The sequence below is a fragment of the Melanotaenia boesemani genome, chromosome 2 (genome assembly GCF_017639745.1).
Source record: "Melanotaenia boesemani isolate fMelBoe1 chromosome 2, fMelBoe1.pri, whole genome shotgun sequence".
Classification (NCBI taxonomy): domain Eukaryota; kingdom Metazoa; phylum Chordata; class Actinopteri; order Atheriniformes; family Melanotaeniidae; genus Melanotaenia; species Melanotaenia boesemani.
In genome coordinates this window covers 13,630,542-13,701,108 of record NC_055683.1, presented here as the reverse complement: position 1 = coordinate 13,701,108, position 70,567 = coordinate 13,630,542, and the positions used below count along the sequence as shown (strand labels likewise).

The following is a 70,567-nucleotide window of genomic DNA, read 5'->3' as shown; positions in this document are numbered from 1 at the left end:
ACTTTGTGTTAATTTTACATCAAATCCAATTAAAAGCTCATATTTTTCTTTTTACTGTAACTTAATTTCAGCTCAGTGTGAGCTCTTGAAAAGACTGCAGCTGTGAAGGGAAACCAACGCGAACTGCAACAGAAGTCCTGAACATTTAGTGAGGAAATAGTGTAGTTATATCTAAGCCATTTTAGTCATGAAGTGTTTTTTTTCTATTGAAAAATATTCCAAATATGTAAAAATGAAACTGAATTAGTTACTTGATAAATATGGAAAGATTAAGAAGGAGAGACTCTGGTCCTCAGGGCTGCTGTCCTGCAGGTTTTAGATGTTTCCCTGCTCATATACACATGATTCAAATTAAATGGATCCAGCAGCTGATCAAGTTGTGCAGAGTGACTCATTAATTTGAATTAGGTGTGTTTAAACAGAGAAACATCTTGAAGTTGCAGGGTAGCAGCTGGATTTTTTTGTTTTGGTTGACTTGTGAGAGAACAATGTCTGTTTTTTCTAACACCAGAGGAAAGTAATTTGACATAAACCACTAACACTAACCAACTTTGAGCTCACAGATGAGTTGTTGACTTTCTCTGTCGGCAGCTTTTTGCTGTTTAGGCTCTATACAGTTCCTTTATTATAGCTTCTTCACTGCAACCTCTTGACTGCTACTGGACCTGAAGGTTGATGAGACCGCTGAGACTCAATGACAATTAATAATGTTCTGCATTGCAAAACTAGAAAAATTAAGTAAAAGACTTTTTTCAGCTAAGAGTTTAGTCAGGGTCCTGTGGTGATGCCATCATGCCTGAAGGTGAAAACCCCTGTGTTTGCCATGTTAATGTACTCTGGCTGCAGAGGGTGAATCAGTCATTCTGAGCCTAACAGAAAGACTGCGGCCCTAGTGTGACATTTAAAATGAAGTTTTTGGTTCCCATGGTTAGAAATGAGCCAATGTGATGTCCTTTCAAGTAAACATTTAAGATGTGCATTACTTTGTTTCTGTCATTTGTTAAACTGCCAGTCCCGACGCTGTGGTTTCCTGACTCTGAAGGTTGTCATGAACCCGGCATAACTCTGAACTTTTTATCAGAATCATTTGTCTGCTTGAAAACATCAAAATGCCCAATACAGACCACAGGACTGACATGTTTCTTAGTTATTGCGCTCTGTTGTCAAGAATTGTTTTATTCTCTTAAAGCTTAATAAATAAAAACATCCAATGCATGCATCCCAGTGTTTTTTTTCTACCCTCCTTCAAATGCTTCCATGCCTTCGTGGGGTGCTCTGACCAAACAAGGCCCTGGGCTGTTTGTTTTACTGAAGAGCCCTGCTTTCAGGACTTCTGAATACAGTGGGTGGGAAACAGGGAGGGGGAGACAGTAGGAAAAAGAACCAGAGGAAGGGGGGTGGGGGGAGGACCAGAAAATGTTTGCGAGACATTTTGTTGAAGTCACCACTTGGCCTCTTTGTCTGTCATTTTTTTCTTCTTCTTCTGTTTAAAAATTCAAAGTGAAGTCAGCCCAAATCCTTAAATGTTTACACTGACCCTGCTTGAGTGCAGCAAGTTTATTACTTCTGATGACATCCATGAGTCCAGATAGAAGCCAGGACGATAAGCCTGAATTCTGGTTAACACTATACTTTATGAGAAATGAGAAGGGGAGGGGGGGTTTGAACTCTTAACCACTTCCCTATGGGACTTTAGAAAGGGTTGTGTGAGATGGGTGCCTCCCTTATTAGTGGTTGTGCGTGGGAGGGAGGTCACGGACCCACCCTCCCTGTGGAGAGCACAGGCTGACAGGGGGAAAAATAACAGGGTGAACTAGCCCGAAGGGAATTCTATAATGTCACCCTCTAATCACAGTTGCCTCATTCACATATGGACAGAAAAGAGTAAAGATTGCATAGGTTCATACAATGAAGCACGCAGACACACACACACACACACACACACTGAAAACCTGTTCTTGTGTGGTCAGGACTCATTAAAAAACATAGTTTGTGTTTCACACACACACACAAACACATAAAGGTGTTAAAATGGTTCAGTTAAAGTTCAGGATTTTTCAAGGAACTTTGCTAATGTGCACCACAGAGGTCTTAGCTGTGCTGAGATTACAGAGGGCTCTGCATCAAGCTAATAAACTCATTTAAATAAAAAAAGAAGAAAGAAGCAGTGATAAGCTAATGTCTTAGCTTTTAGCTCACAAATTACAGCAGTTCACTGATTAGCTCTGTCAGTAGCTCCTAAACTGACAAGCTTTCACAACCAGATACGTACTAAATGTTATTCAGCTGTGCTGCTTCCTGCTCTGACTTTGATGTTGAGGCTCATATTATGCTCCCTTAATATACATAAACAGGTCCATTTCAAACGTCATTGCCCACATACTTATATGCTTCTCTTATGTTGGCATGGTTGTCATTACCCAAAACATCCACCAGAGGGCAGAGCAGAGTTCAACATCAGTTTCAGATAAAAGCAAACATGGCGTCATGGCTAGACAGTGGTAGTGCTCATTCAATCCATTATGGCATCTTCTTTTATGTTCTTTTCACAGGTCACATATCAGCTATATTGTTAAAAAATGCCTCCATAGGTTTGGGTGGTGGTACTCCATTAGCTTCGTCAGGGTACGCATCTGTATGGGCCTTGAAAATTAACCAAATTATGCAGAAGATGGACAAAATGCTCTGTATCCATCTTTTGCATAGCACATAAATAGGCATAAATTTAGACTTGCAGACACACACACATTCTTAAAAGCAGTTGCTAACACACCAAAGCGTCAGTAAAAGTTTAAGCTTATTCAATTTCTCTAGAGAAATTGGCACCACCGAGGGCTTGGCAATGCTAACGTTTCAGAGGACAGAATACAGGAAGCTGAACATTGATTTAGTAAACTTGCGAAGAGGCAAAGAGAAGTTAACATGTTAACTTTTGGCTCACCGATTACAGCCGTATAATTAGTTCTGCTAGCTCCAAACTTACAAGCTTTCACAAGGCAAGGCAAATTTATTTGTATAGCACATTTCATGTACAAGACAATTCAAAGTGCTTTACATAAAACATTTCAGCAGGGCGCAGAAAGCAATACAAGTGCATTAATAATTTAAAGAAAAGATTAAAAAGATTAAAAGAAATGCAATTAATGAAATAAAAACAGAACGAAGATGCTAAAATAAAATAGATAAAATGCAAGAAATAAAATTTCAGTGTGGGGAAAGACAATGTTAAAACATGATTCCAGCTTAAAAGAACCAGATGTAGATTTTGACTTCTAAATAAAAACTAGTTCCATGCAGCAGAGAACAGGTGGGTCTTTAACCTGGATTTAAATAAACTGAGGGTTTCAGCTGATCTGAGGCTTTCTGGGAGTTTGTTCCAGACATGTGGAGCATAGAAGCTGAATGCAGCTTCTCCATGTCTGGTTCTGACTCTGGGAAATGATAAGAAACTGAAACCAGATGACCTGAGGATTCTGGCAGGTTCATACTGGGTCAAGAGGTCACTGATGTATGTTGGCAACTAAACTTCCTAAATTTTCTAATAGCTGTTACTTCCCGCTCTGAATTTGAGACTGGACACGCAGATGCACACATTCTTGAAAACAGAGAGGTTTCAAAACACCAAAGCTTTAGCTAAAGTTCAGGATTTTTCAACCTTGGCACAGAAACTTGAACCACAAAGGTCTTGACTGTGGTAATGTGTCACAGGCCAGAATAGAGGAAGCTCTGTAGCTCTGTGGAAGAAAGAGGCAATAATAAGGTGTTAACCTTTAAGTAACTAATTGCAGCAGTATTTTGATTAGTTTTGCCAGTTGTTCCTGAATCAACAAGTATTTACAAAAAAAAAAAAAAAAAAAAACTCGCTAATGCTGTGCTGCTTCCTACTATGATGTTGGTGTTGAACACACAGTAACACACATTCACCAAAACCTCATGGGTTAAATTTGTAGTATTATAACAGCACATCCTTGAAAGTGAAGTAAGACTCTTAAATAGACTTTTGAGATTGAAACATCCTTTACAAGCCACTAAATTTTTGTGGGAGAAACTTTTTTTACATCGACAAAGGGTGATTTATAACCACTCAGACTTCAAACGGATTTGTTTAATTTGAACTTCTGGTCTGTCTTACTTCTATTTCACATGACTCTTTTCATAAAGTCTGGTGCTGACAAAGGTAAAAAAAAACTGGAGCTGGAGTTGCACAAAAGAAAGAATTCAGTAGAAAAGATGTAGATCCCATATAGCTGGTGCAACGTGTGAGGGATTTTGGTATCGTGTGATTAAGGCTTTACTGCCAAGCACAAAGGCTCAGATTTTCTTAAGGATGTGTGTTTTTAAAAATGGAGTCTTAGTGAGGAGTACATAAGGTCAAGTTAAACTGATGCATGACTTTCCCCATTAATGGCCTAAAGGTTCATGGTGAAATCTAGTAAAATGCATGACTAAACAGCTTCACACAGTGTGTGCATCATGTTTCTCTTAAAGGTGAGTTATTGCAGCCCAGGTCTTGTTTGGCATCTTTATTGTTACCATTTGCTCCTGCTGTTAACATGTTCAAACTTTCAAACATATCATGAGGTCAGAGGTAAGATGGCTGGTGATTTTGTGCTGCTGTGTGTGTACAAGAGAGTGACCACATTTAAGCCCAATACGTTCAGATCAGAGCAGTGCGAGGGTCACGACTGTCAGCAGGAATTCTCCTCTGAACCACGGGGGAACATTTATGGGTATCTGGGGTACAAGGGGGATGATCGCTTCTCTCAATGTCTTCATTGTGCTCTGAACACATGTTGTGGTACTGAATGAAAGAAGTATATGGTGCAATACTTAATCCCCCTCCTTTTTTTTAAACCCCAATAAAGGGGCCAAGCAGACATATGCACATACAAGACCAAAAACTGTTAGTCATACTGAAATAACTTTGCACAAAGCCTCAAAGATTTCTGCATCTACTGAGTGATGGTTTTGGGTCCTTTACTAAAAAGGAAAGAAAAGTGGCTGTGCAATTAGCTACTTCACAAAACAAAACCTCCCAGGAATTTAAATTTGTCTACCAGGAGCTTTTTATTATTTGCATTATATAATTTGCACTTCCACCATCATAAAAATAGTATGCAGCACTTTTAAAGCTGATGACTGGAGAGTCCATGTTTTCCTTTGTAATACAACAGGGATGCTACAAAGTTAGAGTTTGGGAAGCTGGAAAATAAGTTTTTGTTTGTGTAAGACCTCTGACATAGACTTAAATACGCCGTGATGTAGGTGTGTGGGGGCACTTCGCCTGATCATGTCTATTTTTTTATTGCATTCTTCTGCAGTATGGGGGCTGTGTTAAAAAAAATATGGGAGCAGTTTAAAATGAAGACCCCCTCTCTTTTTTTTTCCTGTTAGTTTTGATCCAACATGGAGGGGAGCTCATTATTAGCAATTATGGAAAAAAAACACATTATGTACAAGTTGGGATCCAACCAAGTTTGTTCAGGAAGGTGCATCTCAACACAATCCTTTTAGACAAGTCCATGAATAGATCTCTTTCGTCTTTATGTTTTCAGGTTTGTTTCTTTTCAAATTCAAGCAAACCAATCAGCATTAGATTAAAATTCTGTGATCAGCTGTGTCAAAAGACTGAGGTAAAATAGTCCCTCCATAGTCCACAGCCGTCAAAGACACTTTGGGTAAAGCAGTTTTAGCAATACAACTGAGTCAAAGGCTTAAAGTTAAGTCAGAAGAACTTCAAAAGGTCTTGAATGTAGTTTCAATGTTGCTTATAGAGTGCAGATATCTTGCAAAGAAATCAACGGAGGACCAGATGCATGAGAAAGAAAGATCACAGGGCAATTCAGAGAGAGAGATCTTAATAAAGAAACTAAAATCGGTTTTAGAGATCACAAATAAGAGAAGACACTGGGGGAGACAATTGAATTAATGGTACCTATCAAATAGGACTTTTTCCTTTTTATATTTAAAGACATTAAATGAGCAAAGTGAGAAGTTCTGAGATTTATTATTAATATTATTTAAAGAAGCAAAAAGCTCCTTAAAATGCAGCTTAAGAACTATCTTGGTTACCTGCCAAATTGTCTAAACCTTTTTTGCACTTTCCTCATAAATTGCATATATTTTCATTTTTCCACAGAAAGTGCTTGTTATGAGTGGAACAGGAGTCACTGTAAGATAAACAAGCATGAGTTATTATACACTTAACATGAGGATGAGAGAACGCCCTTTCCACAGCACTCTGGTTAATGATGCACCTCTTAGATACCACTTTAAAAGTAGGATGATCAACATTAAACAGACTATGAAGCTGTGGTTGCTCACATGAATATACTTCAGTTGAATATCGACAAAAGCTAGACCTGAAAAAAAAAAAAAAACAGGTCTAATGTATGTTCCTTTCTATAAGCAGGAAACAAAGATTCAGTAATGTTAAAAATTCTGAAGCTCCATTGCAAGTTAAAATCACCAATCCTTAAAACTTTCTCCTATTTGATAATAGAAACTAAAAAGTCAGCACTATCAGAGGGACACAGTCTATTAAAATATACAAAATCCTCCTACTGATGCCATGTTTCAATAAGTAACATTTGGTCTCCCTAAACAGTTCGTTAAATAATTTGTTCACCATAGTGAGCATTACGCAGCCCAATCCAAACTGAAAGAGGAAAAGTTGGGAATATCAGCAGTCAGTCGGAGAAGGACAGGACACAAACAATGGCTGAGCTGATGTGTCCTCTGGCTACGGTGAAATATACTTTGTTGGTTAATTGAGACCAACTGTTATTTAGCCCTCGTGTTACCTTTGAATAAAACTTTGATGGGAGAGCACAAGTTGAGAGATGTGGGAAAATCTGGAGTGATTGTAGTAAAGAAGGAAAGGATGGTTTTTATGTGAGTACAATGTTTTTTTTACATTTTGTTAAAGGGTCAAATAAAGATTTCATATTTAAAAAAAAAATAATTTTTCTTCCCACATTTTTTTGGTTCAGGCTTTAAAGGGTTAAATACACTCATGACCTGAAATCAGCGATCAGCAGGTTTTTTCCACAGATGCTATACACTAAAAACAGCAAGACTGTTGGCAAAGGCCAAGAAAATCACAACTTATAAAAGAAAGATTTTTTCTTTTGTTTGAAAAACCTTATATGAATACACAGTATATGAATTAAGGGGAAATCACTCTGGAAACATGTGGAAAGATAAACCTAACTTGGTATCTTAAGAAGAACACCCTACCTCTTTTAAGGGGGGCACGTTGGGCTGCGATGGATCCAGAAATGCACATAATAGATGTCACCAACAAGTCGTGGAGTTTTAAGGTTGAAAAGTTATGTAACATGTTGCAACACGGTGGAGGTTATATCATGACTGTGGGGCTGCAATGCTAACTCTGGTCCTATAAGCACAAATGAAGCCTCAATTCAATTAGAAATGTGATTTCCTTCATGTCTGCTCTCATTATCTACTGTCAGAGGTTTCATTCTGTGCTTTGTCATATCCAGTTTTCTATCTTGTCATTCCTCCTCCAGACCAACTCTTGTGCAACCTGCCTCCTCTCTGCTCCCCACCTCTTCCTGATACCAGAGGAACGTCCTCCAAATTTTTTTGCCAAACAGTTTCAGCTTTAACTCCTTTTATTATGTCTTTTCTGCTCTGCTTCTTTTTTTCATTATTATTATTTTTTAATTTCATTTTTTTATTAAACTAAGAACTGCAAAGACTAAAAACAATTTGTTATAATTCCTCCTCGCTGTAGCTAATCCCAATAGAGAATTTATTTGTAAAGAAACATAAATTCTTCTGACTTCTTCCCAGTTTGGGAGGCAGAAATTCAAAGACCCAAAAGATAAACATTCTTCTCTTTTGTCCCTGTTTTCCTTGGCTTGTCTGTTTGTTGGACGGGCAACAAAAAGCTTGGACACTGGAGCCGTTTGGAAATACACTCTTCATAACTGGCATATCTTTGGCTTTTATTACAGCTTTCTTCAACATTTTTTCCCACGCCCATGAAAAGACATTCATTCAGTGAAGCCTACAGTCAAAAAGCTGCCATGATTAGTCATAAATCGTTTTCTCTTGTAAACAACGTTGAGTCATTATGCCCACATTGCTGGGCTTGTCAGAACCTGCATGTCTTTTGTCACAGTTACTTAGCAGCTTACTGTGCCAGAAAAACGAGTGGATACACCTACGGCTTCAGTCAAATCAGCTGATTACATTACAAGGAAATTTTGTTTTTTAAACACTTTTCTGGTTTTTCTTTATTGCTCTTGTGATTCTCATGACAGGAGGCTGTGCTAGTGTATGTGTTTATATGCTTGTACGTGAGTAAGTGCATGCCCACTGTATATGAGGTTTCGCGTAGGAGGCTGAGTGTGCAGACGACCTGGATTTCCCACAACTGGATACTCATCAGGAAGCAGGAAGCTGCTGTGGGTCCGTCAGCATACTGTTCATGCCCCTCACTGATCATCGGCACTGTGACAGTCTGCAAGCACATAACTGGTGATTTGTTTGCAAATGCTGCTCAGGACACCTGGAGTAAAGGTTCATGTGCTATTCTTGGCAATGTCAGCCATCCCACACAAGCTGCAGGCTGCATTGTGCATGCAATATGCTGATTCTCTCATGGAAGAATCCTTGGGGCAGTATTGTGTGTCTAAATTTGTATGAATTCACCAGAGATCAGGATGTAAAACTAGAACCAGCTGCAATCTGTCATCCTGGGCCTCCTATGCATTTTCCAGAGCAAACAGTCTCAATTCCAACAAAAATACACTCTCGAGGCATCAGCTGTGAAGAGCCAACAGAGTGGGCACAACTTTTAGCACAGATGAAACAAATGCAAACTGATCCCATGTCTCAATGCATCCGCTCCACACCTGTGTTTTAGGGGGCAAAGCTGCTGCTGTCCAAGGATGTCAGAAAGGTCACGTTCCAGCTAAACATGTGGAAGCTAAAAGAGACACCAGGTGGGTTTGCTGAGGGGATGCCAGCAGAGGAATGTGTCTGTCAGCGTTGAACTTGTCCAGTGGGAATCAACCCTGGAATGTGTTTGTGTTGGAGCTGAAGGTGATGGAATCAGTGGGCTGATTTGGTGTTTCTGGAACCGCCTGCATCATTTATGCTGCAGCACTAACCTGCTGCTTGCTTTGTACAAAAGGATTAAAAAAGAAAAGTTTATGCATGTGCAAGTGTTGACATGTGTCTCTCTCTGTTGAAGGGGTCTAAAATAATTATGGTGGGCTCCATTTGAGGAGCTCATTGTAGCAACCTGTCCTCTAACCCCACAGCCCCCCGAGGGGTCTGACCCCGGGGAGTCCAGGGACCAGTTGCTGTGCAGGCCTTCTCTACTTACATGAGATGCAGGGTCAGCACACATGGCTAAATCGCTTGCTTTAGATGTCAGCGAATATTTGACTCTGGTCCTTAAATGTCACACCAGCAGCTCTGACAAAAGTTAGACTTCCCTATTTATAGAAGCAGCAAATATCAATTTCCTTAATGTTAGAAATAAAACTCTCTTGATACAAATAGAACATGTGAGAAGTTCACATGCTGGTTTGAAAATATTTGTATGCCTGTGTGTTTTGCTTTCTCTTTCATGCAGCTGTTCGGAAATCAGGCAGAGTGGGTAAATGGAGAAGTGTGGAGAAGTTTCATTTCAAGCAAACCAACTCATGCTTGTGTTTTCAAAGGGTTACCAAAACCAGGTGGTCTGTTCCCACTGACCTCTGAGATTTCTCACATCCAAACTTTTGGAAAGCCTCATGAAAGCGATTGAGTGGCTACAGCTCAGTTGGGTGTGTTTACTCACTGGATTCTGGCATGTCATTGCCTAGACACACTATCATCTACTCACTAACATCTCAGAACCCTGCTGATCAAATCTTACATTTTTGTCCCATTGCTTTGGAGATTTATACCTCAACAAACTCTCTTATGGCATGCGAATGCTCTTCAGACAAGCTGTAACATGATGTCAAAGCAATACCAGTCAAGAAGATGGCAGTAGGAGATTAGCATGCCATGTGAAGATGCAGGACAGTGAAAAACTCAATCACTGCCTGGCAGTTTATCACTTTACATCCTCTTCTAGGAACCATGCCAGCCATGCATGTAAGAGAAACCAAACAAACTTCTTGTTACACCCCAATAGTTTGCTAGTTGCTCTTGTTAGTGCTCTGACCCCTGACAGTCAGTCAACATGGTGCAAGCTGAGCTTTAAAACACATCTGCATTCCTTCCATCGTCAGGCATACTCTCATAGCTGCGCTGGGATGAACACTACAGTGCAGGCGAACTGCTGCTGTGAGTGCAAATAAAAAACAATACAGGAGATTTCAGTTCTGTTGTTCCAGAGTCTGGTGCAGCAGCTTTTAGAGGCAAGGCTTAAAAATGCTTGTAAAGGTCAGCGGGGCTCTTTACACTTTCTGATACTGACCAGAGTTGTTTGTATTACTGTGTTTAATGTACAACATCACTCAAAAAAGCAAAGGCGTCCGAAATAAATCCCACACGAGGGAAATGTCATGCAAATCATAAACTGGGCCCTGAAAGTAAAAAATTAAATGTGTGTGTGTGCGTGTGTGTGTGTGTGTGTGTGTGTGTGTGTAACAGTTGTCTGCCAGGCTTGGGAACTGATGGTGAAGTGAATTGTTTCTTTAGAAATTAGAACGTTCTTACTGGTGTAAGAGCTCCCTCTACTGGAAAAGTCAAGGAAGTATTTTTAACTTCAAATCAGTGTTACCAACATAAGGCATATATCATATTTATGTACAGTCTCTTGATTTTGCTTTCTAAAAACTGCCCTTTTTACTTTGTGAAAGTTGTAACATTATTTTCAGCCATCTAAAATTCCTCATTCAGTAAAGTTAGAGTTACTTTTAAGACCAAGCTAAAGACTCAGTTGTTTAAGGAGCATTTCCACATTTAGCTTAACTAAATGAGTCAGAAAGATTTGTCCAGCTTTTTGGCTCAACCAAGTACTGAAGAAGCTGTGTGCACTTATGCCCAAGATGATATTGTGTGATGAAATCATGCACTTATGCCCAATTTGATATTATGTGATGAAATCATGCACTTATGACCTAGTTGATATTGTTTGATGAAATCGTGATCCTGTATTTAAATAAAAAAAAAAAAAAAAAAAAAAAAAAAAAATTATATGCACTGCACTAGCACTACATGACAGCACCTGGGTCCAACTGGACTCAAAAGCGGTCTGACTATCACTTAATTATGACGTCCCATCTTGTTTGAATTCATGCTTGTGTTGTTCTTCCTCTCAAATGTAAGTCGCTTTGGATAAAAGCGTCTGCTAAATGACTGTAGAATAGAATAGAATAGAATAGAGCAGGTAACATAGCAGGAACAGTCCAGGTGCAATCAATAATGGTAATTATGGCTCTGTTTTAGGTTAAAATGTTCCACTGAGCCACGACAGTAATCCTACATGAGTAACACCTGGACCATGAATCTGGCTTATATAAATGGAAAGTTGTTTTTTTCAATAATGTTAGTTATTACGTCTGTGCTTTCTTGGCCTGTGGTTAAAATGCACAAATTTAAATGATTTGCTATGTCCAATAAAGCTTTGTTTCTATTTAGATGTGCTTTTTAACATGTTCTGTCTCTATATATTTTGTTTTTCATGATGCTCAATGCTTTTTGGTTAGTTTGTGTTTTTAAAGCTAAACTTAAACTGTTATTTCTTTTAGGACATACATGTAACTGTAAATAATTCCCAGAATCCTTAGCTGTCAGAGTACTTACTAGTATTTCAATAAATGCACAAGGTTTATAGCTGCTAAATATGTGAGTCTAGAGTTAAAATATTTTATAATTTAACTAAAATAAATCAATGGAATGAAAGGGTATTTATTTAGTTATTTATTTGTCCATTTATTTATTTAAGCTTTCTCACTTGGTGTCGTTAAATACAATAAATGCTGTTTAAAATTTTTTTTAAATAGATGAAACACCAGTTTTTTTTAAAAAAAGAAAAAGAAAACGAACTACAAAAAAAAAAAAAAAAAAAATACCCCAACTGAATAAAATTTATTTTCACCCATATTATGAAATTAAGTAAAATGCTATCAAGTGAAGCACTAATGTTTGGCATTTATTCACACTGCTTTGTTTTAGTGTATCCAACCCCTGACAGCTAACCTGTTAATTATTAAACTCTCACTGTACGGACTGTTGACAAGTGCTTGGTTTTTGTTTATTTTTTTTCTCACCTTCATCACTTTAATAAAATAAGTTTTAATAAGGAAAAACATTAACTGCAGACCACCAGGAAAGGAAAACGCTTTTTCAGGTAACGTAATTGTCCATTATGTTCGTGCCATCTGCAGCTTTGGGATTTTCAGCTTATTGAGTTCATTTTCTCACCTGACATAAAAAAAACAAGCTATTCACTGTTTACATAAAAGTAGCACCTACGCTAGCAATGTCTCTAAACCAGTCTATGATCTAAACAGGCTGCTGCTGCTTAATGTGGCTAAACAAGCTAAAGTGGCCAAATGCTGCCTTGAAGATGAGACTGAACTAAGTTTAAATATTTAATTCAACGTCCTCTTGAAGTTTGGAAAATGTTAAACTTAGCAAGTTCACTGGACTTGAGACATTATTCCGTAAAATTAAGATAATTGTCTGAATTAGCAAGACTGGCAATCATTATGTGGCTTGAATTACAGACTAAAGTCTATCCAAGAAGAGACAGTCTTCATTATAATTTAAAAAAAAACTTTCCATGACATGGACAAACAAACTGAATGAAGGTTCAAAAATATTTTCTATAGGCTACGATCATGATCAGCCAGTTACATGGCAGAAACATTATTTATTTAGTCATGTAGACATGATCAATACTTAAATTCATAACAAGTTCAAACTTTAAGTGACTTTAAACGTAGCATGGTTGTTGGTCTACTGGGATTTTCACACACAACCATCTCTATGGTGTACAGAGAATAGTCTGAAAAAGAGAAAGTATGAAATGAGCAGCAGCTGTCTGGGCCAGAAAGTCTTGTTAATGTCAGAGGTCAGAGGATAATGGACAGACTTGCTGGAGATGATAGAAAATGAACAGGAACTGTAATAACAACCGGTTCCATCCAAGGTACGGTTTGCAGAATAGCATCTCTGATCACACAACACATCCAGCATCGAAGCAGACGGACTACAGCAGCAGAAGACCACACCTGTCGGCTGAGGCTACAACTCACACAGACTCACCAAAACTAGACAATAAAAGACCTGTAATGGACTGGCAACCACGGTGGTATCTGCTGCCTCTCGCCTATAGAAGCTGTCTTAAGCTCCAGCACTCCTGTAACCATGCACTGGAACATGCACTGGAATAAGGAAGGAAGGAAGGAAGGAAGGAAGGATGGATGGAAGGATGGATGGATGGATGGATGGATGGAAAAATGTTGCCTAGTTTCAGTTTCAACTTCACATTCAAATAGAGTCTGAAAAACAACATAAAGTCATGGATCCATCCTGCCTTGTATCAGCAGTTCAGGTTGGTAGTGGTGTAATTTGTAGGACATATTTTCTTGGCACTCTTAGTATTAACATGGAATGATTTAACCACCACAGTCTACCTGAGTATTGTTGCTGACCATGTCCATCCCTTTATGACCACAGTGTATCATCTTCTGATGCTACGTCCAGCAGGATAATGCACCATGTCACAAAGCTCAGATCATCTCCAGCTGCTTTCTAGAACATGGCAATGACTTAACTGGACTCCAATGACCTCCACAGTCACCAGATCACAATCCAATAGAGCAGTGGTTCCCAACCTGGGGTCCGGGAACTAGCATAGGGTGTCCCAGAGGCTTTAAACATTCAGAGCCATTGTAATTAATGTCCACACATTGTCCCTATTTTAAGAAAAAAAAGTACGGCTATATGTTGTTAATTTAACTTTGGCTTTATCAAATGACATGACTCAATCAGAATACATTAGTTATGGTGAGAGTCTCACTTTTGAAAGCATAAAACCAAGCATGGTTTCAGCACGGGGTGGAGCAGGGGGTCCACGGCTTTTTAGTATATGTATGAAGAGGGTCCTCAAGGAAAAGAGGTTGAACCACTGCAATAGAGAACCTTTGGGATTTGGTGGAACTGGAGGTTTTCATCATGGATGTGCAGCCAATAAATCTGCAGCAACTGTGTAATGCTATCATGTCACTATGGAGCAAAAATCCCTGGAAAATATATCCAACACCTTGTTAAATCTAAGACACCAAGAATTATAATCTGAAGGCAAAAGAGAGTTCAACCTGGTACTAGCAAGGTGGACCTGATTAGCCGATCATTGACTTTATTTCTCCCCTCTATATTTAATAAAGTCAAAGAAACTCTTGTAAATAAGTTCCAGATACTTATAACAATAGTATCTTTCTTTTTAAATGTTTTAATATTGATGTAACTTTTCTATCCTTTCGCCCTGTTGTTACGCTTGTCCTTTCCTCTTTCCACCACTAGATGTCGCCACATAGTCAGAGTGCCGCACCTCGGTGATTGATAGCGTGTCAGATGTGCCATTCCTAGTGCAAGGATCCGCACAACCACCATAATGACTGAGCAAAGCAGTTTGAGACAATCCTACAAAGAGCTGATGAGACGCAAAGCGCAGGTTCCATCACTTTCTATGCTCTGGAGCCGTTTGTCAGCCCATAAATGCTATGTTAATGAGCACTTCGGCTCGTGAAACTTACTCATGTATCCTTTTAAATTTAGCGTGTTTTCGGTGTGGGTTTGGCTCAGTTGTTGGCCTGACTTTGTTTCATACACTTTTGATTCATTGTGTCTTAAATTACACGTTATATTAATGTTCACTGTTTTGCCATGATTTAGAGGGAATGGAGATGAGAAAGGGAACGATTTTAAGAAAACAAGCTCCACTCTTTGAAGCAGGTTCAACTTTTCCCAGAGAAAAACATCACACAATCTTGTTTTTTGTGTTTTTATTATTACTCCTCGAACCATGTGAAGACTTTTCGGTGTTCACTGAGATAAAGAAAACATTGAACTGAAATAGCCCGTGACAGCCTCATCTGTGCGTTTCTGTGCGTATGCGGCTTTCATTTATCCAAACTGATCCAAAGATCCCTCAGAGCCGTTCAGTTCCTGTGAAATGATGTTATTACACCGATTCCTTGGTACTATCTCTCCCATCTGCGATACAGAACAAATAAAATCTCTAAATTGATTCGTTTTTGTAACATTGTTATTGTTAAAAAAATATGTGCGAAGTGTCTTCAGGATGAAAGGACGGCCTTGTTCGTTTGAACGTTTCCATATTCTACCCAATCCATAAAAACAGAAAGGAAGAAAAGCGCATTAGATCCTGTTCCAAATTTAATGTTCCAAAGCATTTTATGACTACGTGGTTCTTAAGAAATTACCAGAAATATGGATCTTTTTTTTTTTTTTTTTTTTTTTGTTAATGCAACATCGGGAAACGCTCAACATCAACTGCCTGTGTGGGACGGTTTGGCGCATCTGAGAAGGTCCTGTCCACCATCGGTCCCCAAGAACTGACTCCAGAAACACAGCGCCATACCTTCAGCTTTTTTTTTTTTTTTTCTTTTTTTTTCTCAGTGATTTGACGCTCCTTTCTATCGCCTTGTTGAAACCACACAACGCGCACGGGGGCCTGTTTCCAATCTGAAGACATGCGTGATGAATTTGGAAAATCATCTGCAGCTTTGCTGGTACCGTATAGCCCACCCAGTCCGGACCCAGACCCCCTCTGCCCGGGGCTATCAATACGATTAGAGGCAGGAAATGTGGGAATCCCCAACAAAGGGCTCCATCATTAAACACAAACAACCAGAGGCCTCCTAACAATACCAAAAGCGCCCTCCTCTCCTCTTTTCTTTTATGTCTGAGCAAGTGAAAATCTTTTACTTTCATCCCAATATCAGCATCCTGCTTTCAGTTGCCCACTTATTTAAGAAGATAATCTGACAGGGTTGTGGTGGAATATGATAGGTTTGTGCTTAAAAGGAGAACAGAGGGTGTAAAGTTTCAGGTTATGCAGACTGCAATTCAAATATTATTTCTTCCTCACTTTCATAAATGGTGTTGTGTTTCTTTGGAGAAACGAAAGACTGAGGGTGACTTTGAAAAAGTCCATGTAGTCCGTTTTTTATCAGTTTGTTCAGCTCTCGTGGGCAACAAATGATTATTTTCACAGCAGCACAAAATCAGTCATTCCAGTTTTATCCTCTGTTGTACGTCTGAAAACGTGTAATTGTGAGTCAAGTGTGAGCATAAAGCGCGGCTGCAGGAGGCTTGGAGGGGGATTAAGGCTTAAATCCCAGCCTCACGTTAGAGAAGTGTTTGGGGATTTTCCCCCCTTGGCTCTTTGATTTCAGTGCGGTGATCTGAGGTCCTTAAAGTCAGAGAGGACACCATGAAATCTCTATATTTTTATATCCTTTTAATTCTCATTTCCCGTCAGCGCTGCACACGTAACGTGCAGATTTCTCTCCGATGCAAACGATACTTATTTTTTGTTCCAAAACGGTTAGAAATTATTTTATTTTAAAATGTTTTGCTCAATTTCTAGCTACTTTAAAGAGATTTGTGTTTACAGAAGACCTTCAGTGTTTCTTCTATGGGCAGAGGATCTAGAAATCTGAGTATTTGGAGCTCAAGAATACAAAAAGTGAATCTTCTAAAGGATTATAACTATTTTCATGTCCAACAACCACTTTCCACTTTTTTACCATTTCAACTTTATTCTAAAACGAACTTTATATTCACACCTATAAAGAAGTTATCAACTGATTTCCTGGATCTCTGATGTTTGCGTGCCGCTTGGCACCGACACTGGTGGTGATGGTGCACCGGCGAGCTGCTGTGGCCCACTCTGCTGCTCTTTGCGTCACTTTCATTGGTCAGGATCTTCTCCCTCGTGACATCACAACCAGCCGTCTCGCAGGAAAGCAGCGGTGAAAACAGATGATGCTGGACATCTAAGGACGCGCACACTTTTACACTTTACGCGCAATCAGTTGCAGACGCGCTCTTTGCCCCTCAAAAGTACCAAAAAAAGATAAAAGCGCGTCGGCGCTGATGCTTGGGGGTCTGTAGATAGAGTTTTTCTTTGTAGAAGCAGGGGCTGGAATGCGCACGGATTTGTGCTTTTTGAGAGCGGAAATGGACCGTGTGTGAAGTTCTATTCGTCGCACTTTCGGAGTAGAGCTGTCAGTCACCCACCTGTTGCCAGGTGGTCTTAGTTTAACCCTCGGACGTTTACTATGACATTGGGTTTGGAAGACATTGTCATGGAGGATATTGTTATTGACGTCGTGGGGGAAGGAGTCAAAGACAGCGGAGAGGAGCAGCTCTTACCTCCGGATGGGTCTCGGAGCGAGCAGGAGCGCAGCGCCGAGATTTCCAGCGGCCAGAATAAAGATCGGGACACCCTCAACCCTTCGCAGGAATGTCAACCTCCTGCTAAAACCAAAAGCCCTGCGTCTGTAAAGCCTCCATACTCGTACATTGCTCTGATAACGATGGCCATACTGCAGAGCCCCAAAAAACGCCTCACCCTCAGCGAGATCTGTGACTTCATCAGCCACCGCTTTGTATATTACCGGGAGAAATTCCCGGCGTGGCAGAACTCTATCAGACACAATCTATCGCTTAATGACTGCTTTGTAAAGATGCCACGAGAGCCCGGGAACCCGGGGAAGGGTAACTACTGGACGCTGGATCCAAACTCCTCAGATATGTTTGAGAACGGGAGCTTCCTGCGGCGGAGGAAGCGCTTCAAGCGGCAGCATTTTCGCTTCGATCCGCTCAAGGAGCAACACCTGGAGCCCAGCGGGTTGCACGGCTTCGGGCACGGCCCCTATGGACTCGGCACGGCGGCTCTGCAGCTGCCCGGTTTGGAGATTTACCCCTACCTCCATCCCCACGCGCATTCGCTGTGCAGCCCCGCTGCCATCCCACCTGTCAGCAGCATCCTACCGGCTCTGTCCAGTTTCTTCTCCCGCAGCGCCCTCACAGCCAAGGCTTTCCTGCAGTCGCAGCCGGGCCTGGACGCCTTCACCCCGGCCCAGTGCAGCGGTTATTCTCCTCCTCTGACCTCCAGCGCTGCCTACGTTTCCCCCGCGCTCTTCCACCCCGCGGCGTCTCCGCACTTTTTAACTTTACACCAGGAGTACCAGAAACTACAGACTCAGCTTGGTTCTGGAGAGCTTACCAAACATATTAACACTAATAATGATTAAAAAAACAACACTCTAAACTTGTGTTTTCTCAGGTAAAAGACCTTTTAAGAAGCCTTACACAGTTTCTCCAGCAAAGGAAAATTCATGTTTTACAATAACATTGTAGATAAGTTAGAAAGTCTCCATCTTTCACACTTTTATTGAAAAAAAAAACTTTTCACAGGGGCTTTTTAAAAAATTGATCCTGAATTATTATCTTTTCTTTAAATATTTAAATGACGATTTTCTATACTTTTTCTTTGGAAAAGAAATAAAGTTGAATATTTAAACCTTGCGTTAATTGGTATTTTCCACATATCTGTTAGAGGTTATAAAGCATGTTTTTTTACTTTATGATCTAATCTGGGCTACTTTTAAAGCTGCTGGTACTTGTTTTAATTTCGGGGTTAACTTTAAATTTATTCTATTTCGGTGCTGAGTTAATAATATGAGACATGTATTTACTGAGACGACGAGAAAACTGGGCAGAGTGATTGAATTCAAGCAGTCTCGCGGGCCTTTAAACACATTTTAGAGATGCGTCTCTGTGATTCCAGTCATGGAAACTGCACTAAGTTGTTTAATAAGCTGAAACAGTTTCGAAAAGCTGCAAATCTGGAGTTCGGAAAAAAAGAAAAGAAATACAATCAATTATAAAAGTGGTGCAAAGGAATAAAAATAATTCACCATGTTACACGGAGACACCCTGCTGCGTCAGGGGAGCGTATTTACGCAAATATTTCAATGAAACAAGGATGATATGACCAGTATTTGGCTGCAGCTGATGGATCTGACAGAAAACATTTAAAAGAGGGCCGATTAGGTCTAAATGTCTGCCAGGCGTGTGTGTCGTTTTGATCGTTAAACCTCTAAAAAGTATGCAACATATTTCTGCAAGGACGCTCACAAACACACACACACACACCTCCTTCGAGCGAGAAAATCTTCACAACATGTATATGCACATATGTTGTGATATGTATATAATTAAAATAATTTGGTTATTTATAGAAAAATCCTATAAAATATCCCTTAAGGAGTGAAAAGTTTTATTTGTTGCTTTTTTAAATAGAAATAAATAACATTTTGAAGGAATAAAAAAGGTTAAACATTTCTGCTAATATTTGAATTCATTTAAATGAAGTTAAGCTATTTGGTTTAATTAAAAAGCAATTATATAAAAGACAGTACACCAAAAATAATTTTCTGGCAGTAAAAATAACTCATCACCTTAGTTTTGTGATATTTACACATATATCTGTGTTATTTCCTATTTGGGTTTATTTTCTCTTAACATTTTTTTCCAGTTTACAAGCCTGCCGTTTACATTCAGACTCAATTAAATCAACCATAATCTAAACTTTAAACAAAGATGTCATCTTTTATGCTTCAGCTTGCACGCTGTGGTTCAAACTGAAGACACACGCTGAATCAATCAGTACGTACATGCGTGATTAAATCTATCCAGAAACATTTAGCTTATTTCCCCCACCCTGCTGATTAAATATCTTATTTATTTTTCCTTTCATTTTCATTTAAGTTCACACAAAATGGCTCAGACACCAGTCAAATAACTGGAGGTTTCAGAGCATGGAAGTATTTAATTCTAATCTCAGCCTGGTTTAGATGGATCACCATGTTGAAGCTCATGGACGGAGGGCTGGTGATCACACAGATTTTAGCACCCAGTAAGAGACTGCAATAAATAAAAAAGATTGTTGCCTGATGGAGAAATGTTCTGATGGAAGAGCTTACGCTCCAATTGAGGCTCTTAATTTTTGGATGATTAGATATAATTCAATCGGTGTAGTGGTTTTATCTTTATATATAATTTCTTTAATATGTTTGTTTTCCCAATCTGAAATCATGGAAAAGGGGAAATCTCCTGTCCATGAAGACATAATGCTTTCACACTATCACACAGTTTTGGGATGTTTGTGCTTCAACCTAACTAAACATCATTGTGAGGTTTGAAGGCACAGAAATGTTAATGATTCATCTGAAGAAGAAATCTTTGTGTTAAAATGAGATTTTTCTGCTAGTAAGGAGCCAAAAGGAGAAAAACCAAAGCAGTGCTGATTGGCAGCTGGGGAGGGGAGGCAGTTTTTTCTTTTTTTTTTTTTTTTTTTTCTCAAGGGGGAGAAGTAGCCAATGCACCTGATAAAATAAGCAAGTTTGAAACCCCAGGACTATGTGTGTGTGTGTGTGTGTGTGTGTGTGTTTAGCTGTAGCTGCACATCAGTTTTCCACAATCTGAAGGAGGTAAAATTTGCCAATGCACTGCTTCTTTGCCTTTTTAATTTCCTTTTTCCTTTGTGCATCATTAAACATGACATGGTTTATAGAGTCTCCTTTTGTAGAAGCAAACGCCAGTTTTTGAAATCATTACCAAGATAATTTGACTGTTTTCCACCAAACTTTTTAGGTCTTTATGTGAGGTCTCCCTCAGAGTTACATTTAAGATAATCTGCAAAACACTGTGAGTTTGCTGCAAAGGGCTGAAGTTTCAGATTCAGCGTGTCGCCACAGAGAATATGAATCGGCGTCATAATGAAGATGATCCATCACATAAGTGGATGGTGATGGATGCACATTCATGTGACGTGTCAGTGGTGCATGCCATGTTGCAACACTGCAGTGTTTCCCCTCAGCTCCACACGGGTGATCAGTTCTAAGTTATCGTGCGGCTCATATCTCTGATGTGGAGCTCTTTTCTCTGGGAAAAGTGAGTCGATTTGGTTTAGAGCTCCATTCATGCCGAACTGTGCTGCTGTGCCATGCTTCCATTCTCCACTCCTGAGCGCCAAGCCAAACAGGCAAGATAAACTAATTCATGGAGCACCCCTCCTCGCTGCCTTTGCTCCTTCTGCCTCCACAGCAAAGTAGGGCAAGTGGTGCATTCTGGGACAAACCCCTGCAAGTTCAGCAAGGGCAGGAAAAACAATGTGACTGTGTTTTTTGAAATGCATCATTTGAAATTAATTCCCCTCATGTATTTTTTAAGAGGAGATTTGAGGCTGCTAAAAGTATGAATTAGGGGATGAAAAATTTTCCAAGTGTGAGTCGTGCTGGGTTAATTTTACCATGTGCCAGTGTGTGGAGCCAGTGTTTGTGTTATTTTTATATCACCGTTTGGTAAATGGATCAAACAAGACCTTATCTTGTGTGGTTTATTACCCAACACACTTTTTATTAGTGTAAATAGACTCTAAAACTGACATAATCTGGCTCAGTTTTAGACTCTGGAAAACTTACAAGACAAGACAATGCAGCATCAAGTTAACCTAGTCTGTATTTGCTTTAGCATTATAGCAGGCTGGCACAGCTCCAGAATCAGAGGCTGATGAGCAGAAAGGCTTTAGGTGTTGTGGTTTTTCAGTTATCATTAGTAAATCTCACACCTCTCTTCTGTGACATATAACAACTGAGGATTTCTCTCCTCTCGCTTTAATGGTTGACTTCCACAGGCCCCACTTGCCCCTTGGTGTTTGCTTTTTCTGGCAGGGCCATTCCTCGCTGCCCTGCTTTAGGGAGTTATTCAATTATAAATCTTCCACCCTCCTTTTTACTGGCTTCCCCCTCCTCCTCCTCCTCTCACCGATCTATGCGTTACCCTGCCAAGCCCAGTAAAACATGCTGCTCCGCTGGTACACCCCTCTCCGGTCTCGTGCCCAAGAATTTATTATGCTCAGGGTGGTGCAGCAGAGTACGATGTGTTTTTGGAAAAGAGACCCCCCCTCAAGCCTCAGTGCCAACAGATGACAGTGACATATAGCAGGAAAGCCACCCAGAAGGAAAATGATCTCACACCTCAGCCACGCGCTTGCTGGGAGTGGGAGAAACTAGAGGAAGAAGCAAGATCTACAGCTGGGGGGTAGAGGGGACAATAAAATCAAGATGAAAAGGAGCAAGGATTGCTAAAAAGGAAAGGTAGAAAGAAGCAAAACAAACTATGTAAATTATCTGATGATGTTTCAAGAGAAGGGAATAAAAAAATGCCCTTGCTGTGTTCAGATACTTTGAGCTGCTTGTTAAACTTGAACTTGTTTTAATTATTTCCAAATAAACCAAACTATATTAAACCTCTAAGATATTCTTTTCTCCATCAACGAAACTCTGGAGGAAAGCTTTGCTCCAGCAGGCATCTCAACACAATCCACAGCTGCATTCAAGATTAAAGTGGGGATTCAGTGTCGGTCAGAATTATTGGCAGCCCTGAACTGTAAACACAGAAGTATTTTTCAGCAATTAATGCTAGTAAACCAGTTTTTGTGTAAATAGGAAATCAGTTTTGTGTTACCACAATCATTTATGTATATACAATACTAGTCAAAAGTTTGGACACACCTCCCAATTGGATCCAAACGTCCAAATGTCCAAACTTTTGACTTGCAGGTTTTAGAGCAGCACATGCTTGTATTTGGATTTTTCAAGGAAGGTCTTACATATTTTAGCAAGACAATGCCAAAATGCACATTTTATATATGAAAACAGCATAAATTCATAGTAGAAGAGTCCATGTTGGACTGACCTGCTTGCAACCCAGTAAAAATAATTTAAAACGTTTGGTGTATCGTGAAACACAAAATGTAGTGTGTAACATTTTCTGTTATTTACTGGACAAAATTAATATTTCCATGTAAATATGTGTTATCATTGGTGTATTATGACCTCAGCTAATGATCTGATACATTCTCATAAGTGAAGAATTTTAGATTTGTTCATACATGTGACGGGTGAGCCGGTAGGGCAGCACCATGACAGTCTGCCATCTATGAGTTTTTCTTACAAGCCAGCTCACATTGAGACACAGGAGACGATAAACGAGAGCGGCTTACTTACCCGGCAAGTTGGAAAATCTGTTAAATTGTTATTCATAAAAATGCAGGACCATGCAGGAGCTGCACAGGAGCCATTTTTAACAATCGCCAAAGAAAGCGAAAAAGGGGACTTAAAAGGCCGTGTCACCAGACGATACAAAAAGGAAAAACATAGCCATCCCCAGGTAGAGGGAGCTCAAGATGGAGAAAGATTTAAAAGGGATGCTTTAGTTGCAGCTTTCTCTTCGACAAGTAAGTCAACGTTACTGCCTAAATGAGCCTAAAGCAAATTTTTCATTCAGTTTTGTTAGACGTGTTGCTCGTTACCATGGGCAGCATAACAGTAGTTTCTGCTAAAAGCCGGTGGGAAGGCTTTATACGCTGGCTTCTACTGTGACAAAAAGCTGGTGCTGTATTGAGGACAGTTTTACCTGAGTGTGTAAAGTTTGAAATACAGAAAATGTGTTACTGGTTAATAAGTACTTTTGTATGGGTCATATATGTATACTGTTATTGTGAAAGCGGCGGAGGTCTGGTTGCTGGTAGTGGGAAGTAAATGGAAGTGGGTGAACTGCGTGGTTCCTCACGTGGTCACCCGGTGCAGGAATATATTAAAGAATATAATATATATATAGGATTATTTAATCAGAAGATGAAAATGGAAATTAAAAAACTAAACGTTTTCTCACACAGTGTGAGAAAACCAAGTCTGAAAGTCAGAAGTGAATGTCATGGGTCTTTCAACAGAAAATGACCGTCACCGTGTTTCCAACATAACCAAATAAAAAGACTAATTTTTAAACTGGTAAGCAAAGAGTCCTGAAACAACCAGCCGTGTTTATCTTGGGGTAAATCTAGTATTGTTCAGTAACTTTAAACATCAAAAATATGCAGACAGTAGAAAAACACTTCATTTGTACTTATCTCTAAAGATAACAGGAATGCTGTGCTTATTATTTACTGTAGATCCTCCTTTTTACCACAAACCAAAAAGCCATCAAAGCTGTCTCCATTTTGAGTCTTCCTGGTGCTCTACTGCTCTCCAGCTGGCGGCCTCATGCCCTCGCCCTGCCCATGAAGGTTGGCATTACCACCACATCCTCTCTCCAGGATTTTTTTTATGTACAAGCACGTGCCTGTATTTTGTGCGCCATGCTCTGCAGGTAGAAGTTCTCCAACCACAAAGAGAAACTCTCTCTCTTTACAGGCCTGAGATCAAAGGCAGCGACTGTGTGATGTCAACCACGGCAGCCCCTAAACCACTTATTGCACTAAATGAGAGCCATTATCCGTACAAACAAAGACTTAAAACTCTATGTCATTTAATCAAAAGGGGAGCAGGAAACACAATTAACTTATAGGCCAATATGTGTCAGGGAGGGGTCAGACAAAAATCCTGTGGGCTCTTATTACAGTTGTGCGATCCATGGCCTGGTGGTCGATGTACGACCTAATGAGTCAGTAACCCCACTCTGGCTACAGTCCAACCTCTCTGTCTGATCTCTGAAAAGACAAAGTGGGCTGCCGTCCACACCAGTCTTCACCCTGAAGAGCAGAGTGTGCATGAAAACCAGCCAATTAATAGCTGGAAACCTCCTTCAGAGCCTGTACCTCTCTGTCTCTGTCTACACTTTCTCTCCTTACCTCTCTTCCCCCATTACATTTGGTTTTCTCCCCTCAATAACGTCTGCAGTGGCATATTACAACTTGGAAATGGATTTTAAAAGGGAGTAGAAAAGGGTGCCAGAATGGGAAAAACATGGATTGGCTCAAGGAAAGCAGATTAAGTGGGCATGCCAAACCTCACGCTTTGTAAGAAACAAGAATAAGGCCCCTTTTTATATTAATGCTCTGAGTTAAGGACCAACCGCATAGTGGAGGGAAATCAAAAATCCCACCCTCTTTGGTGGAGGGAATGAAAATACCAGGCGGTGCATTGTCACCTCATATGAATCCTTTCCCCTTCAGTGTCACCAGAGTGAATAATGCTGTAAGGTGCTGCAAGGTTGTCAGGATCATAGCTGCAGGTCTCTGTGTGCTCAGAGAACTGTAAAGCCAATTCACAGGCTTGCAAACATCCTGTAACAGCAACATAAATCCACTAATTCAGGGCTTTGTGTCTGGTAATAGATGTTATGCCACCCTACATAGATGTGATATGATAGGATTGATTGCTCTGAAAATCACTCAGGCTGCTTTCTAGCACCGCCCTGCCACCCAAACTGTCGGCCTGCGAGCCGTTCATCCCATGTTGCCTCTGTTGGTGGTCCCTGGTGTAAGCTATATTTTCCCCTTACTTCTCTCCCTCTCGCTTGCTCTCTTTTTTTTTATAGCTAACACAAAATTGTTCCTAATTCGCTGCTGCTAGAGGGGGGTAATTTGCGGCTTTTGGCTGAGTGTTGCAAGCCCCAAATTTAAAAAAGCTGCTGAGTTGAAGGCGTTCTGTAGCAACAGTGGGGAGAAGAGAGACTGAGAGAGGGCCTAAATTCAATCAGCTGAAAAGGAAAAACACAAAATCATGATAAACCTCAAAAGGCTGAGGATTGCAATGCAATAATAACTGTTGGGTAATGTAGACCATAGCCACCAATAATTATGGCTCTTTGATAAAATGATGGGGATAATTTCTGTTCTTCTATAACAAGTTAATGCGATCTGTGAAGACACTCCTATTCTAATTTCACTAACTTGTATAAAATAGAGCTCATATTTTGTTTTGGCCTGTCTTTTCTTGATTTTGTTCAGATAGAAAGCTCTACAGCTGACGAAATAAGAGAAAGCATCTGAATATTCTTAAGCAATTTAATGAGAAGCAGTATTGTACTTCAGCAGTTATCTCTCAGGTAAGACTTGGGTGAGGAGAACAGTACTAGTGTACTCTACTTAAAGCGCCTTTGTTAAGCATTTATAAGAATCTAATAGGAATAAAATGCAATGCAGCTATGATATAATTTGCGTAAATGTCCATGACAATATGATTTGTCATTATTTTTATTTATTTAAATCCATTCTTTGTCTGTTATGCCCCATCACCGTGTTTCTGAATGGTTTGAAAAGCATATGATACGTGTAAAAAATGACTGAATAAACTGAAACAAGCAGAGGCAACAGGTAACACACTCTTAGAACATGCTTAAAGCTAACCAAAAACAGATTTATAACTAAATTACAGCCCCAAAAATGTTATATGCCAGATGTTATACCTCAAGGTTTTGTGTCGGGGCCATGTTTTCTTCTTTATTCTTAATGTAATGTAATTGTCTAATGTAATTAATGTAACTGTTATTCTTCAAGATGCACTTCATAACACTTTAGTTTTTGACAATGTGATCTTATTTAAATCAGACTTGCACTAAAATGAAAAGCAGACTGTGGCAAGGAGACATCATTACAGCTTAGGGAAAGAAAAAATGACCAAAAAAAAGTAGTCAATTTATTTTAGTTGTTCAAATGACGTAATTGCGAATAAAATATTTAATGTTTTCTGAGTTAGATAAAAAGATCAGCAACACTTTCATGTGTGCACATTGAATATGGAGTTAATGCCAATACCTCATTAGATTAGAGAATAAGAACTGTTAACAAGATTGCAATGGCTCACTTTAAAAACATTTATGTACATTTAACAAACAGCATTTGACATTTAGTGAGCTTTAAAAGTTCGAACTGTGGTAGAACTGTGCTGCTGATGGACAAAACCAGTTGAGCGCCAAATGTAGCAGATTTACAATAAAGGTAAAAAAGTAAAATTTTTTACACTTTTTTAGGGTTACACTTCTCAATATGTGAAGCTTTTGCGGATGCTCATAAACTATAAAATAATTGTTTCTAAGGCTCCAAAAAAACATTACCAAAATGTTTATGTTTTTCCCTACAAACTGTCATGTATGATCCTGCCCAAATATTACATTTTCAAAATTGCTTTATCACTAAGCTGTAGACTACACTAAGGATTGTCACCCAAACTTTCCAGAAACATTTCACTTTTCTATTTTTCTGTCTGCGGTGGTTGGTTAGGTTCAGGATTAAAAAATCACATGGTTTGGTATAAGTTTGCTTATACCTGAAAACCTTGCTTTAGAAAACCACAAACAATGACAAACACTACCATTTCCAAATTTTGAGACTTTATTGTAATACTACACTTAGGACATGGCTGGTATTACCGTGGCTGTCCTCTCCAATACTTAAAGTACAGTCTACCTTTAGCTGGTAATTTCATTTTATTCAACTCAGACTTTAGTAAAAGCAAATGCTCAGGGGACTTCATTACAGCAAAAGTGAAGAGGAAACATAAGTTGTTCACCTAATCTAAATTAGTATTTATATGCAAATATCTTTACATTTTTACATTCAGGCAGAATCAGATGAAGCTAATGCCAGTAGCGAGCTAACAGGTTAGCAAGTATAGAACCACTGACAAGATTTTGTGACTTGATTTTTTACATTTTATTTTCATTTAACAGGCAAAACCTGATATTTAAAAAGTTAAAAATGGGTTAGAAGGGAGATTTTATTATCACTAAATAAAACAGCCAAATACTTCACCATTTCCACATTTTCATGCTACATTAGCTAAATTAGCTAGCAGACGATTAGCCTAGTTTCTCTTCTCATTTGGTTAGCGTTAGTTCTTGTATATTAATACATTAGCAAGTGCAACTTTCATTGGGCTGTGTACTTTGTAGTTTGTGGACTAATAAGATTAAAATAACACAAGTTTTGTTTTTATTTATTTATTCATTTATTTTCAATCCACTTGATATTATATTATATATATATCACTATTTTTAGAAAACTTTGAAGTGGATTTAAAAACTTTAAAAAACCTTGAGGAATAATATGGTAATGATTTAATTTCTTTTTAACAATACTGTTTACAAATATCAAAATGTAATATTCAAGTGACCTTCTGCCTACTTATTCCTGGAAAGATGGGCAGGCCAGAAGTGACAGATGGGTTTACTGTGTGTTTCTGGAGGTCTCTGCACCAAAAGCTCCATGGGAAGAGCGCCTCCTCGTTGACACAAGGACCCTAAGAGAAGCATATTCATTTTGATTAACAGGGCCTTCCTCACTCTCATCTCATCTTTGGTGGTTCACTCTCTCCTCGGGGTAAAAGCCCCATGGATATTTGTCTTTTTTTTTTTTTTCTTATCCCACATGGTTTTTCGCTTCCAGAACAGCACGTCATTACCCGAGTGTTTAAACACTTAAGAACAGTTTAAATGGAGGGTGAGGAGGTGGCGGTAGAGGAGGAGGAGTGAAAAAACACTTGCGAGCAATGAACAGCTCGACATTAACTCTGTATCACTCGAGGGAGCTGTAAAGGCTGCCCCGTAAGCGAAATGAAGTCAATAAATAAATGTGGTTGTTGTCAGATGTCTGGAACAGCTTGAGAGGGTTTCAGCAACAGTGCAGCCTACCATTTAGAAATGAAGGGTGATAAGTTTGGGCGGCCCTGCAGAATCAGAAGCTACAACGTGCTGAGTGCCATTGGTTAATGAGGGAAGGCTTGCTCCATAATGAATTAAAAAATAAGAGAAATATTTGATCTATACAAAACCACAGTTTATTGAAAGTCACGATGCCTGAGAGGCTCCAGGCTGAGAGAACGCTCTCATAACAAATGAGAGTTTATTGTTTTGTACAGATCCCACATGAGCTGCTTCTGATAACGATGCTACTCCCCCAAAGGTCTGCTTTTTCACAGCAGTCAATCACAGCAAAAGTGACAACAAACAGCAGAAGGAGAAAGGAGCTGTCAGTGAACGCCTGCTTCATTTTATGACTGCACCAGATTAAAATACTTGTTGAAAGAGTCGCAACTGCAGCCTTTTCTCTGCAGGTCGGCCCTGGAGGAACACCAGCAGAAAATATAAAACACAAGGAGAAGCAGTAGCAGCTGGATGAGTGTTTTTCCAAGTTAAAGCAATTGATCAGCAAGAGTCCAGAGGAGGGCGGGGTAGGTGGGGGAACATGGTTCAGAGGAAGCTGCAGGTGTGGAGAAGAGAAAACACAATCACATCTCAAGTCAAACAAATGCGTCTCCACTGATGGAGATGGATTGAGGGTCAGCATTCCAATCCACGCTGGAGATCCCCAGCGCTTAGACCCAGGACCTCGCTCTCAGCTCGTCTGATGCTGCTGCTGCTCCTGGGCCAAACATCTGGACGTAGAGTTAAAGGAACAAAGTAACAAAGAGGAGTGGAGGAGAAAGTTTTCAAGAAGGAGACAAGAGTGGATGAAAAAGGAGGGATGAACTGAGGTCAGTAGAGAAGGTGAAAAATGTTAAACGACCAGCCGTGTTTATCTTGGGGACTCCCATGGAGGAGGGAGCCCACATAAGTGAGCTTGTGTCGGTTGAGGAAAGTTCACACCCTCCTTATCCTTGCCTGCTATTTTTTCTTCATCTGCTTCACCTCCTTTCAACGTTTTTCTAGCATCTTCCAGGCAGCTGAAGGTCAAAGGGTGCAGCAAATGGGGCAACATTCTGTCTAATCCTTCAGTCGACAATTAATTCTCTTCCACTTTTTTGCTATCCTTCACAGTGCAGAAGACTCAAACTGGCCACCAAAAACTTTGCTTTCCTGCTTTTGTATGTTTTTCCCTGGGAGTCCTATAAAAACCTGCTCAGCTCTTGTTTTCTCTACAAGTCAAGGGATGAGCTAGAGCCCATAAAGAAAAAACTCAGAGGGCACACTGAGGTCCCAGGCTCTGTAAAAGGTTGTGGCAGCAGCTCTGGAGCTGGTAGCAGCAATGGAGAGGAATATAGACTCATATACACACACCTTGTGAACACTGCATGGCCTCGAGAGGACACGCTCTGTAAATTTCCTCCCTCTCGTTTGCTGTGTTCACTGTAACAGCAGCCTTAGCTTGTAAAAAGAAAAAAGAAAAACCACACACATGACAGGTGCCAAAGTCAGGAATGTGAAGAAGTGGATGATGAAATATTGGCAAGCTGCTTGTTATTTTCCTGTTTTTTCTCTGTATTTAAGAGCTTTTGCTAAAGGGATTTGCTCAAGTCTTTGAGTGTAGCTGGAAAAACTGCACTTGAAAACTCTTACTTCTTGGTAAATGTATGCATTACAAGGAGTCTACTCAAAAAATTAGCAACTGATCTTCAAACTTCCTTTAGAGAAAGCTGGATTTTTTTTACATTTGTACTTTAATTTGTTTGTACCTTGATGAGTCTAAAGAAATTAGTTTCTGTCTGTTCATTGACAGAAAAAAATATGTCAGAAGAACAACTAAATAAAGTTGGGATACAGACACATTTCTTTTTAATTTAATGAGATTTGAAGATTCTTTTTTTTTTTTTTTTTCATTTAAATTTGCCTGCCTTTGCTGATTTCAAGATTTCAGTCCATGGTTGGTATTTTCTGATTCTTCAGTAGCAGACAGATCCAGACTGCAGGCAGTCCAGTCCAACACATACATTTTCTATGAAGCCACACTGTCTCAAGAATTGAATCTGACATTGTCCTGCTGAAATAACTATTTCAATCCTGGATAAAGACTTTACCTTAATGGAAGCATATGTCTCCTATCAGTTCACACATGTGCAAGTTACTTATGTCATGCACCCCCACACAGACAGTGTTTTTTACACCTTCCATTGATAACTGCTTGGATGGTCTTTGTCATCTTTGGCACACAGCCCCAGCATCAATTTTTCTAGTTAAAATGTCCATGTCTGAATGTTAATCTTCCTGAGCCACACCTTGAAGTTCAAGACCATCCAACCATGGTTTCTGTCCATTCACAGTCCTGTGGTGTAAATGTTGAAAGGCCAAATTTTTTGGTAGCTTCTCCTTTTTATATCCAGTCATGACACCTTAACCTGTCACCTGTAACCTGGTGGTTAAAAGTAACAGTGGAGAACACTATATCATAGTAACTTTTCTATTTTCTTTTTCATCTTTTTTCAGGGTGTTGGTGGCATCAAAATTTCAATCAACTTTTCTAAATACAATAAACTTGGTCAGGGAACACAGAGAAATTTGTTTCTTTGAATTTGTTTCTATTAAATAAAGCTTCAAATGAATGACATATTTAAGTTTTGACTGCATTTTATCAGAATGTTTTTAATTTTGATTTAAATTCAGTCTATAATAATATATGTGTAAGTGTAATGCATCAGGGATAATAATCCATGTGACTTTATATTATACAAAATATAATTATAACATTCATAATTGAGTAAATACACTTGGTTTCATTCCACCACTGCTTGCATTTATGTGTTGTGGATAATGTGTGTGTTTTTACTACTGATGGCAGACTGGAGAATTTATTTTAACAGATGTGAACTCTCGGTGCCAGGGTGACCTCAGGTCCTACTTGAAGCTGATCTCGCCGCCCTGGAAAAATAACACTCGTTTTAACAGACTGACCTGTGAAAGAAAAAGCTCGCAAACACACTGTGTAATAAGTCGAGGAATAAAGCTGCATTTCCTCTCACAGAGTAATTGAATCTCAGTGTAACCTTATCAGTGCATGCCTTGCCTTGACGTGTAGTGCATGCATTGGGTTATGTCCTTGTCTTCTATGAAATATCACAGTTACAGTAAGCAGACTTTACAGTTAAACCAGAAGTTATATTCCTTTCAGAATGTGATATATAGAACTGGATTTATATTCTCATTGACTGAAAATGGAGGGTTTCATACCAAAAGCACTGCACATTAACAGCGCAGAGCATGAGTTAGTGGAGTGCAGAGGTTGCTGACAAGAGCCATAAAGGAAGTGGATTTATGTGTCACAGGGATACAAGCGGGAGGTCAGAGGCAGAGTGAAGTGTGTAGGGTCGACAAGGATGAAGAGGCAGCAATGTTTAGAGAGAGGACAAGGGAGAGTGATGCTAATTTATACCCAGCTAATTGGAAACAGCAGAGTCCTGCACCTGAACCGCATTCTCAGCCCTGTGGCCAGTGCTGAGCCCAGGCAACGTGGGAGGGTGATGAGGGCCAAGCAGGGTGGGGATGGGGGAGATGGGTCAGTGTCAATGGTGGCCTTGTTGGTTAAGTCCCCTGCAGACCATGGACACTGTTTGCAGTGTGTGAGCTTGTGGACATGCAAGATGTGCACATCTGAGCAGAATTAGTATATATGAAAGAAAATTTCTGGGGGTCATGTTGTTGTTGTGGCAGTTTCACAAATACACACACACATGTATAAGCCAAGACCAGACTGAGGACCACCCTGCTTCTAAGAGAGGGAAGAACAAGGGGGGGGGAACAGTTTAATGTGTCATGGTTTCAATCTGACACGATCTAACATATGACATGGCTGGACTTCAGCAGTCTTAGCTTCCTACTTAAATAAATACGACAGCCTCCTCAGTTAATAACCGTTCAGTGACCACGTTGAGTCATAGCGTCCGTTAATTATTAGATGAGTACGTGGGCTCATTTTTCAAATCCCTGCTTCTCGTGCGTTCTGCAATCTTTTAGTAAGTGGTGGTGTATTCAGATGTTGGCTGTGACTTTGTGTCTGGCCTTGAGCTAAAAATGAAGTAATCTTGGAATTTAGATTGCAAAAACATTGATGTTGTTTCATATCTGCATGATCTGTGTGCACTGCAGAGCATTGAGTCTTTGAACCAGAAATTCCCAACTAGGCTCACTTGCACCAAAGAAGGTGCTGGACTGTGTAAAAATCCCTTTTATTCCTCTGTATTTTACTTCCAATGAACCAGGCTGCATAGAAGCCGACAGAGGCCATTTGCGCATTTATTTGCTTTTTATGTCAACTCAAGATCACAAAGCTCGTTTTCACATGATTACAAGTGAATTTATCTCTGTATCTTAGGCTGTATGTAGGCTTTTTTTTAGATAACCACCCAAGTTCTGTTTTCTCAAGATCACAAAATGAACGTAACAAAGTTTTGTTGTTTGTTTTATTAGTTTATTCTGCCACTTTATCTCTTTCTTTTCCCCTCTTCTTGTAGTAATGTGCTTTTGCATTTCTTTAATAAATCAGCCATGTGCGCATTCAAAACAGTCAGTGTGTTGATATCTAGTTGCTGCCGTGTGATGTGGTTCATAAAGTGGAATTCAGCTGTAAAGTCACGCAACATCCCAACATCAAGATGTGAAGGGCTGTTTCTCAGCCTCGGGATGCTTCTGGGCAACAAGGGTCCCAAGAATGTACATAATAAATTATACTGTGCCATAAAAATGAGAAGGAAACCCATATTTTTAATGTCAGAAAGTTACATAGTGCTACTTTAATTGACGAAGTAGTTACTGACGTTTTGCAGCAAAAGCAATAAATACTAACTATTAGCACAGTCATTTTAAAGCACTGACGGTGCAGATTCATGACTGTGCAGGAATGACCTCCTGTGCAGTGGAGATGAAGTAGCCTCTGACTGAACACACAAGAGGGTGTTCGGTCTTGTCCATTATGTGGAGCAGCTCTTACAACGCTCTTCTTTAATAATCCGCTTCAGGAGTCCCAGAGCCGACCTTCTTTAGAAGTTTGTATAGTTTCTTTAACTCACTGATTCTAATGCTGCTTCCACAAAAAAAACAGCTTCAAAGACAAAGAAATAGTTTTCCATCAAAGACACAGTAGATATACAACATGTTACTGCAAACACTGAAGGACCTAAGCCTTGTAGTCGGCCTCAGTCTTGCATTTCTTGTCCATTCTGTTGTCAAGGTAAACCCCTGTCGTCCCTGTTTTATAGTTATTAGGAGTAATAAGCAGTTTAATGGAGACATTTTGAACACAACCGGAAGAAACGCTTAGGACGGCATCACAAAATGTGGGACTTGATTTATGCCTATTTTGCTAACACTGCTGCTTGCACGTTTGATAGATCAAGTCATTACAGCGCTAAGTGATGGGCTGTCATCACCCACACAAAGACAGACCTCCCTTTAATACACAGGACAGATCGAGCCAAATTCCTCTAAAACAAAAGAGCGTACTCGGACATATGGGGAGCATATTGGTGGCAGAGTTCTGATCACACAAGGTTCTTCCAAGGAGAAGAGAATAAGGGGGGAGATTTCAATGTGGTGGGGGATGTTTTCTTTCCCTTTAAAGGCGTGTCAGTTGTCTGCGCTGTTTGAGGTTATTTGAGAGAAAAAAAATTCTTTCTGCTTCATCACTCCTCATGATTGACATCTGCGCACATGAACTAGTGTGTGCAAGCCATATTCCAGTTATGGCACACACTCTTCCACTGTAGTGGTTTGCAAAGACATTAGTCCTATCATACTGCCTTTTTTATACTTTTTGTGTCTATTTTGAGGACTGGTGCACATCAAAGCCACCACAATCTGTCTATTTCCCTCTCGATTTGTCTCGCACACACTCCTCTCACTCTGGCTCAGGCCTGTGCACAAACTAAAACATTTTAAAGAGCATGTTATGGAAGGGATTCAACATGTTTATTTCGTCACTAACATCAAACTGTTTTTCTTTTTTGTTTTTCATTTAAGTCTTATATTTTTTTTATATTTCTTGTTTTCTGTATTGGATTAAATTATTTAATTTTTTTTAAAGAGAGATAACACACTCATAGTTACTGCATGTAAATTAACATTTCCACATTGATTCCACTGCCCTCTCTGGGACACCGTAAAGCCACTGCAGCTGCACATCTTAATCTTATTTTGCCTTCATCCTGCATGTCATGTTTACTAGATGTTTCCCTCTCTTCTCCTTTCTGCAGGATGCATGGTTTCAAAGGGACCACAGAACAAATCAGAGGCCCATCCCTGTGCACCGACGGCCTGTCTCTCATTTCAGATGGAGATTGAAGGGCATGTCTGCTCCTCGGGGCGTCAGTAGGGATCAGGGGGCCCTCTGTGTTTCCACTGCGTGGGAGCTGGACCATGACACACACCAAACGTTGAACCCACCGCAAGTTCCTCAGCCTCATGATCGGCTGTCTGGTGGGTTCGGTAGTTGGAAAGTTTTGCCTGCATCCCCCTGTTTGTGCAAGGTTGTGCGAGTGGAGTGTGTTTTGGGGTTTGGCATCGTTTGAAAAGATATGACAACAACGGGCCCTTGAGCATTAGTTATTATGTGCTTGGCTGAGAGTGGAGAGCTTGTGTTGCTAGAATAGAAGTTGGATGCTTCCCTGTGTTGTTTGGAGTTGTTTTGGGTTTGTTAGTCACAGCTTACTGTAAAGAGTCTCCTAAGACGCTCCTATTTAGAGATTGTTTTCTGTGCTGCGGCTCTTAAAGTGGTGTCATGGGTCAACTCAGCTTGTTTTCCTGGCAGAGGATGTGTCGGCGTTGTGGATCTGTGAAAACAACCGGGCAGCAGATCAGTTCCAGGTTGGCTGCACATAAGCCCACTGTATCTATGCAAGATGTGGCTCCAATTTTCCTGCATGTCTGTCTCCAGTTCTGGTCTTACAGGCTTCCATTATGAGCTCCTTCAGCTTTCATATGACACGCAGATACCCATCATAGGCTGCATGACAGCATATGGACCTGAGTGACATTTGATGTATGTGGCTGGAGCGAGCGCAGCTCCTCTTTGTTTCTCCCATTCATGTGGTGAGTGCAGGATTAAGACTTGATCCAACAGAGCAGGAGCAGAGGAACAGGACTCAGGTCATATCTGCCTTGAATTAAGCCAGGAATAATACAACCACCTCCCCCAAAACCCTATAATACTAAAGGGTAACATGGGTGCACATGTGTGTGTTTGTTTGCGAGTGTATAAGACTAAACCACAGGCTGGTGTTCTTTACAGAGATGAGGGCTCTCAAACACAGCTTCAAAAGGGCCCCCACTCCCACTCCCCAGTCATCGCACTCACTTACAGCCAACGGCGCATGTCACTTAATGTGGACCACACTATTCATCAATTATGGTGAGCTCAGGGGCCATCCAACACCCGCACCACAGCTCCACAAGGAGTGAGTTGTCTCAGACTCTGACTGAAGCCCCCTCCCAGAGACCTCAAAGCCCATCTGTTGCAGGAGGTGCGGCGAAAGCGGCTAACTCCTCAGAGCTGTCACACTAACAGAGTTCCAGCTTTTCCCTGCTCCTTTCATACTGTGTTATCTCACCACAAGTCAAAATGAAAAGAAAGAAGAAAAAAGTCCTTTAAATATGGCCTCCTGTGGAGTTCTGTAAGCTGCATGTAGCTCACTTCATCCTTATCCTAATGTAATTGTAATCCTCATCCCTCCATTTCTGCCACACACTTGCTTTGAAGCATCCCACAGTAGGCCGAACCCGGAGTTGGTGACCTTATCCTCCTACTCGCTGTTTGTCTGTCCCTTGGCATGCGAACAGAGTCAAACTGGAACTCATTTAGCCTCATCATGATCTTGACATGTTGCCATAGTGTATTAGTTAAGCTCGAGTGCTTTTTAGCTTTCCAAGTGACAGAACGTATGTTAAGGTTGTAAGAGCGAAGATAAATGACAAAAATGTGGCCACCATACTTGGATTTTTTTTCTTTTAAACAGATGATGGAAGAAAGCTGAACCAGCATCATCCAAGACTCTCTCTCCTCTCCTCTTCCAGACTGCTTAGTCACATCTGGACTGGACTCAGGTCAGGTGAAAAAGACGAAGAACGAGGGGGGCAACTCTCATGCCAGCATGTTCCTCTGTCTGTAGAAACACTTCAGCTGCTGGTACACGAGCAGCTGCTCCTGTGTGTGTGTCCGAAAGAGGCCAAACCTCAACAGCTGTGTGTAATTTTGTGTATGTGTTGTCTGGGGGCTTCTTTCCTGTTGTATTTCTTTCTTCCTGTCTGTGCTTACACCTTGTTCTGACATGTTTTATCTGAGTTTTCATTTAATTTATGTGACAAGGCAGGTAACACACTTTTTCATTTAGTATTTGAAAATTTAAGAGAGATAAACATGTTTTTTCTAGGAACAAATGAGGATATTTTAAGTATATTCTATTAACCACATTACTTCTAATCATTTTTGTGTTAACTTTTGTTGTGCAGAGTCTTTTAATTAAATTTTAAAAATTAAATATGGCACGACTGTGGAAAAAAAAGCTGCAGGTTGGCTTTGTGACAACTAAACAGCATGTTGAGTTAGAGTTAGAACAAGATGCTGCAAAAGTAAGCATGCAAAACAGGAAAAAATTTAAATAAACTACATTGTTCATATTATAAACTTTGACATAATGCTCTGTAAACTGCTATGATTAAAAAGAAGTGATAAGATCTTGGTTATGTAAGCACCAAACTTGCTTCTCTTCATCAGCACCCAGGTAAATCCAGAATTTAAAATTCTTCTCCGCATATGTAAAGCTCTTGGTGACCAAGCTCCATTGTATCTTAAAGTTTTCATAATTAGACATTTTACCAGCAGAGCACCTTGTTCTCAGTCTGCAGACTTATTTGTGCTTCCATGAGACGTGATAATGCACTTAGCACTTCCCTCCACTTTTCTGTCTTTGCTCTTTATTATGTATGTACAAATATATGACATTATTGTCACTAACCTGCACCTCTCATTTTCGTACTCAGCAAGTATCCCTGGCTATAAGTTATGATGCTTGTTGACCCCTTTTTCCTATCCTGTCCACTCCCAACCAGTCAAGACAAATTGCAGCCCTTCTTATGTATGGTTCTGCTTCAGGTTTTTTCTTCCTGTTAAGGAAGAGTGTTTCCTCTCCACTGTTGCCCGCTGCCCTGTGCATGCTCAGCATGGGGAAGTGAATAGAAGAAAAGATTCATGCAATCTGTTGGTTTCCTTAGCTAGGAAATTATATTGTATGAACTGAGTCGTATGAACAGTTATTATAAAATGGACTAGTGTGGGTTACATAATAGATTTGTTTTAAATGGATTATAATGGAACTGCAAGGAATTATATTGAATTGGACTGTATCTGTTAAAGTGCCTTATAATTACCTTGGTAGATGCAACGCTGGAAATTGATCAAAGTGTATGAGAAATAGCATTTACGTAAGAAATCATTCTGATTAACACATTCTGAACATAATAATACTTAGATTTAGCCTACTTTTTTAAATAGTAAAAATTATACACATTTTACTCTCCTTTCTTGCACAATGAAAAATACCCTTTAACATAAGAAAAATAAGGGGAACTACAATCAGATGTAAACTCATATTATAATCTGTGTTGTTCTGTTTTATGGTCCACGTGGGGCGTGCACAGCCGGAAGGAGCGAGCGTTGCTTCGTAAACAAGAGCAGCCACACACGCTCGCGATAGGAGGGCAAATGAAAACAGCACTAATGGGAAAAAGATGAGGAGGCTCGCAGAGAAAATGAGGAGGAAGAGGGAGAAAGGAGCATGAATATCGGACACCACTGGCAAACACAAACAGCTCTGCGATCACACAGAAAAAGATAGAAACACATCCCCTACTAACGGTGATTTGTGTCTTCTTCTGTGGTGTTTGTCACATGAAGATTACTGTACACAAAATATTACACTCTCACTAAATTAGCCTACAATTATATCAGTGCATTACTCACAAAAGCTTATTGCCTTTTCTTTTATTTCTTTAATAAAATATTGACGATAAATCATCCACATGTTTTTGCATTTTTTTGGGGGGGGGGGGGGGCACTAATGAAATATATATGTGTGTGTGTGTGTGTGTGTGTGTGTATTTTTGTTGCTTATTTCTTTAAATAAAAGTTACTATTATATAAAGACATTATGTCATGTTTATATTTGAAAATAAGACGAAATTATGTTGCTGTAATGAAACAGGGCTTTTAAAGAAAATATACCATAATGTTACCATGGAAACCGGCTGCTCAGGAAAAAAGTGTGTCATCTTGTTTTGTTTTCCTTTGGTCTACTGTCTTTTTCCAGCCCATGGGGTGCGATAATAAAAAAAAAATATTGCGGCGTCCGTGTCTCTTTGCAGACAGCCCCTCCGCCTCCCCTCCACCAAAACCTCCTCCTAAGTTTGCGACGAGGGACCACAAGGCCGTTACAAAAACATATTTTGTTCAGAGGGAGAGAACAGAACTTGTGAGTTAATGGTGGCTCACTGTTGACTCTCCTCGCGTGTTTGCTCTTTTCTTCTTCTATGATTACGCATACAGGCACAAATCACCTGCAGCCTCCGTCCCGGTGACTTCACACCGCGGAAAACTGCTACTGGTTTGACTCGCATTTTCTTTCCTGAATACTCTCGTCTCTCACATCCTCCTAAAGAAATAAACTCAAACTTTATCACTGTGCTCTGCGTCTCATGCGCGATGTATCTGCTAAGACTGAAAAATATTTGGACAGGTGCTCTTTCATATACATTAACTTCAAGGGTACAGCTGGTGTAAAATTTCATTGCAGATTTTTAGAGGGGGGAAAAAAGGGAAAAGCAGCAGATCCTCGCTGGTGCTGAAGTTGGTACTGTAACTACAGCCCAAGCTGAATGTGTAATCCCCAACAATAAAAAACTGTTTAGCACCAATTTTCCTTTACTTTTAAAACTTTTTTTCCTCATTCTCCCTCTGTTTTAGAAAAGATGAGGCCACATCTGGAAGACAGATGTATTCCCACAGCTTAGACTCTCTCTCTCTCTCTCTCTCTCTCGTTGCTTCTCACTCTCTCTTTCGCGTGTCCCTCCCCTCCCTCCTCTTCTTTTCTCTTTTTGGGAAACATGAGAGCTGAGCTAATTCTCTCCCTCCATCCCTCCCTCCCTCCCACCCTGACCGGACCACCCACATTCGGAAACGCCTAGCTGTTCCTGAGGCAGAGCCGCCGGCAGCTCGCGGAGACAGAGAGCGAAGAAGGAAGACGTAAGGATGGGGTTGTGACGGACGGTTTTAGCAGAGTATCAATTACATCAGTGTCAGACACGTAACCTGCTATTGTGACAGCAGGAGAGGGAGAGAAGGTTGGAGGAGACACGTCTGCATCCTCAGCTTTTGTTCAGCTTTTGTTCTGCGTCCATATATATATATATATATATATATATATATATATATATATATATATATATATATATATATATATATATATCATGATGATCAATCTGGTTTTACAAAAATGCATCACAGAAAAATGCTAACTTTCTTGGTCAATCTTTGTTACAGGCTCTGCACCCTATGATTAGATAAAAGTGTCTGAAAATGAAAGCTTGCTCATTCAAATATCATAAGAACACTTAACAATGCAGTGCACTTAGAACAAGTTTTATTTGCATTGTAAGCAGTAAATAATGATCACAGTTTACTTCAAAGCTGTAAACTTTCCCCCAACTTAAAAAACAATGTCTCCACCTTGTGGTATTTTCTTGGTGTTGCATATTTAATCCAGTGTTTCAACTTTTTTGTTTTTTTCTCCCCATATCAAAGGAAATGCTAAGTTTTGAGGAATCTGGGTAATGAGGGACAAATAAGTTCTAAAATAACTATTCATAACTTATTATACAATGAGCTTAGTTTAATATTTTCCCGACATAGTACTTTGTTCTCAGAGTGGAGGTTTCCTTGTGGGTCACTGAGTTTCTGAAAGTAGAATGGGAGGCAGAGTTTTCGGTTATGGAACCAGCTCCCAGTTTGAGTCAGGGAGCAAACACCCTCTCAATGTTTTAGACTGGGCTTAAAATGTATGAACACAATTATAATTGTTTTATTTTGATATCAATGAATTGGCTTGAAATGATATAGTCTGTAAAGTTCCTTGAGGTCATTTTGTTGTGAATTGATGTTATACAAATAAAGCATAATTGAATCAAATTGAATTAGATATGAACTAATTTTGTTGCGCAAGTTTGCAGAAACAATAAAGTATCATCTGGTTATAAACAAGAAAATGATCTGAATAGTTGTAAGGTTATGTTTATGGAAAAAGTAAAATAATTATAAAGTCTTAAAAATGTATTTTAACCCCTTTTTTCCTATCGCATGTCAAAATATGATTGAGAATGTGGGAGAGCTTAGTTTGGGTCATTTATTCAGTTATTTGAGATTCTTGAAAGGGGAATACACATTATGTGGCATCTTGAAATTGCATAACATTACAGAGATATTCAAGGTTTCTAAGTCCTATGCTGTTTATAAAGTTCTTAAACATTTAAAAACGTCATAATGAGAATACTTTTATAAGAACATGTGTTTATTTAGATACTACTGGGATTTTTTAGCTTTATGCTTACATAGTACAATTTCTATTCACATAATTTCTAAAAATTAGTAGTAAGGTAATAAAATGATCTCAGATTAAAAAGTCTCACACAACAAAAAAAAGGGGGTGTGGCATGTCTAGGAGAGAGTGGGGTATTTTTGCAAAGGGGCAAATAGTGCCACCCCTTTATCTAAAAAACCACAGAAGAAACTGGTCATGTGACCACATATTTTTAAGAGACATCCATTTCACTCATCCTCCAAAGAAGGGAGATGCATGGCTTGAGAGACAAGCACATTTAAGTTCAAAAAACTATTTTTTTCCCTCCAGAGTAAAATTATTACGATTGAGTTTTTTTAATTATTTCTAAAACAGTTCACACATGTTTTAGTACTTTAGTAAGCTACACCATGAGTCTATACAGTTAGCATGAAGCTAGCTCAAAACAGCTGGAGGATGCTTTTTTTTTTTCAAATGGTGGGCTTGGGGTGATTTGTGCCAAAGAGCCTGGGTTAAGAACATAACACATCTTATGATTATTTACTATGTATTACTTTATTTGAATTTTATTGCTTTGTAACAGCATTCTCATTATGACATTTTTATTTATTATTTTTTTTATAATTGTGTTCATACAAGCCTATTCATAAAAAATATCCTTAACATGAATCCTGTGTCTCTAACCTTGTCATACAATAAATGTCAACTTATCCCGCTCCAGGGTTAAGTTGTGCCACAAAACCACTTTTCTTTTCTAAAGCTGTATTTCTCAAACAATTTATTTAAGATCCAAAGTGATTGTTCCTAGGGATGCACAACATCCTAAATTATGTGTACATATTTTAGGTAGCAGCATTACTGTACTCCCCTTGCTTTAAAGGCACTTTAAGTAAAAACTGGCACTATTTACCCCACTATCCCCTACTCTGTGATGTTTTCAGACTTTCAGAAAGGTCAAATGTGTTGATTTAAAATGTTAAATAGATACTTGGCTGAACCTGAAATTGTCCCAGATTACCCAAATTCATATCGTGCAGTTTAACTTTAAAGCATCTGATCTTTTTCTCTTTCTGTTCCAGTCAGAAACTACTGAATGCAAAAGTACAGCTATTATTTATGAGCTTGTTGTGTTTCAAATTTAAGTCAAACAGCACTATTTTACCATTGAAGCTAAATTTATAAGTGTTTATCTGATTAAATAGCATAATCATGACCTCACAAACATCCAGGAACCAAACAAAACTAATCAATTCTACACTAATTGTTAATAAATGATTCAGAGATCAGTCATAATCGATGAAGAGGGAGAAACTAATCAGACTATTGTTTAAACTGAAGTGTGGCTCTTGCTTTTTAGACTTAAAAGCATCTGCTTTTATCATAATAAATCCATCAAATAATAAAGATACGTGATCTTCTCAAGAAAACAACATTTAAAAGAAGTCATCTTCTCATCTGAATTTAATAGAGAGAAACTGTAGTGGTGGGTTGTCCTAATGTACAGCTACAGAAAAAATGAATTACTGTTAAGAGTCAAACTCACACACACCATCAGGATAAATCAACAACCTTCAAAAAGATATACTAGAAAACACACCACATTTTTTAAGAATTATTGCTAATCCATAAAGTATCATTTACCAACCATTTTAAGGCTTTCTAAAAGAACAGTCCCATTTCCTAGAAAATAAGTAGTGGACCTCAGAGTTCAGGCATATGGAAGTGCTTGAAAAGTAGTAAAAGCTAAAGATGACCGAATATTTCTGCATAAATACGACCTGTAACATTTTCACACAAATCCTTTAAATAAAAAAGGAGAACCCAGTTAAAGAAATTAGATCCCAGACGTCATATCTGTGAGTGAGTTTGTATCTGGAGTGACCTCCTCGTGCATTGGTTGAGCCATAACTCTGAATTTCTTGCTCCATGAATGAAGAGCAGCAGCAAAATAGGCCCAAATTATGACACTACCACCACCATGCTTCATAGATGAGGAAAGTGGTTTTCTTTTTATGTGAATAAGTCAAATTAAATGATGTTTCAGGTCAAATGAATGCAGAAATCGAGACTTTGAGGACCGCAGTAAACAGCATTTTGATGTGTTAGCTCGTGAGCCTGCAACTCAGTAATACACAGCTAAAAGGTGCAACATTTGCATATCTTAATTGAGATAATCTCTTATTTAGTTTTCTCGGTTTTTCTTCTTCCCATTTCAGTAGCCACTGAACCCACAGTGGCCCCGACCATACCTCCATACTGCCCTCCGACAAACAGGCCGACCAAGGACCCCAGCAGGGATTCCCTTCCCACAAGACTGGGCAGCCACCTGATCCAGCCTATCAGCTTCTCCCACAGGCCCCGGAGAAAAGAGGGAGCGGGGGAGGAAGTTGAGACGGTAGTAGAAGGGAAAATACTATCTACATCCAAATCAAAATCACAGATGCTCCTCTCTGCTTCCTCCCGGACCGCTTCCATTTCTTCCTCCGTCGCTTCTGGTGAGTTTGTGGGAGGCTCCTCATCACCCTGCTCTTTTCTCCTCTGCATCACCATCTCCTGCTGCCTCTGTCTCAGCCTCTCCTCAGCCTCCCGGAACAGATTGCAGCTGAAGTGTTGGGTCCCACTCTCCTTCACTGCCTGCTCGACCTTCTCCAGCAGCTCCTCTACCGCTTTCTTCTCCTCCGGTCCTCCACCACGGGTTTCCAGAGTATGGTAGCGACCACCACATCTTTCCACCAGCTCTAGGAGGTCTTTGCGCCACGTGGTGAGGTATTCCTCCAGCTGCTCATCTTCTTCCAGCTCCTCTATGTGGGTGAAGAGAACAATGGTGTTTCCACTTACAGCAGAGGGACCAAACAGCTTCTTCAGGACATCTAATGCCTTGGCCTCTCCATCAGCTGGCTGGTCCACAGGAACACAGAGCAAGAAGGCATGTGGCCCCGGGCTGGACAGAGAGATGAGGGAGGAGATGTGTTCTTTCCTTTTCTTTGGGTTGAAGGTTGAACTGAACCAGCCTGGACTGGAAAACACCACCATCTACAGAGAGGCATGAAGTTCAAACAATCAGAGCAGGACTGCTGGTTAACACATCTGTACATAATAATTTATTTACAGCACTGCGTCAAAGTGTTGAGCTACCATCATTTCTTAACATTTGCTTTCAAAGAGCCAAACTTTCTTTAAAAATGGTTTTAAGCAATAGTTCTCCTGATTTTCTGAATAAAGGAAGCATAAACAAGGCCCCTCATTCAAAGGATGAACCAATGTTCAAAGACGTCAGTTGTTCCCATTTCTACCGTTGTTTGTATGGAAATCAAATGCAGCACAGTTGGACATAAAATAGGATTTTTCTATTAGCTAAAACTTTGCAGCATCTCAGCATGTTGTCCAGTGTCCAAAAAGTGGAGGAAAACAGACAAGTGGAGGACAAAAGAAGAAGTGTCAGATCTAAAAACTATCTAAAGGATCTGAGTGATGTTCATAAGAAATACGGGGACCTGACACAGAACCTGAGGGATGCATCTGGACTGTCAGTTGATCCATCTACTGTTCAGCATCAGAAAAGCTTTCCATGTAGGGTGGCTGTCAAGAAAGTAATTCTTAACGAAGGGAAACAGGGAGAAAATGCTGAGGTAAATGGCCTCAGAGCCTGGACATCAACATTATTGCAGCTGTGTGTGGTCATCTGGACAGAGAACAAAGAAAAAAGGGAACCAGCATCTAAAGAAGAGCCGTGGAAAGTCCTTCCAGAAGCTCGGAGAACTATTTCTGAAGATAAGCTTAGACATATTTTACTGTAATTTCTTTAAGAGGATTCACACTGTGTTGAGGAATAAAGCCGTTAAAATGGAAAAATTCTGGAAATATCTGAAAAATTCAGGGGTGCCTCACAACTTTTGCCCAGTGTAGTATATAATAATAAAATAAGGAACTTGAAGAGAGAGAGAAAAAACAAAACATCTTGCTCATGTACCTGTCTTCCTGCAGCCTCTCCTCGGTGTTTACTGCCCTTCTCTTCATCTGTGCCCAGCTGGTTGTCTTGCAGGCCCAGAATAGAGCAAACAGCAGGTTTGCTTCCTGCGTGTACTGGGCCCAGTACCACCAGCCTCAGCTCTGCAAGAACAAGGGAGATGCATGCTTTTCATACAGTAGCGTAGCTTATACTGTCTCAATAAAGCGGCGCATTGTGTGTGTGTGTTTTTTTAACTGCTTCCTCTGCACGCGCATACTCAAACTTATGTTGTTTACATGCAGTTTGGTGGCCATTTGTGCCGCCTGGTGTGTCATCGCCTCGCATCCACAGAATCGCTTTAAAATTTCCGAGAAGCGGCTGCGCCCTTTGCAGCTGCCGCTTCTTCTCAGCGCAAACCGCAAAAAACCAAAATAAAACCCGCAGCGGAGCACAAAAGAGCTGCCTACTGACTTTCCTCCTATTGTTTGTCTGCCACAACTTCAGAAATGCCACGTTTAATAAACTGAGAAGAGGAAGAACCGTCCAGCTTACCAGACTGTGAAGCAGATGCTGACATGTTCGCTTCTGGTTGTTTTTAGTTATGAGCCAGGGATGAAAAGACTTCCTGATTCCTGCAGGCTGAGTCAGCGTTGCTCCAGCTGCGCTGAACACAGCTCCATCTGTTGTGTGGATGTGTGGATGGCAGTGGCCTTTCCAGACACTAATATTATGATTTTACTCTTTTTAAAAAAAAAAGTGCACAATGATCCTTTGGAAAGATATTTTAATGTCCTAATTTTGTTCAGTTTTAACCAGCTGATGTACTTTTTCCTCAACACTGTTAAAATCTAAATGCTGTGTTCACTGTAAAATATCAAAATGTATAAAACAAGTACTCTAAACATGGTAAAAGTAAAAGTAAGCCATTAGGAGAAATGTTATCTTACACTGATGAGGAGCAGCTAAAATGTGTTTGAACACAATAAAAAAAATCCCAATGCAGACATGTACAGTGTAAAGTAAAACATTTTCATTCAATACAGTACAACACACACATTTAAGAAACAGCTGTACAGTAACAGTAAAACTAAGCCGAGGTGCTGATAAGATGAAACATCCGGTAAATGTTTGATTAAAAAATACAGCACTTAGAAAATTAAGACTTTTTTTTTCTTTAAAAATACACTTTAAAAACATATTTATACTACAAGTATGCAGATTTTCATTTGCCAAGCACTGGCTTAAATAAGTCCAAGAGTCTCTGGAGTCGTATTTGTTGCCACCATGTTCCTCCTTTCCTCACAGTCCAGGCATGATGTAGGCGATGTTGTCCAGCGTGTTCGACTGACGGAAAAAGAAAGAGCATCTCTTAAACAGTCGTTTACAACCAGTATATGTATTTAAAGAATTTATCGTTACTGTGACTTTAATATTAAACTCTGATAGATCTTATACCAGCACATTTCGCGGACATCCGTTTAACTGAGGTATCTGTGCCGTGAGGCAGGTCAGTGGGCCCAGCGCACACAAGATGGAGTCCAGAAGGACAGACAAGCTCCCCGACACCGCCACCATCCCCTAAAACCAAGAAGCATCAGTCACTTTTGAACGTTTGGTATATCAGATCAAACAGACAACACTGCAAATGTTGTTTTAAATGGCCTGAACTTAGCGCAGAGGGAAACTGTTTGAGGGGGGACCTTTTTCACTGCTGCACAACTAAACGTGCATGAAGCGGAGCAGCTGTGTCACTGGAGATGTTGAGCTGTGAAAATGTACATAATTTCATAAAGTGAAACTGTAGCAGACGTCTAGGTTAAACACGATGACAGAAAAGAGGAGTTGTACCTGTTGTTTGGAGATTCTTTGGTTTTAAAAAGTCTAACGTGGACCAAACAACTAGTTAGTGGAAAATGCTGTCAAGATGAAGGTGTTGCTGTAGGCAGCAGTGGGAGCAATTTGCTGCACCACCCTAGCCACAAACATGCTTTGGAATACCAAGAGAGTATGAAACTAAGATGAGCACCCTCTATTTTGTTCAGCTCTGGGTTTAACAATGTATTTCTTTATGATAGCTACTTTCAGATTAAAGCAAACAGGAAAACCAAACCAGAGGGGCCTACGTTTCAAGGTATTCCATAATTATCAGCACTACCTCCATGTAACAGGAATGCAAAACCAAGTAGACATGCAGTGAAACACTGCTGCAGAGTGATGTCAGGGCTTTGCGTTGATCTATTTCTTTGACCGATCTGCAGCAAAACCCAATTTTTATTGTAGAATTGGGTCAACAATTAATCAGTTTATTATATCCATGTTGTTAAAATCTGGTGCACATTTGTATTGGTTAATCTTCACACCTCTAACATTGACTAATCTGGTGCAAACAAATGCAGAAACTCACTTCGGTTTCTTGAAGTCGATGGCCAATCAGGGAGAGGGACTCTCCGAGCAGCTGCAGGTGAGCTGCTGCATCGATGGGATCAACATCTGGCACTCGTGCTGGAGACAGGGACACAGTGCCAGGCGCTCTGGTTGGAGACACCATCCCAGTTCCTGTTCCAACGACTTTCATGACAAAAGAGCATAAAGAGACAAAAACAATAAGTTTTAAGAGTGAGGAGATCCAACCATGAAGGGAAAAAGCTGAGCAGAAATGAACTATGAATTAACCGGAAGCCACGCAGATGTAGTCCCGTATACCTTTGCTTTTGCTCTCTGTGGAGGTTTTGTGTTTGACTGTGGTGGCCTCGGCTTTGTTCTGTTTGTGCTGCAGATACTGAGCTTTCTGCCTCCATACCTTGAAAGGAAATCAAACAAAAACACAACGTTCAGTCCTGTAACACAACTCCAGGCTTATCAGTTATGCTTATCAGATGTCATTCATCTGGATAAAGCTAAATTACCAGTTTGTCCTTCTCCGGCATTGCTTTCCACACCTCTGCCAACCTCTTGCTCAGCTCACCAAAATCTTCAGGTGGCACAAACATTTAAATAGATATTTATAGTTATTTTGAATGCAAATTGTATTAAAAAAAAAAAATTAACTCACCGAGTCCTGGCTGTTCAGCATTTATGTTGACCCTGTACTCTTTACAAAACACCTGATATGCTGTTGTGTTCTTCTTCTTAGGCTAGACAGAGACAAAAACAATCCATCTATTAGAGAGAAATAATTATTTTAAGCTGGCAAAACAACAAGGAATATGACTGGGCAGGGCTTTACCTTATCTTTATCCTTCTCATGCTTTTCTCTATCTTTCTCCTCTTTCTTCTTCTTCTTCTCTGTTGTTCCATTGTTGCCTTGGTGGTGTGGGGGGGTGGGCTTGCTCATAGCATACATTGGGCCGACAGTGCTATGGGTGACAGTGGGATGGGAGTGACCGTGGCTTCTCGATGAGTCTGGTGGACAAAAATAAAACTGAATGACCATAACAACTATTGTGGATTTAGGAAGTCTAGGAACAGTAGTGCTGCAGTAAATTTAACAGGGATACACAAAGAAACACATCTCTGAAATATGAGCTGAGGGGTTAAAAGTGAAGTTGAGATGGCCTTACTCAAGTTGAAGGTTTGGCTCTTGAAGGGCTGAATGTGTAATAAAAGCTTCAACGGGCCCACTTTGTGGGAGCTTTCACACATCAAACTGGCATTGTAGCATGAGAGTGTGATGTTGTAATGACGCATGATGAATGGAACAAGCACGCCGTGGGATTTAAAAACATAAACAATCAGCACTGAATGATGCAAATTACAAGCCAACAATTATCTTGACTTCATGTGGTCATTATGACTAACTGAGGAGATGGTATGAGGGATGTATTAGTTGCACATTTTATGTCACATTAAACACCAAGGCCACCTAGTCAACGTCACATTTCCACTGATACACTGGCACAAGATACTGAATGAGCAAAGGCGGCTAGAGATGCCCCAGATAATACAATTTAATAAGAAAATTGGTATGAACCTGTTGTAGTGCGACCCATTTATTTATTCTGAGAAAGGCTGAATGACAGTAAAGCCTTAGGTCAGGGGTGCCCAAGTCCGGTCCCAGAGATCTTCCATCCTGCAACTTTTAGATGCAACCCTTCTCCAACACACCTGAATCACATGACTGGCTCGTTACCAGGCCTCTGCAGACCTGAATGACATGCAGATGACTCCTGACTTAAGTGTTTCCTTGGTTACCGCGGGCATCCAAACCGGCACGCCCCTACCCACAATGCGCGTACAACCTCACTTGACAGAGCAACAGTGACAATTCCTGCAAATAAACAGGAAATACGTAAAATTTTTATAAGACTATAAAAGAGAGTGTATTGAAGGCTCAGCATGCAGCCCCTCAAAAAACCTTCTTATCTTCTTCTTATCTGGGAGGTTGATGGACATCAGTTCCACTGTCTCATAACAACATGAGGAGGAGACAGTTTTTATCTGTATATATATATATATATATATATAAGTGCTGGTCACGATAAAAAATTTAAATCGCTATTAATCGCATGACATGCTGCGATTCATCGCATCGTTATGCGCAAAATGTCTCTTTTTCTTTAAAAAAAAAAGGCCTACGGCTTTATAAAGAAAATGCAGTAAATTTTGATTTACATGCACCTTCAGTGCTTCATTATCCAGATTTCGGGCCTATACATTCTCTAACCTTTCATTCTTAGCTTGACTGTTTAGCTTCACCTCTGCACCTGCAGCCTCCGCTACCGGGAGTTAAGGGGTTCACATCTCGTTTCCGGGTGTAGCGTCTGTAGATGTAACTATAAACATGTGTGGTATCCACAGAAAGTCCAGAATCTCAGCTACCAGCTCAGTAAAACCATTTCTATCACCAACAAACACAGTTAAGACAACAATAATTTAAAGAGCAGCTACACAAAGTCCAAAAAATATGTAAACACAAATTATGTCTCCCCGTGTCCACCCCACGGCATGAACGAGAACAAACGACTCCTCTACTGAAAGCTCACATCTCACAGATTCCACAGCTGGAAGTTTCATCTCACTATGACCAAGATTCACCGAACCAGAGGCAGAAGAAAACCCGATTTATGCTTCATGTTTGTAAAAGTCAGAAAAAATGCCTTACCTTTGATGTCTTGCATAAATTAAAACCGCATTTATTAAAAAAAAATAATAACAAATAAAAAGTTTCCCATCCAAAAATCACAATGTTCTGCCATCTGCATGGGTTTAGACAAAGAGAAATGTCGGTTTTTCTTCTTCTTACTTAAGTTCCAGACAGAAAACATCTCTTTATTTTAATAAACCCGCTCTCTCCTGATTACATTAGACGCACCGCTGCAGCACGGAAGGGAGACATGGACGCCATGTTTCTGTCATCAAAGCCAGCACTAATATATATGTAGTTACAGATGTAGATATAGACATATATAGATAATAAAACTCTAAATAGTCACTATGATCTCCTGGACCTATGCTCCAAAATTTTTTCTCTAACTGGAGCGCTTTAAATTATAGTTGAGTACCCCTGCTATAGAACATTATATAAGTATACATCTGCTTGCTTCTCTCATTACTATCTCTGCTTTAATATACTGATTAATATAAGTAAAAATAAACCCTGCAGCATGTTGCCTTATTTTCAGTTTGTGATGTTGAAGCTGAAGAAAACTTCCCTCTTTTCACTGTTACTTCAAATCATAGTCAAGACGTTGAAACTCATGGTTTAATCTCTCTGGCTCTTTTAAGTTAGTCCCTGGAGATAGAAGAAGAAGGTACTTTGGCTCAGAATCCAGCTTTTGACAGATAAAAAGTGTTAGCTCTCCTGTTAGCATCCATATGTGTGTTTAACTGTGTGAAATTGAAATATTATTTGGCACATATCTACAGTTTTACTGCTCAAATGCAAAACAATAGGTTGATGGATGGATGCTGTAAACAATGATACATTTTTAATTCCTTGGTCAACTCACCTCCAAATCCCTTACTGTGCTTCTTGTCTTTTCCACTTTTTTCCTTGTCTCTGTCCTTTTCTTTGTCCTTTTTCTTCTTGCTTTTCTTGCTCTTCTTCTTCTTTTTTGACAAGTGTGTATATGAATCATCTATAACCAGTTCTCCAGCCTCCAGTTCTCCCCCAGATGAAGAGCTATCATCTCCCATGCCACCTCCGTAATGGCCTTAACAAGAGAGGGAGAAATTAACATTGTTTAAGAAAAAAATTCTAATCAAATATCTATTATAATTAATTATAATCTATGACAATATAAGCAGTTTGTACTTTATATTCAGTGCATTTAATAAGTATTATATATTGATACCACTTGAACTAAAAATAAAAATCTGGCAACTGTGGCGTGCAGAATTGCTCTGTATTTAGCTCCAACCATCTTTGCATCAATTCTGACGATCTTCTCAGTCCCTGCTGAAGAAAAGCATCTCTACAAGACGATGCTGCTACCAACATGTTTCACGGTGGGGTTGGTGAGTTTAGGGCAATGTGTAGTTAAGTTTTCCACCACAAAGATCAACTTTGGTCACTTTATTCCACTTGTTTGCTGTGTCTCCTTCATGGCTTGTGGCAAACTGCAAACAGGACTACTTTTTTTGGCTTTCTTCCTGCTACTCTACTAATGAAGTCCAGATTTGTGGAGTACACAACTAATAATTTAGTTTGCTTGTGTTCAGATTCTCCCACCTGAGCGGTGGATCTCTGCAGCTCTTCCGGAGTTACTATGGACCTCTTGGATGCAACTTTATCCCTGACCTATCTAGTGTGTTCCTTGGTTTTCATGATGCTTCTCTAGCAAACATCTGAAGCCTTCACAGAACCGTTGTATTTATACTGTGAGATTGAAATTCAACTCTATAGACCAATGAAGTGACCTCTGAATGCAATTGGTTGCACTGAATTCTATAACAGGGTATCAGAACATAAAGGACTGTAGTTGCACACCACACTTGTCAGATTGTTATACGAGGGTTATCTTACCTTCCACCTCCACTTCCTTCCCCACTACAGGCAGTGGGTCTCTGCTCTGTTGCAGCTTCTTCTTGGGTGACTTTGAAGTCTGCGTCCTGTCTCTATCCTTCTCTTTCTTCACGCTACCTTTAGAGGAGTGCATTGTGTACGGGAAGCTCTCTGGTTCCTCCTTCTCTGGCGACATAATGAGCTTCATTTTCAGCCCATCTGCCTCACGTAAAGTCAAGGGCTCCTCTTTGGGAGCTCCGCCGTGAAACAGGGACGATTTTGAGGAAGAAGACGAGTGCTTCTTGGAGGAAGATGATGATGAGGACAAGGGGCGGGAATGCGAAAGGGAGTGACTAGATTTGCTTCCACCACCGCTGTCACGTTTGCGGTCCTTGGAAGAGTGCGAGGAAAAAGAGGGATAGGAGGGCTTCTTGTGCAAGTGGGGGCTGGGGTCTGAACCCGTGGCCAGGGGAGAGGTGATGGCCTGCAGGAGGCCCATCGCTGTATCTGTTGGGTGTGACGATGAGGTGGATGTAAGAGGAGGTGAGCGGTCGACAGACTTGTGCTTTTTCTTATGAGATGGTGGACCTGAACCATCGTGATCTGAAGAGAAAAAAAATATGACATTATACTCACTATTCATAAAAATAAAATGTACTGTCATGAATTTATAAGTTTATGATCTCTTACCCCTATAATAGTAATCATCACTATGCTTCTTCTTCTTTTTGTGTGGATCCCCACCCAGCATAAATAGTTCCAAGTCCTTATTTGGATCAACACATCACAATTGTATTTATAACATTGTAGTCAACATCAGCACCATGTCTGAAGTTGCAGAGAACCTAAAACTCACCTTTGGGCGTTTCTTGGATGTCTTCCGTACCTCAGCAGCAATCTCCTCCTCCTCTCGTAACAAGTCCTTGTATGACCTCCTCTTCTCTCTCTGGCTACGACCAGCCACAAGTCCTCGGTCTCCCTCCATTCCTACATCTAAATAAAATTAATAAAATCCATGTTATGAATTCTTCCATACCAGGAAAATTTTGACTGTTCTGTCCATGTTTGCATTAGGATGTGCTGTATTTAATATATTTTATATTGTTTGTCTTATTACATGTGCATCTCCAGTTATTACACTTCAATAAAGGAAATTAGTGTTGCTGTTTTAGTCAGTGTTCAGCATTTTATTTTTCACTGTATAAAATTATTATTTTTTCTCCTTTACCCTTTATCTCCTCATATGCCATGGTTTCTCCTATGTTGAGACGTTTACTTGTTGTGGGATGTCATAGACAACATTGAAGGTTGGATATTAGCCTGTTAAGCAAACACCAAGAGATCAAAATTAATACAAGATATTAAACAAATTGGATCAATACTAGCAAAAACGAGTGGGTGGTTTAACTCTTAAAAATGGAACAAGTGAGAAAAAAAAAAACAAAAAACCAAAAAAAACAACATAGCTGTCAATTTTTCCTCAAAACAGGTAATGGGTTGCCTCAGGTGCGTCCGACCCGTCCTGCATCCTACACAGAGCACCACAGAGGGTCTAAGTTACCTGGATGTTCTCAAAAAACGGACAAGACCCCTACTTGTACAAAAATTGTTTTTGCGCTATAATTTTAGTAAAGCTCTATTGGGTCGCAGACAGACCAGTAAAAAAATATAGGTAAACGAATTCCCGCCTACTTTCGTAAAGATACACAAACACACCCCCTCTTTTCCACTTTGACACCCTTAGCTTTCCAACATTTCCACGGCTTACATTCGGCTCACCCAGTCGGCGCCAAGATGACCGGTTAGGGCCGCTGAGGAAAGGCTGAGGCTTTCCCCAATAGCTAGGCCAAGGTTGCCTCCAGTGGACAAAACACAGCAGTCGATATGCATTTAATAGTGTTTATGTTTTCATCTCTTCTGGGCTGACAACACGTGAAGTTTACAACAACCTGAAGGCAAGAAAGAATGCATTTATAAAAGATTTACTACCTCAATGGGATCTCCAATTTACGCGGGTCCGGTCGCCATCTTTGTTATCATCAAGACAATACGTGCCGGGAGAGGGGCGGGGCTTTGTTAACGGAGCCAATCAGTGTGGAGAAAAGTAGCTATTACCAACACGTTGCCATCTCTAATACTTTGTATCCGCTTTCTACAATATCAATTATGAAAGTGCTCGCTTTTAATGTGCCGATATTACTATAAAAATTCACAAATAAAAATAGCCAAAAGACAAAATCACATAAATATAACCAAAGATATTGATTTATTGTTTTTACCGATTTTCAACATTTTTCAATGCATTACAGTTTACATAGAAACAAAACGTGCAATACAAAAAGAAGGCAACAATACAAATATGTTAATTAGAAAAAAAATCAACATAAAAAATTTTTTTAATCATTTTGTGTCATATTAATCACAGAATTTGTCAATTTAACATCAGCAAAAAGAATGTGTACACACAGACACACACTTTGACTCGAACACACCTAATAAAGAGTCGTGGTCCCACTCCACTTCTGGGTTATCATCTGTTCTAGTAGCTCTCGGTTCTTGATGCGTTTTGCCTTGAAGAGTTTTTTTTTTTTTTTTTTAAGTGGACACTCTTTTCTTTTTAAAATCTGCAAAGAGCAAACATTTTAAGGTCTGTTCATTTTAACAAAGGTAACGACAACTTTGTTACAAAATACCAAACAAGGTGTCCAATTGTCCAATACAGCAGTGGTTTCCAACCCGGGGTCCAGGAACCCCCTCGCCCCCTTTGAACATCCAAAGCCATTGTGATTAATGTCCACACATTGTACCTATGTTAAGAAAAAAGTAAGACTATTTGTTGTTGATTAAACTTTTGTTTATTGAAGCACAGGGCTCAGCCAGAATACATTTATGGTAAGAATCTCATTTTTGAAAGCATAAAACCAAGCATGGTTTCAGCACGGAGTGGGGCAAGGGGTCCATGGCTTTTTAGCATTTGCATGAATGGGGTCCTCAAATAAAATAGGTTGGGAACCACTGGGAGACAGCACTACCTCAAAACATACTTTGGAACCGATAATCCCAACATGATGGTTGAGCTTTTGCTTGTGTCTGAGACCAGAGAAGGGATAGCTTGACATGCTTGATAAAGAGCAGAGCTTCACCTCTATGTTCAACTTATCTTCTCCCTGTCAGTCAAATTCTGTTTCTGCAGACTGAGTGATGTAAAACTGGCCAGTAAATCAGTTACTTCATCCACCTGAAAGAGAAAAGAAAATGCATCCATGTGAGACAAAAAAACCCCAACAATTTCTGTGTAAATCAGCAGCAGAAGTAAATGCAAAGCAAATTCATAAACATTCCTATTACAAATCAAATGACAGGGGAATACATCATTGTTCTCACCTGCTCTCTAGTGCGTGTGTGCTGGAGCTGTGTTGAAATGTGCTCCAGCCTCTCTCTGGCTTCACTCTGGCCCATCAAATTCAGGTATTCTCTGAGCATCTGAATAATCTGAAGGAAAAACAATGACGAATGTAGACATAGTCAGAATATACAGTATCTGTAGCAAAGTCTTAATTTACTAAGAAGCCAAGTTGTGGTCTGTACCTGTGTGACTTCCCCTCTCAGGGTCTCTAAGCTGTGTGAATCTCCCTCTTGCAAAATATTAAGCTTGGAGCGTGCTAAATGCAGCGGGGTCCTGCCCGCTCGGTCGATGGCGTCGACACGGGCTCCTGAAGAGAATTTATAAGAAAAGAAAACTCCGTCTTAGTTATTATGTACACTGAATCTGTGTCATTATTTAACAAAAATTTAGCAAAATGCAACAGCAGGTTGGAGGAAAGTAGGTTATAGGACCATCTTTAGCAGCAACAATTTGAAGTTAAGATCTTCTAGGATCATATTCTGGTAGAATTTTGGTCCACTTTTCTTTACAAATGTTGCTTTGGTTCATTGATGTCTGCAGCCATTCACTAATTCACAATTCTCTTAAGGTCCCCCCACAGAATTTCAATCAGGTTAAGGTCTGGACTTTGACTGGACCATGTCAACACCTTGTTTTTTTTTTCTTTTTCTGTCATTCTGTTGTAGATGTGCGCCTGTGTTTGGGATCATTTCATTTCCTGTTTCCCAGGATCAGTCAAGCTTTGGTATACAGAGGAGTTCGTGGTCCACACACTGAAAGGTTGCCTATGTCGGCTTCTCTCGCCGGGATAACGTCAAATTCAGATTTTTAAAATAGCACTTTGTTTGTGGATACCCGATGATCAACATTTTTAATGTAAGGCTGGAAAACCATCAGAAACTTAAACAAGAAGCACTCAGAGCGCAGGCCTCTGCCAAGCCATTGTAATTCTTTTTAGCCAATCATTGTGGGCATTTTTTTTTAAGTTAGAAGCTCTAGTGGCAAACTGATCCCTGTCCTCCGATAGTAAAAAATCTTCCAAAACATTCCTGGATCTAGGCAGTGATCCAGACCACCCCCAAAATCTAATCACTTTTTCCTTGTTCATCAAAATCCATCCACAACTTTTTGAGTTATGTCAGACAAACTAACACAACCAAAAACATGACCTCCACCTTGGCAGAGGTAATAATGAGGAGGATAAATGGTTGTTGGTGGATTATGTTCACAGCTGTGACAAGGCACCTATATGCCCAAAATCAGCTTCTCTAGCCGAGATAATACCAAGTTCGGATTTTTTTTTTTTTTTTTTTTTTTTTAAATTGACCATTGGACATCATTTACCTGTAAACTACTTTGCAGCTTATTACCACTCACATAACCCTTAATTTCAGCCGGGTGTGTGTGCGGTGCGTTACGACTGCGGCGTGGTTTTGTCCTGTCTTCACCGTGGGACAGTGTGAAATGTAATTTCGATTCCTTTGTATGTCTTATAGATGAGAAGAAACTGACAATAAAGCTGATTTTGACTTTGATTATTCCCAGATATCTGCTGCTGATGGTCATATAAATGGGCTCATCATTTTATAAAAAAAATAAGAAACAATGGTGTTACATCTGTAATTGAATTGAAAACTAACTAAATCTAATCAAACTGAATCAGGCTGTTGTGAATCAAATCAAATCGATGCAGGATATTAGTGGCGATACCTTTCCTTGCCGGTCCTGTATTTGGTTCAGTTTTTGTTAAGAAATAAAAAAGAAGTGACATGGTGTAACTTTTTTTTTTTTTAAGGCTCTAATTTTCCTTTTGGATTTAATAAAGCAAATTTTCAATGTAATTAAATGATGTAAGGTGTTGTGGTTCATGGGCTATTTTATTTAACCAATTTCAAATGATCTTTAATGATGTCCTGATACATAAAACCTGAGATGTACTTTCTTTTTCACAAGACTGTTTCTGCCACTTCTGCTGGACAGAAAGTCAACCTGAGCTGTCTCTTACCTTCTACAGTTTTTAAAAGGCTATTTATTTTCAGCCAAGAGGACACAAAGAATTGAACTTTTCCACTTTGAGCTCACCTCCTCTCAACAGTGTGGTGATCACAGGCACATGATTGGTACAGGCAGCTGCAGTAAGACAGGTCGAAATGGGCAAAATTTAAAAGACAACTAACAAATATATTAAAAAAAAGACTTAAAAGTTTTGCTTTATATTATGCTCATTTCATGCATTACTAACCACAATGTGATGTGGTTTAGAGGTCGTAGTGACTGTTCTCTTACCCAGATGAAGAGGAGTATTCCCCAGACTGTCTCGCTGGTTGGGATCAGCACCATAGCTCAGCAGCAACTGCACTATAATATAAAATAGACTTATTAGAGTAGTGTTTGTTAAATGTCAGTCTGTTAAATGTTTATAAAATGCAGTTTGCAGTAATGGGAAACACTGATGAATACCATTGTAGACCCCTTGCATCATGCACACCAAATTGCAAGACACTCTTCAACCAGTTTGACGTGTTGATAGATGTCAACCTTGACCTCTTTAAACAGGATGTTCATGCATAAAAGTGATCTTTTTTTTTAGCTTTTTTCATCCACTGCATATATGTTTCACATGGCTGCTGCATGGATGGTAGCTAATAGCCTATATAGTGACATGATGTGAAAAACCTGTTATAACTAGTACTATATCATGACCTGCTTTATACACTGAGGCTCTCCATCACTTTTACAGGCCTGTCTGAATAAATGTGGGTAACATCAATAAAAAAGGAACTAGTGTCTGAATGATGCACCTAATGTGTGAAAAGGGCTTATGACTGACGATGAAGCTTATGCAAGGACACGACTGGGTTGCCCATTCAAATGAGAAGAAGATACGATCAGCTGTTATAAGATTACTGTAAAAGGAGACTGCTGCAATCATGTGTAACCAACCTACCAATGCCATCATTGCCATTGCAGGAAGAGAAATGAAGAGCTGTCCTTCCTTTGTCATCTGCTGCACAGGGGTCTATGTCATCTTGCAGGAGCTTTCGCACTGTTAAAAGAAATAACTTTAATCATTCTTTCATTACACTACCTGCAAGGTATTCAATTACATCACCAAAATGTTCATACCTGTGTCGATGTCGTTGCTGTTGGCTGCTTCCCTCAGTCTTTTTACAGCTGAGAAGATAAGATATTCAAATCCATGATGTAATATATGACTTCACCAACAAGACCGACCACAGAGAGACAACATTTGCAGGAAGACTTTCAGCTGATTGGGGTTAACAGGCAAATAACATGAGAAGTCATCAAATTTATCACAATAAATTAGCTTTTAATTGTTATTTACTGATTTACATAGTGACACAACTTGGTCAGTATGTATTATCTTTACCATTTGGTTTTATCCAGGTTACCAATATATAAACTTTGCACCAAAAAGTAATGAAGTTTTAGTTTGTTGATTATTTCTCCCCTTTAATAATACCAGACTTTACATTTAGGTAGAACTTGTGAAGATCATGTTTCTGTAGAATGAGCAACACAGGTAGACGAGTGGGTAGTGCCACCAAAAAAATCTGCAAAAATCCCATGCAATATTCTCCTGTTGGCATTCAGTCTTCATCAAGTTTCTTGGTGGATAGGATGATTGCACTCTTCCCACAGTAATAAAAAACAAAAAACATACTGCCTATATTTACATTTTATTCGTTTTACACCTCAGTAGCATGTGGAAGAGCCACACACAGTCATACCAGCTTGGCAACTCCTTCCTCAGGCTGGTCACCAGCTTGGTCACATTAAGCTGTGGGATGGCATCCCATTCCTTAACCAGGGGTTGTTGAAGGTCCACCAGCGTGATTGGGTTGTTCACTAACAGAAACAGTATGTCCAAGCTGATCCCACAAGCGTTCAAAAGGACTTAGATCTGGACTCACAGTAGATCATTTCATCCTCCACTCCCAAACTCGGAAGGTACTCTATGAGGATCATGGCTCTGTGGGGAGAGTGTTGTCATCCTAGAGGATGGAGTAGGTCCCTGATTCTGGAGACACGGGATCACCTCTGGATACAGAATTTCAATCCAATAAATCTGTCAAGTAGGTGCCAATCATACATGTGTTACTGGCACACAGCTGGCAGCAATTGAATCCTAAACCAAGACTGAATACCAACAAGATTACTGCAGGTGATTTTGGCACATTTTTTGGTGGCACTATCTACACGTTTAGGTGCGTTGCTCATGCCACAGATTCACAATCCTTACAAGTTATACCTGTTCCGGTGACTAATGAGGCTTTGCAACAATGTACAATACAACACCAACTGGTATTATTAAAAGGGAGAAATAGTAGACCAAAGACGCATTTCCTTACTTTTTGTGCTAAGTTAATGTTTTCCATGGTTAAATTAGAAATGCATAAAGTAAACACATCACATATTAAACAATTGCTAACAGTTCCCCTATGTTAGCAAACACATTTACATTAGCTTTCATTTGTATCTGAAATCAGTTCACCACTTAAGCACCACGTTTACAATTCAAATTATTTTCCCCTTACCATATATATCTTTACCAATAGGATCCAGGCTCCGCACTGCTCGGTGGTGTCTTCTGGCCCTGCTTCCCGTCATCTTCCCCAGCTTGCTCGCTACACTCCCTGAGCCAAGCTCTTCTCGTCCGGGCTCCCATAACAAGTGCAAGTACCGGAGTTCTTTGTCTTCTCTCTGTCCGACTCGACCCAACACCACTTTACCTTCACCTATCCCACTTATCCCAAACCCGACGGCAGTGGTGCCCACGTCCTCCATCCTTTCCACTTGACACCGCTTCTCTCCGTCCACCGCTTCCCGGGTCTCACCTTCTAGACCATTCTCCAGCATGTACTCCGCCTCGGAGCTGGATCGGTCATTTTCCGAGACAGCGGTCCACCCGTCCATATTTTAACGCGTCATAGGGAAGCTGTTTTTACATAACACTATGGACTCCTACCAAAAAACGAAAAGGAAATACAGCCCTCAGCTAAATGCACAGCGACTTTCAGTATTGTGCGTTTATATCGTCATTATCGCTTAAGGCCATTACGCAGAGTGTCGACGAATAGACTATCGTTCCAGTCTTTTAATCATTTTTTTAAATGTAAGTATATAAACAGCAGATACCTTTGCCTTCACAACACCAAAATGTCCCCTATTTTATATGTTAAATTTCACCGTGTGAAAAAGTAGTAAGAAACACAGCCATTGTACAATCAACAGCCCGCCTGGGCAGTAACCACCAATCAGATATCACATTGTTTATTTGCTACTGTCCAATAGAATCAATGCGACGAAGCAGCCAATCAAACGGTTTCTACGATAGCCCAATCAGAAACCAATGATTGCGCTGGACACGCGGCCTTTAAAAACATGAAAATGAAAACGTTCATATAAAAAAAAAAATAAAAAAAAAAAAAAAAAAAAATATTGCGTCCTCTCTTTCATATACGTTTAATCTTTTAAATTATGTAAAAACTAAATGCTTAATCTGTGACACCAACCTCCACCAACACAGCTTTTTATGATAAGAAACTAACTGTGTAGTGAATATATTCATAAAGGAAAAAAGAATAAAGAGGAGCTCTCAAGAGACAAAGTGCTTTTTCAGGAATAAGCAGTGGTTCTCAACCTGCAGGTTTCTCACAGAGTCACATGACAAGTTTGAGAGGTTGTTGGCTGGCAAAACAGGAAATGCAAAATATGTGGACTTATTTTTTTAAAACAGACAAAAAAATGTGTGGGTAAATATAGTTTTCTTACCACTAAACCCCATCTAAACTATGAGAAAAAACAAGTCTTTGGTTGAAATAAACATGTTGCTGACATATCTGGATGGTGATGAAAAATTGTGCAAAAAATTCCTGGGAACAATAGATTATAAGGTAGTAATCCATCCAAATATTCAGTCTTGTAGAGGAAATGAGTATGGATGATGGAGGTAGCAATTGAGAGACTTAACAGCATTATATAGTTTGAACAGTTAAGACAATCAGATGTCAAGTTTCAGTCCCGAAGACATGGATGCTCCAGCTGGTGCCAGATATTTGGGTAATGCTGGATCAGCTTCAGATGTGCCAGCATCATCTTTTCCAGTCAGCATCACTCCAGCTTCATAAACACGCTGCGGCAACCGACTGTTGTGAGGGATGCCCTGTCGGTTCAAGTACCCCTGCTGGCAAGACAGTGGAGGCTTACGGTGGGTGAGGGCTAAGTGGAAACATGATTCTGAAAGACAAAAGGGACCCAGAAATGAGTCAAACCACCCACAATGATATAATGTAAGGTAACACAACACCTGCAAAAATGTCAGTGACTGAGGGTGAGGTGACTGAGGTTTAAAGGTGAAAATTGAACGCTTGTCCGTTGTTAAAACACAGCAAAATGTCCTGTGAACCAGTGTGGAGGTAAATCAGAAATCTTTTAGACAATAAAAGGATCAATACACATATCTTAAGGGGACATATGAGGATTTTTTTTCTGTGCTTGACAGCCTATACTTGGGTATCTGAAGTCACTATTACCTCTGAAATCCTGAAAAAAAATATATCTGGCATTTTTTGTTATTAGAAAATCCAGTAAGAAATCTATTATAAATCTTAATGGCTATGTCATAATCCAACCTCCTAATTTTTATCTCCACTCAAATTCAAATTACGCTGCATTCGTTGTACATCAGAAGCAGTAATTTAAAACATCTCTGATCTTGCTATTTGCTCTGATTTAACAGCAAATTATCATCAGCAGCTATAGAAATGGGATAATAGTGCTTTATCAGTACGTTGTTTTTCAATCCACTCGCAGATGAAAACATGTTTATGTCTAAAAGAATTGTGGCCACCATCCATTCACAGCTCTGTTTGGCATTTAAAGTAATTTCTGTGACCCTCTTCACTCCTAGATGTCAGACATTCTTACATATTGTACCTTTAATGTTTTATATCCTAATATATAAATTTAATGTATACATATTTATACATCATGTTAAAAATGTAAACGTAAAAACAATTCACCGTATTTGGTCAATCCAAAAACAAGGCTCAGTTTTTTGGAAGCAACAGTGAATCGTTAGTTGCTAAAAACCTATACAAAACACAGAAGGATGGACTAAAAGCCCAAGGTTTATCAAGTCAACATGCAATGGAGAAATGAATACATAATTTTTGACTGTTGCAGTTGGCAGGTTTTGTATTAACCTGGAGGGACATCGGAAGACAAAGATAATTCAGATATGAGAATAAAACATGGAATGTTGTGGGTGGTGATTTGAGCTCTAAGACTTAGTTGTGTACCCTCTGTCATTTTGTGATAATGACTTTTAAGGGTTTTTGAGTATAATTTATGTTTAGATTTAGGTTTGTATTGCGGTCTGAAGCTCTAGGACAAATCTGAGGTAAGACATCCATGGACGAGAGGAAGGAGTGACATCCAGCTGCTCACTCTGCACCTTTAAACAAGTTGTGATGAAAATAACAGTAGATTCATGGCTTTGAATGAAGCTGTTGTACTCTGTCTGTGGTATTTTGACACATATCTCCTAAAGACCTTAGTGAGTGTGCACATTTGTGCAAAAAAGAACAATCTTTTTCAAATTTAATAATTCAAGGAAACGATTAACACCAGAATCACTACATTTTCTGTTTTGTTAAATAGATTATTACAGGAAATTTTCAGGTTTCTTGTCCAGCCATCCCTGTAACTCTAAATCAGAAATTAAAGTCTGGTTTCACTATCACTAATCATTTAAAGGGACATTCATTTATGCTTTGTTCACATGTACAGTTATACAAGATTATCTCTTTTTTATCTGATAGCTCCTGAATTGTATAACAAATAAATATATTAAAGCCACAAGCTGCGATGAAGAACCCTGCAACTCTGGCGCCGCTTCAGCATGTGTTGCCACCACATCCCCCAGCAACCTCCCTCCTAAAACACACTTCCTCTCGCCTGCAGCTGCACGTTCGCTTTTCCAGGGGTTTTCTGTATTAGATGGATATCGTTCACCTCAGAAGATCAACTGGCACCTCAGTATGCCCAGAAATGACATCTGAAGCATTCATGACCTTGTTTCTGACACCTCGTGTGTCCAGGGTAACTCCATGTGCTCAATAGGTGGCGCTTTGACTTTGGGTGAGTATTTTTGTGCAGACATGTTCAGGGTGGGATTATTATCAAAACTGAAAAATATCACCTGCTTTGGTCAACTGAGTCCAGAGTAACAGCAACTTTCTGTTTCATGGCGAAGGACTGAAATCTCACAGGAAGCCATTTTAATCATATGCTGCAACAAGTCAGTTGTCTTTTTAATCCTAAATTCAGGAACGATGATATTAATGAGTTTTAATCTGTTTGAAAGGTATTAAAGGATTAAAAATATGGACTTCCTGTTGCCAAGATTCTATATATTAAACTTTGAGCAGCCACCACCGCTGAACACCAACTCCTTTGAGAAAGTTTTCAACAACTTTTACTCACACAGGCCTCAACAGTGTTCTGTCCACTTTTAAGTCAGTAAACTAAAATCTGTAAGAGTTTGTTAAAATGCAAGGCAAAGTAAAGGGCAAAAATTACCCCAAAATTGGGACTTTTTTCAAGATGGCCGACTTCGTGTTTAATTGAACCTATAGGTCCAAGAGGCTTGTTTGCAAGCACTGGCATGTTCTAACTATGAGCTGAATTTTATCCATGTCAGTCAGTATAGTGGGTGGGGCTAATCGATTAAATGATTGCAGGGGGCACTATAGAGCCATAATGCAACTTATCTAGCATTTTTCCATTTGACTCAGTTCCAGGCCTGACTGTCATCATCCTTGTCAAGTTTGGTGGCAATCAAAGGTACAATGGGTCAGTTAGAGGGGCTTCCTGTTTCATGGCGTCGGACCATTGTTCGCCATGGTTACGTTTGTACTGTGGTGTCATGAAAAGGTTTGACCTCTTGTGAAGCACTTTCAAGTTTTAGGGGTTCATTTCTGAGGAGAAGGAACCTGGAAAAAGCACTTTGTTGTAAGTGGGCATGGCTTAGGTCTAGACCGGAAGCGGTCATATGGTTCTGTTTAGGACCGGACCCTGATTAATCACTGCAAGGTTGATGGTGATCAGATTAAATGTGAGTGGTTTTTATTGATTTATGATGTCATGGCATCTTTTCAAAGTTCGTCAAGGCGCCACGGTCATACCCTGCAGCGTAGAGCAACAGTTTTTATTGGATATCATCACCAATTTGTTTTCTGCTGTATGACCCAATTTCGACCTGGTTGTATCCAGAAGGTCAGAGAAATGGGTCTTCGAATAAAAGTAATGAATTCCAGTTGCCAGGGGGCATGGCTTATTCGTAATGCAATTATCAACATGTATACATGTTCAGGATGGGACTGGCATCATACCTGTGAAATTTGGTGCAAACATCTTGTTTGATGTAAGAGTTATAACAATTTTGTTTTTCATGTGAGACATCGAATTTTAAGGGCCCGTCATCACTATATGCCAACTCCTTTAAGAAAGTTTTTGATAACTTTTAATCACACATGCCTTCTGAAGATTCTAATTTTGATGGCAGTATGAGAAAATCTGTAGGAGTTCATTCAAATGCAACATCAGTAAAATGCCAAAATGGCAACTTTGACGCAAAATGACCGACTTCCTGTTGTGTTTAGACCCTCACTCCAGGAGGCTTTTTTGTTTGCCCTGGCATGTAGAATATCTGCAACAAATTTCATGAAGATTGACGAGGCTGCAAAAATAGGTAGCGTTCTCATTCAATTTTGCCCAAACAGTCCCGAGCACCCCGGAATATGAAAATTTACTTTGGGGGGGTAGGCAAAATTTGGTGAGTTTTGGTGAGTTTTCAAGCATGTTTAGACCCTTCAAAATGCATTTCAGTTGGCATAAAAATATATCAGGAAAATAATAATAATAAAAGCTTGCATTTTAATAGCCCTTCACACCTCCTTCAGTGCTCAGGCCTAAAAAAAAAAAAAATGAAAAAGGTATATGGAAAATTTAGCCTTTGACTGGAAAAAGAAAAATATAATTAGTTGGAGAGCTTGGTAATCCCTAGTTAATAAAGCTACTATATAAAATGCACAACGTATAGAAACAGAGAAGTTAACATGCTTCCTTTACCTGCGTAGAAAGCCCTGAGGTCACTCTGGACACAATGCTCCAGGAAGCGGCGCAGTGGCTGGATATGAGACAGAGGACCGTCCCACTCAGTGAGGAAGTCCTCAACCATGTGATGAATTGCTTTGGGCCGTGGCAAAGGCCAGCCATGGGGACGTATCCTCATTTCTTCCTCTTGAAAAAAGAAGGAACCTATGTTAGCAACTTTTTTTTTTTTTCCTAAAAAGCATCATTTTTTGATGGCAATACAATTTTTACTCACCAGTAGGGAGCCTGTCATAGAAGTAGAAAACTGGATGCAGAAAGTTAGATTGCCAAGCTTTAGTCCAGTCTGTCTCTGCTCTACCACGCCCCAGGTAGTCTATCTTCTTTTTCCCATACTGCATGACAACCACTAGCAGTCCCTGGCTGGAGACTTTGTGGCCAGAAATGGAGGAGAACTGGGGCAAAGCTTGGAGCAGGAACTCTTCAATGTACTCACAATGAGAGCTAAGAGCGAGGGAAAGAACAAAAGTAAAACAAGAGAAGGGTTTTATTTTTTTTAACTTAAACAGGTATCATTAAGGTAAAGTACAAAAAAAGGAGATAATTACAGGTGATGTCAAAACTAGCATGTGCTTACCCTTGAAGTAGTATGACATCTCCAAGCACCTCAAACATTTGGTATGGACCAGAGGCCTCGCCGACCCGCTTGAGAATCCAAGATTGCAACTGTGTTGTCAATAGCCTAGTTGACGGCCATGGGTTGCCATGGTAACGGTTTTCAAGTACATGATATACAGCTCGAGCTGAGGAAAAAAAAACACAACTAGTTTAAATATCCAAACTTCATACAGACATATAGGTTTGTTCCTTTCAGTGAAAGGAACAAACCAGAGAAGAAGAGCAGGAGGAGGAAGAAGATGACAAGGACAACTGTAGAGGTGGCAGGAGGACTTTGTTCCACATTCAGTCAGTCATTGTACCTGCACAGATGCAAGACATCCTGTGCCAGATGCAGCAAAGTAGCCCCAGAACATAACAGAGCCTCCTCCATGTTTCACAGTAGGGGCTGTGTTTTTTTTTCTTGATATGCTTCATTTTTCCGTCTGTAAACATAGAGCTGATGTGCCTCGGCAAAAAGTTCCATTTTTGTCTCACCTGTCCATAGGACATTCTCCCAGAAGCTTGGAGGCTGGTCAACAAGTAGTTTGGCAAATTCCAGTCTGGCTTTTTATGATTTGTTTTCAACAATGGTGTCCTCTTTGGTCGTCTCCCATTAAGCCCATTTTGGCTCAAACAATGACGGATGCTGCAATCTGACACTGATGTTCCTTGAGCTTGAAGTTAACCTTTAATCTCTTTAGAAGTTTTTCTGGGCTCTTTTGTTACCTTTCGTATTATCCGTCTCTTTGATTTGTCATCAATTTTCCTCCTGCGGCCACGTCCGGGGAGGTTGGCTCCAGTCCCATGAATCTAAAATTTCTGAATAATATGTGCAACTGTAGTCACAGGAACATCAAGCTGCTTGGAGATGGTCTTATAGCCTTTACCTTTAACTTTAACATGCTTGTCTATAATTTTCTTTCTAATCTCCTGAGACAACTCCTTCCTTTTCCTTTGCTTCCTCTGGTCCATGTTGAGTGTGGTACACACCATGTCACCAAACAGCACAGTGACTACCTGTAGCCCTATATATAGACCCACTGACTGATTACAAGATTGTAGACACCTGTGATGCTAATTATTGGACACACCTTGGATTAGCATGTCCCTTTGCTCACAATATTTTTAGTCTTTTCTAGGGGTACCATCATTTTTGTCCAGGCCTGTCCAGGTGTATATTAGTTTTAGTTTGGAGACATGCTACCATCATGATGATGTCTTTTTTTTGTGGTCTGTGGTTATTTTAGCAGGACAATGCCAGACATGACCATTAAATAAAAGTTCAAACCAATCAACACAAGACATGTTCAAACATTTCTATAAGTTTCTGGACCAGATGCTGTGAGGTGGGGGTGGCTATTAGACTACAAGGTCTCAAAATAACCTAGTCAAACTTTCACCTGTGTAACGGAACCCATGGACGAAGCCACCAGCAGATGTGCGGTAGTCTCTGGAGTGAGAAGCTGTTCCCAACACAAACAAGTCAGGCGTGTTCTTCCCTTCATACCAGGCGGTCAGCCCTGGCAACCTCCCTTTGGCATTTTCACTGTTTGGTAGGCTGGCAGAGCTGAGGACATTATATTCAGACATTCATTTTTTACTCACTGTAGTATGGTGCAGTCCATCGATAGTGACAAAATATAATAAGAATGGAATGTTGTTTTAATCTGTACCCGTCAAATATGCTGAAGTTGAACCGGAATCCGAGGCATCGAATCACGCGGTCGTAGGGTTTACGCATGGGAAAGTTGTCAATGTGGTGCCCTGGAAGTTCCTCACGAGTCACCTCAGAGCTGTTCTTCTTATGCATGTACTTTTTTAAAGTTAGATACAACTGCCCCCTCTTCTCTTTCTTCTGTCCGCCTGATCGCCTCATGCTTTTATCCTTTTGTCGAGCAATTACTATTTTCTCCAGGCGTGCTTCTACCAGTCCATCTAGGGACTTAAGCTGGTATGTGTCTATTAGGTCATTATTAACAGCTCTGGGAAAAGAAAGAGCAAATATCAGATTAAGTATTAAAAAAGAAAAGAAGCAGTAATCGTGGATTATTTTTGCAAGTATTTGAACTTTACCTGAGATCTCCCACATAATGTGTCTGCCAGGCTAGTCGAACGGGGCTGGAGCTTAGCATATGCACCCGACTCGCTCTTCCTAAGATGCTCTGGGCTGTTTCAAAAGCAGAGTTCCCCTTTCCCAGGATTAGCACGGCTTGGTCCTCGTACTCATCAGGGTTAGTGGAGATGGACTCGTAGCCCTCAACTAGATCAGAACCAACAAACTCCACCTTCTGAGGAACCCACAAACCTGTGGCTACCAGAAGGATGCTGAGGGAAAGACAACAAAAGCACAAAACAAAGCAATGTACAGTCGAAATAATCAGTTTTTCATTTTAGGTTTAATCTGCAACAAATTACCTGCACTTGTAGTCCGATGCATGTTGGTCAGTGAGGATGTAGCTCCTTCCTGAGGCTGACTGCACAGCCCTGATTCTTCCGATGTCCACGCCATACCTAACCCTCAGCCCGAGTTCTTCCACAAACATGGACAGGTAGATCGGGAATGCATCTGCCGGCGGGTAAAACTCACTGCTCACTCTCTTGAACAGGAGGTCAGGTTTATCACTCAGCAGCGAGTTCCAGTCATGGCGCAGGTTGAACTCTCGATTTCGCCTTCCTGTATGGATTTTGTTAATGCTAATGAGCTTCCTGTGCCTGGGATACCTTGAGTTAAAAAAAGAAAAAAAAACATGTTTTAAAGATGAGACCAGACATGCCAAATTTTAATACAAAAAAAAACAACTTTTGCAATAGTTTATACTTGTTGAAGAAGCTGCCAGGTCCTGAGTTCCTCTCCAAGATGACGTAATTTCTTCCAGCCTTGGAGAGGAAATACCCCATCTGTAGTCCTGCAGGGCCAGCTCCGAGCACACAGTAATCATAGTGATGGGTACCATTATGGTGACGGTCATTGAAGGAGGTTATGATAAAACCAATCAGATTGAAAAGGATGAAACACAGAAGGCTCGGCTCCATAACCTGCAGGATGTGAAGCGATGCTGTAAAAGTACGATTATATTGTGATATGACAAATAAGACTGCATTCATTTCTAAAATTATAATGAAAAAGTATATTTTTATACACTTAGAACACTGAAGTAACATAAAATCTTAAAAAAGATATGGCCGAAAATAAGGTTAAACCTTATTTTACATGAGCAGCTGTATTGATTTACATCGCCCACAGACCTCATTAGTATTTGGGACATGCTGGAGCAGCACATTATTGACAAAAAAGAAAAAAAAAACTTTCAAATACCCATGCTAACAAGAACGAAATGCTACAATATAGAGACAAAACAGACAAAACGATGCTAAAAAAGGAAAGAGACAGCTGGAGGTTGGGGTTGTAAGTCCCTCGGCTCTTCGTGAACTCTCTAGCCGATGTTATTACACCCTTCTGTGGATGCGGCGGCTGCCATTGCATAGCCAGATGTGAAGTCAGCTAACGTTTCATAACTAGCAAACATGGAGACTTGCTCCTTACCTTTTATGTCGTTCGGTGCCTCGCGCCCGGCATTGGAGGTTTCGAACGTCTCGAGACTGCTACATGTTTACTATCTGGCATTTTAAAGTGCGTAGACCTCGGTAAATCTCCACTAGTACAACCCACTTTCCCCGGGTGATAAAAATCAGTAATGGAGGGCTCCTTGCATAAGGGGGTTCTGATTTGAAATGCAGAGAGCAGCGCAGGTCAGGATAGAAGAGGAGAAAAGAGGTGAGTGTGTCAGGGGCGTAGCTACACATACAGCTGTACTGAGGCTAAGCCCCCAACCTTACTAAATCACTAAGTTCTCTAGCAAAGCCGAGTATTTCTGTTACTCATATACAGCTGCTAAAACTGACCCAACTAAAAATAAAGCTGTTATTTAAAAGAAAAAACTAACATATCTCTCTCTCTCTCTCTCTCTCTCTCTCTCTCTCTCTCTCTCTCTCTCTCTCTATATATATATATATATATATATATATATATATATATATATATATATATATATATATATATATAAACAGCTAGACATAAAAGTTATACTTTGCATTAACAAAAATATGTATTATTGTGGCAACTGTTGCTTCATCTCAAAGTAGTCTCTCTTGTGTATGATGCAGTAAATATGAAACAGTAAAATCTAGAGCTGGGCGATATGACCCTAATTTCATATCTTGGTATTTTTTTTACCTGAATCACAATATACAGTATATATATATATATATATATATATATATATATATATATATATATATATAAAATATATATATATATATATATATACATATATATATATAATGCCAATATATAATTTGTC

At 39.9% G+C, this 70,567-nt stretch overlaps 5 protein-coding genes across 7 annotated transcripts; 1 reads left to right on the top strand and 4 right to left on the bottom strand.

Moving 5' to 3' along the window:
* The first annotated feature begins 17,027 nt into the window (after positions 1-17,027).
* On the top strand, positions 17,028-18,465 carry foxd7 (forkhead box D7). Its single transcript, XM_041971853.1, has one exon. It carries the CDS (start codon positions 17,292-17,294, stop codon positions 18,267-18,269), a length of 978 nt encoding a protein of 325 aa, XP_041827787.1. The 5' UTR covers positions 17,028-17,291; the 3' UTR covers positions 18,270-18,465.
* Positions 18,466-40,291: 21,826 nt separating this feature from the next.
* On the bottom strand, positions 40,292-45,718 carry si:dkeyp-69e1.8 (uncharacterized protein LOC100001340 homolog). The gene is made up of 3 exons (XM_041974737.1): positions 45,631-45,718; positions 45,100-45,239; positions 40,292-44,162 (listed from the first exon to the last, which is right to left on the bottom strand). The coding sequence occupies exons 1-3, from the start codon at positions 45,653-45,655 to the stop codon at positions 43,308-43,310; spliced, it is 1,020 nt and encodes a 339-aa protein (XP_041830671.1). The 5' UTR covers positions 45,656-45,718; the 3' UTR covers positions 40,292-43,307.
* A 127-nt stretch (positions 45,719-45,845) lies between these two features.
* Positions 45,846-54,078, bottom strand: hmgxb4a (HMG box domain containing 4a). 2 transcript variants are annotated; one of them, XM_041976553.1, is made up of 13 exons: positions 54,011-54,078; positions 53,250-53,341; positions 52,878-53,014; positions 52,712-52,787; positions 52,043-52,624; positions 51,027-51,230; positions 48,305-48,480; positions 48,131-48,212; positions 47,985-48,049; positions 47,782-47,878; positions 47,483-47,646; positions 46,534-46,656; positions 45,846-46,422 (listed from the first exon to the last, which is right to left on the bottom strand). In XM_041976553.1, exons 2-13 carry the CDS (start codon positions 53,269-53,271, stop codon positions 46,378-46,380), a joined length of 1,773 nt encoding a protein of 590 aa, XP_041832487.1. In that variant the 5' UTR covers positions 53,272-53,341; positions 54,011-54,078; the 3' UTR covers positions 45,846-46,377. The 2 variants fall into 2 exon arrangements, with proteins under 2 accessions (XP_041832487.1, XP_041832496.1); XM_041976562.1 differs by lacking the exon at positions 54,011-54,078 and adding an exon at positions 53,801-53,989.
* Positions 54,079-54,420: 342 nt separating this feature from the next.
* Positions 54,421-60,576, bottom strand: ankrd54 (ankyrin repeat domain 54). Its single transcript, XM_041999561.1, has 8 exons — positions 59,966-60,576; positions 58,533-58,580; positions 58,354-58,452; positions 57,693-57,764; positions 57,489-57,536; positions 55,610-55,734; positions 55,406-55,513; positions 54,421-55,259 (listed from the first exon to the last, which is right to left on the bottom strand). The coding sequence occupies exons 1-8, from the start codon at positions 60,342-60,344 to the stop codon at positions 55,173-55,175; spliced, it is 966 nt and encodes a 321-aa protein (XP_041855495.1). The 5' UTR covers positions 60,345-60,576; the 3' UTR covers positions 54,421-55,172.
* Positions 60,577-61,162: 586 nt separating this feature from the next.
* foxred2 (FAD-dependent oxidoreductase domain containing 2) lies at positions 61,163-70,012 on the bottom strand. Of its 2 annotated transcripts, none has more exons than XM_041999538.1 (10): positions 69,751-70,012; positions 69,025-69,262; positions 68,622-68,927; positions 68,280-68,531; positions 67,880-68,188; positions 67,607-67,773; positions 66,184-66,349; positions 65,824-66,050; positions 65,565-65,735; positions 61,163-61,667 (listed from the first exon to the last, which is right to left on the bottom strand). In XM_041999538.1, exons 2-10 carry the CDS (start codon positions 69,237-69,239, stop codon positions 61,432-61,434), a joined length of 2,049 nt encoding a protein of 682 aa, XP_041855472.1. In that variant the 5' UTR covers positions 69,240-69,262; positions 69,751-70,012; the 3' UTR covers positions 61,163-61,431. The 2 variants fall into 2 exon arrangements, with proteins under 2 accessions (XP_041855472.1, XP_041855468.1); XM_041999534.1 differs by having other exon boundaries at positions 69,025-69,242.
* Between the last annotated feature and the right edge of the window lie 555 nt (positions 70,013-70,567).

Coding starts and splice junctions, on each gene's coding strand:
- foxd7 (XM_041971853.1), top strand. CDS start 17,292: ATGACATTGGGTTTGGAAGACATTGTCATGGAGGATATTGTTATTGAC.
- si:dkeyp-69e1.8 (XM_041974737.1), bottom strand. CDS start 45,655: ATGTCAGCATCTGCTTCACAGTCTG. Junction 45,240..45,630: donor AGCATCTGCTTCACAGTCTG/GTAAGCTGGACG, acceptor TTGTTCTTGCAG/AGCTGAGGCTGGTGGTACTG. Junction 44,163..45,099: donor GAGAGGCTGCAGGAAGACAG/GTACATGAGCAA, acceptor GCCTCTCTGTAG/ATGGTGGTGTTTTCCAGTCC.
- hmgxb4a (XM_041976553.1), bottom strand. CDS start 53,271: ATGGCATATGAGGAGATAAAGG. Junction 52,625..52,711: donor TGATGATTACTATTATAGGG/GTAAGAGATCAT, acceptor TTTTCTCTTCAG/ATCACGATGGTTCAGGTCCA. Junction 48,050..48,130: donor TGCTGAACAGCCAGGACTCG/GTGAGTTAATTT, acceptor TGCCACCTGAAG/ATTTTGGTGAGCTGAGCAAG.
- ankrd54 (XM_041999561.1), bottom strand. CDS start 60,344: ATGGACGGGTGGACCGCTGTCTCGGAAAATGACCGATCCAGCTCCGAG. Junction 58,453..58,532: donor CAGCAACGACATCGACACAG/GTATGAACATTT, acceptor TTCTTTTAACAG/TGCGAAAGCTCCTGCAAGAT. Junction 55,735..57,488: donor CACCACACTGTTGAGAGGAG/GTGAGCTCAAAG, acceptor AATTCTCTTCAG/GAGCCCGTGTCGACGCCATC.
- foxred2 (XM_041999538.1), bottom strand. CDS start 69,239: ATGGAGCCGAGCCTTCTGTGTTTCATCCTTTTCAATCTGATTGGTTTT. Junction 68,189..68,279: donor CATTATGTGGGAGATCTCAG/GTAAAGTTCAAA, acceptor TTCTTTTCCCAG/AGCTGTTAATAATGACCTAA. Junction 61,668..65,564: donor CCTCAGGGCTTTCTACGCAG/GTAAAGGAAGCA, acceptor TTTGTCTTTCAG/AATCATGTTTCCACTTAGCC.